This window comes from Gymnoscopelus microlampas (assembly GCF_963454915.1).
Source record: "Gymnoscopelus microlampas genome assembly, chromosome: 10".
Taxonomy (NCBI): domain Eukaryota; kingdom Metazoa; phylum Chordata; class Actinopteri; order Myctophiformes; family Myctophidae; genus Gymnoscopelus; species Gymnoscopelus microlampas.
Window position 1 is genome coordinate 51,251,637 of NC_139947.1, and position 72,089 is coordinate 51,323,725.

Below are 72,089 nucleotides of genomic sequence, written 5' to 3' on the forward strand. Positions count from 1 at the left end.
TCAAAATTGTACTTAAGTACAGTACTTGAGTAAATGTACTTCATTACTTTCCACCACTGCAACAAAGCAACATCTGGATGTGTATTTATGCATTGGAGATATTTTAAACGATCATGCAACTGAGTTAACGTTTGTCAGTATTCAAAATACCTTTATGAAGTATAAGTGAATACACAGTTTGTCTCAGTGGTTTAGTAAACTTTGTGTAGGCTATACAGTAACAGGCTGTTAATAATAACCATGATACTTCATCTTATTATTCTATATACTGTACTGTACTGCAGTGTTAATTATGTTGACTAAGACTAAAAGACTACGGTTTTGATATGTAGTCGACTAAGCCTAGACTAAGACTAAACCATTTCAGAAGACTAAAATGGGACTAAAACTAGTGTTATAGGCTCTATTCACAGCAGCCATATTATCACTTCCTTCACAGGTGTTACCAATGATACTAATGAAGGCTCTGTTCCATTTAGTGTAGCACAGTGGTTTCCACGACAGCCCATAACTCTGAGAGTGTACAAATGGAACCAAATGGACCCTTACGGGTCCATTTGGTTCCATTTGTACACTCTCAGAGTTACACAACCGTAAGGGGGCCATTTGGAAGCCCATGAGGGTCCCTGGACCCCAACTTTTAGACCCACTGGTGTAACAGAGTGTTTCCAAGTGAGCCAACATGCACAATATCTCAGCACCCTGACTCTGTTTGACCATGAATGGAACAGAGCCTTCATTAGTATCATTGGCAACACCTGTGAATGTCTTCACAATATGGCTGCTGTGCATAGGGTGCATTCACTGTTATTCAAAAGACTAAAACTAAATCAGAATTTGATGTCAAAATTAACACTGCTGTACCGTACTGTATGTTTCAGTTTCAGTTACTCAGAGGCTCTTCGGGGTCTCGGAGGTCTGGTCGAGGTCCTTGGTCTTCTCGGTCTCGGGGGTCTGGTTGAGGTCCTTGGTCTTCTCGGTCTCGGGGGTCTGGTTGAGGTCCTTGGTCTTCGGGGTCTCGGGGGTCTGGTTGAGGTCCTTGGTCTTCGGGGTCTCGGGGGTCTGGTTGAGGTCGTCGGTCTTCGGGGTCTCGGGGGTCTGGTTGAGGTCCTTGGTCTTCGGGGTCTCGGGGGTCTGGTTGAGGTCGTCGGTCTTCTCGGTCTCGGGGGTCTTCGGCAAGGGCTGCTTGCACGCTCCGCAATTGTGGGGAGCAGGGTCCTTGGGCTTTGGGGGCTCGGGGTCCTTGGGCTTTGGGGGCTCGGGGTCCTTGGGCTTTGGGGGCTCGGGGTCCTTGGGCTTTGGGGGCTCGGGGTCCTTGGGCTTCAGGGGCTCGGGGTCCTTGGGCTTCGGGGTCTCGGGGTCCTTGATCAGCTTCACAACCCAAACCTGTTGCCCACATGTGGTTACATGTCCAGGGCCTAGAGAGGAAAGAGTCCAAACTGTTACTTTTCAGGAAATGGATCCAATGTAATTATTTAGTCACAAGCTCTTCTTAATTCTCTTTCCAGTGGTTCAACATTTATAAAAACCCACACACACACTTAACCACTTTCACATTCACTTCAAAAATAGCAGATCTACAAGCGTCACAATGCGCTAGTAACTAAAGCTTTCAAATAATTGCAGTGGAGTAAAAGTACAATATTTGGCTCTGAGATGTAATGGAGTAGAAGTAAAAGTATTGAAAATTGGAAATACTTCTGTAAAGTAGAAATACCTAAACATTGTACTTAATTACAGCACTTGAGTAAATGTACTAGGTTAATTTACACACTGGTATACTTACATCTGTAGACAGTTTCACAGCAGTGATGTGATGTAAAGTTCAAAGATCGCCTTGGTGTACAGGATACTTTAGGACCCCAGAGACCAGCCAATGAAGGTACTGAAACCCCTGCCTTGTACAGGCCCATGCGCTGGTTCTTCTTGTAACACATGGTTGGTTGGTTGGTTGGTTGGTTGGTTGGTTGGTGGTCGTGGTGTGTGGTGCTGGAGAAGGAGTCCCTGTTGGTGTGCAGAGAGGATAGAGTGTAGGTGAGAGCTGTCCTCTTTTATACACACAACACAGGGTGTGGCATGATGGTGAAGTTATCTGGCCCACCAATGTGGAGGAACCAGTCGGTATATGTCACATACCACCCTCCCTGGGTCCCTGTCTGGCCCCCAGCTACCCATCGCTATACAAACAGGTTGCATTGTTCCTGCCTCCTTGAATAGAACCAAGGTATTTGACCACAGGTGTTTCCCAAAACCACTTACCGTAAGCCCTATTTCAAAAACAGTGAAAATAGACAATCTACATATCAGCTATTTTCAATATGTCTTAAAACAAATAATCATTAACTTTAATAATTACATTATGTATTTGTGGGAAACATAAAAAAAAGAAGAAGACAGATTTAATCTCATTTTGGGAAACATTGATGTAACCAACATAGATTGAATTCTACATCACTCGCTCATCACTCAGTCTCTCTGGTTACAGTAAAATCCTCAACATTAATGTAACTCTGATTGTACAAAGTGTAACCAAAAGGATCTTTAGGGGTCCATTTGGTTACATTTGTACACTCTCTGAGTTATAAACGGATGAATTAAGTTAATGTGACGCAACACAAAATGTACATATTTATGTTAAGTCTAGATGGAAAGTGGGGACCACACGCATAGGGTGGACCTTTCTTTCGCCACCTGGATTTTTATTATTCCTTGAAGTCTGTATTTTAAGATTCTGTCAGGTAACAAGCTAAAATAATGTCCCATGGGGTTCATTTTAAGCCTTTATTACACATATCCTGAACCCAAACCAGAAAATGGAAAAAATGGAACACTTTTGAAGGAAACAACCTTCAAATTATTTTTTTCCCCATACAATTTGGACCAAAGGTATTCAATAAAGTGGTTATTATTCAGATTTGAGCACATCTTGACTCTATTACAGGACAAAAAACGCCATAAATAACCAAAAATGTTCAAATCACATGAAAATCATTTTGTTTTTACTAAATACATCAGTGTCCCCGAGCAAGATTCAACTGCATTTTCTCAATCCTTAAAGTGTGTATTTTAAGATTCTAACAGGTACCAGCCTGAAATAATGTCTCCAGACTTCAGTAAAATTGGTATTATTAAGACTAAAGCATATCTTGGCTCTATTTCAATATAGCAAAAACAGCAAAAACTGTTCTCCTGTGGAACCATCTTGGAGGTTTGGTCCAGGAGGCAGACACAAGTTTAAGAGCAGGCTTAAGACTGTCCTTCCATTTGGGGAACAACAGCACCATCATCATCCATAGTGTCTAATATCGTTAAAGCCAGTGCAGTGCCACGTTTAATTACCTCATTAACAAATGACATGAACTGCCCAGTGACACATTACAACTTACAATTTAGGCATTCAGCAGATGCTCTTAATCCAGAGCGATTTACAGTAATCAAGGCAAACACGAGGTAATACATCAAATGCATAGAAATAGTAATCTAGGATCATAGGTAGACCAATAACCTATAATATAAATATATATATAACCTATAATAAAAAAAATCTATAATCAGGACATTGAAATTATACACACTATATGCCAGGTCTACAAATGAACCTGGCATCTGTCATGCTATCTAATTTACATTTTAGCCTTTGCATAAGCCTGGAAGGTTATCGAGGCTAGGGCAAGTGCTACGCTTGTTCAACAACTCTTATGAATGTGTAATGTGGTGAAGTAAGTATATATACAATTTATGTTGTATGGCACTTGTATGCAACTCACAAAGTGCTTTACATACAAACAGACATAAAGACACCGCACGAAGCATTCAAATGGTCAAAAACAACAACCAAAAAAATAGAAGACATTCCACAAATGCTTGTTTAAACAGCAGTGTTTTTAAGTGGTTCTTAAACATGTCCACAGAGCCTGCAGCTCTTAAGACCTGTTGAGGGGCATTCCGTACCTTTTTGTTTTTGGGAGCTGTTAGAGGTTAAGTATCTTGCTCGGTGGACATTTCGAACTTTAGGCTTCCCAGGCGGGCTCACTTCACTAACCATTCAACCCGCCCAACCTGGTACGAGGAATGACCAATAGACCCTGCAGCTGACCGTAGGTCTTGCTGGGCACATAATATGGTTGTAGCAGGTCAGTGAAGGGTCCTGGACATCACTATATGCTTCGCAAATTGTACAAATGAAAGTTGCTCAGTCAAATTTGTTTCCAGTTAAAGCATTGGAGTAGGTGCTTTTAAAAATGCGTTAAAGTATTAAAAAGTTTTCTTTATACTATCAAAGCATGCTGAATTAAAATATAGACACTTTGCAATATGTTTTCAGAAATGTAAACTACTAGAGAGACTGCACCAAATGCTGACATACAATCTTGGGCTGTAGGGTGCCGCCCTCTACTGGCCGAAATCAGCGTGACACAAAGCAACAGGGGGGTAAACAGAATTCGATAGGTAATGACATGTGGTGTAACTGTCATAGAAGGAAGGATGAACGTCTGCCTCTAGATCCTTGGTTCTCAAAGTGGGGTCCGGGGACCCCCAGGGGTCCTTGAGGGAGTTCCAGGGGGTCCCCAGCTAAATGATAGTTAGGGACCAATTGACCCTTATGGGTCTGTAACTCTGAGAGTGTACAAATGGAACCAAATGGACCAAATTATGGATTTTACAATATAAATTGGGGTCCCAGAGATAGAAATGATCATTAAATGGGGGTCCGTAGCCTAATAATGCATGTCAAATTGGGGGTCCCAAATGAAAATGGTTGAGAATCACTGCTATAGAGCCGAATCTCCTCTTATGGGGGTCCTTGGTTTCCCAAATTGACTAATAAGTGTCAATTTGGGGGTCCTTGACATGAAAAAGTTTGAGAACCACTGCTCTAGATCATCCCTAGCCAATGACAGATCGGAAGCTGGACTGAGCGATGCGGAAAGTAGATGAGGAAGAACGATAGAATAGTGACTAGTGAGCAACGGAGGCAAAATATGGGCCAAATAATGAACACAAATCTATACTGAACAATTGAAAGTAGGCTACACCATCCAAAGGCTCCGGGCATGATCCATTTTTAGGCCGAAAATGTGTTGGAAATTAGAGACGTGGTCTGCCAGAACATAGAACTAGAACGTAGCAGAGACAATGAATAACATGGTATTATTAAGATTCAAGCATATCTTCTATTTCAGGCAAAAAATAGAAAAAAACAAAGCCAAAAATGTTCAGTAAGACTTAGTTTAAAGGCTTGTCAGAGGGGAAGAAAATAGCTGCTCTGGACTTAGTAGACCCATTCTTTGTATTTTGTTTTGGTTTGTATTTCTCTATCCTTCCTTCTCATGTTTTCTGTTATGTATGATTTTGATTTGACTAGATATGAGGAAAAAACAGAAAATCATAGGTCTAATGTTAAAATCCTATTCTCACAAAGGGTTATATGTTTCCAGTGATATAGCCTGGCGTAGCCAGACTATATCACTGCGTGGATATCCCATATTCGAATACTGGGCCCTGATTGGTCCCCCACGTCTTCTGGAGCAGGAAATGGATTCTCTATGGAGCGGTGCCAGACCCAAATCGCCAGAGTGCAATTTTTTTTTGCACTCGCAGATTGGTCTGGTCCCAGGCTACCAGTGGTATAGGCCTATCTCCTGATATATTATATTTGCAGACTGAGCTCTGCTTTGGTCTGAGCTCCACATTGTTTTGCTCCGCTCCGTCTTTATTTTCGTTTTCTGTTTTTGCACATACGCACGCCCTTGTATTTGTGTGTAGTGTTTTGGTGTGGCTCGTCGTCCCTCTATTTAATTCTCTTTCATTCTCAACATGAATACCGTTAAAGCATTAAAAGTTGTCCATTTGAATATATTAGAAGCTTTTTTTCCCCCAAAATGGCCGTCCTGCTGAGACGATGGGTTGCTCTTTACAAATGTCATTACAGTGTCTGAAACATGGTTAAGCAGTGATATTTCTGATGAGCAAATCCAGATTGATGGTTATGTTTTGTTTAGAACAGATAGAAGCAGTAGAGGGGGTGGTGTGGCAACGTACGTTAATTCTAATCTAAACTCAGAACGTATTATTCCTCAAATCGTTTCAGAGTACTTCGAATGTGTTTTTGTTTAATTAGAATGTCATCATAATAAGCACTTGATTATTGAAATTTCTATAAGCTCCCATCAGCACCTTCTGACTCTACTGAAACAACATTGTCTCTCTTAGATTTAATATTTCTCATCCAGATTATTGAGTCAGGGGTACTTTCTGATTGTTTTAGTGATCATTCTGTAATGTTCTGTGTCTGGAGGATTCTGATACAATTCTGCGTCCTCCTCCAAAAAACATGAGACAATGTAAAAACATAGATATTGATCATTTCATTCAGGATGTTGTTTCTATAGACTGGGATAGGTTTCAGTTGACACCCTTTGTTGAAGAGGTTTGGAGCTTTCTTTTGGACGAGTTTACTAAAGTTATTGATAAACATGCCCCTTGGAAATCTGTGAGAGTTAAGGGTAGACATTTACCATGGAATAGTTCTGATTTGTCTTTTTAACCATTAATACCTGGAACGCATCTGTGTCATTTTAGAATTATTTGGCTATTCAAAAATAGCAGATATACAAGCTCATAGCGCGGCACCGAGTGCCGCGCTATGAGCTTGTAGATCTGCTATTTTTGAAAAATCGTGAAAATTATTTTTTTATATTTTTTTCCGAAAAATTGTTAGGGTTTAGATTTTTTTTAGATGCGGCCTCAGGTCTTAATGGGTTAAACGTAGAGAAAGGGCTTGGGAAAAATATAGAGCTAGTAGAGACCAAGCTCAGGGCTGTATTAGCCATTGGGCCGCCGGGCCCGTGGCCCCAGGGCCCTGGGCTCTTTGGGGCCCTTTGATGGAACTGGACCGTGCTGCCATCGACAATTTACTCAAATGAAATGTATAGGTTAATCAAATATCAAATGTGTGGGCCCCTCCTCTGTATTTACAGCAGTGATTCTCGCTGGGTTTGAGGCCCTGACAAGGGCCTTTGCGGGGGTTAATCCGTCCCTGAACAAGCTGACTGGGATGCTTACAAAACATTTTGAAATGATTGTAAAACTCAAACCAGGAATGCCGAGGCTATAATTATCATAGAAATAGTCTCTCTCTCATTGTCAAAACCCTGAACAGTTCTGGAAAGGGATGAACAGCGAAAAAAGTTCTGTCTCACAAATTTGTAGTAATGACGAGATTGTCCATGACCCTGCTCTCATCTCAAATATTTACAATCTTCATTTTTCTTCTGTCGGTAACGTTTACTCACCCCCTACTTAAAAGAATATGATAGCAATCCCATTATTCCTGGATCATTTACACATTTCACGAGCAATTTCTCACCTAATGGATGGATGTGCTGTTGGTCCTGATGGTTTGGATGCAAAATGCATTAAATTAGCTTCTCAAGTACTTGTTTTATCCTCTAGCTGATTGGTTTAATTTGTCATTATCTACCTGTCAGCTTCCATCTGTCTGGACATGTGCTACAGTTACTCCACTTCATAAGGAAGGTGATCCATTGGATGTTAGCAACTACAGACCAATCTCTATCATTTGTTCCACTGCTAAAAATATTTGTTAATTTCTAATCAATTATCTCTATATGTAAATGATTTCAATATATTATCTCCATTTCAATATGGCTTTCGTTCACATTTTTTCTACCACTACTGCTCTCTCTCTGTGTGTGTGTGTGTGTGTGTGTGTGTGTGTGTGTGTGTGTGTGTGTGTGTGTGTGTGTGTGTGTGTGTGTGTGTGTGTGTGTGTGTGTGTGTGTGTGTGTGTGTGTGTGTGTGTGTGTGTGTGTGTGTGTGTGCACGAACATACGTGCGTCCCTACATTCTCAGTAGGCTATGAAGGCTTACTTTGTGGCTCCTAGAATTTCCAAGAGAGAACATTCGACTATCAGGCTCTTCTCCTGTGGAACCATCTTGGAGGTTTGGTCGAGGAGGCAGACACCCTGAGTTTAAGAGCAGGCTTAAAACTGTCCTCCCATTTGGGGAACAACAGCACCATAGTCTCTAATATCGTCATAGCCAGTGCAGTGCTACGTTTAATTACCTCATTAATAAATGACATGACCTGCTCGGTGAAACATGTTCAACAACTCTTATGAACGTGTAGTGTGGTGAAGTAAGTTTGTGCATTTTATTTGTATGGCACCTCTCACAGAGAGAACTCAAAGTGCTTCACATACAACACAAATAAAGACACAGCACGAAGCATTCAAATGATTAAAAACAACAAAAACACAGACTAAAAATCTAAGACATTCCAGAAATGCTTGTTTAAATAGAAGTGTTTCTAAGTGGTTCTTAAAAATGTCCACTGAGGCTGCAGCTCTCAAGACCTGTGGAATGGCATTCCATACCTTGTTGTCTGCTCACAGAGGAGCACGGAGGGGGGAGCAATTAGGGGTTAAGTGTCTTGCTCAGGGACATTTCGACACTGACGCCCTATTTAAAACAATTTGAAAATAGAAGATCTACAAGCACACAACCATATAAGTGCACACATAGACATCAAAGGAGGCTTGAGCCCCTGCCCTTTTAGGCGGTAAAACGTGCCCTCCCCAAACCATGGACGCAGCATTTATAATGGTGAAAAAAAAACAATGCCCCTTCTCCATGCTGTACTCGAAGGCAACATTTAAGATAATTGCCCCTGTCTTACTCTCCTGAACTGGAATGCAGCCTTTTATGTTGCAAGAATTGCCCTTCTCCTCTGTCTGTAAACTGTAGAAATCCATTCGTGCGCTCGCTGGCCCGCACCTGCAGTAAAGCTTACTTAATTGCAGTGCGTGCGCAGAATTATAGCCGATTTACAACGCGTTGCGAGGCGTTGTGAGCTTGTCGATCGGCTATTTTCGGTGCGTGATACAGCCCGCAGCGAAGTATAAACACAATCGAAATCTAGCTGGGCGCACATTCCGCACAACAACGTACATCTTCAAACGAACACCGACCAATTTCAGACAGATAGGTATGTGTGGACAAAAATGTCCCAATGTGCAGAATGTTCCAATTCAAGTATTCAAATGTATACAAATCTTTTGAAAATAGCAGATCTACTGCGATGCAACGTATTGTGAGCTTGTAGATCTGCTATTTTCAAATGGCCGAAATGTAGGGCTGAAGTGGTTAATGTTTTGTAATAATAATAATCAAAATCTACAAAGTAACTAGTAACTAAAGTTTTCAGATAATTGTAGTGGAGTAAAAGTACAATATTTGCCTCTGATATGTAGAAGTAAAAGTACTTTTGGACCTCAACATTGTACTTAAGTACAGTATTTGAGTAAATGTACTTAGTTACTTTACACCACTGGTCAGCAGAAATTTCACAATTAGCTGTTTGGATTTTGATCGATCACAACATTTCTGACTGACACTAATCTAGGTAATCAAGCAAATGCTTAATATTTAATAACAGCAACTACTAATTTAACTTTGTTATCAGTCATTTTAGGCTACCGGATTGTTAGGGCATAGTAATGGCATTGTTAGGCTGTTTTTGTCAATGTACCTCATGATCAGGGCAACAAAGTTGTGTCCCACTGTGTCCCAAGCTGAATTGCTTGTATAGATCATTGGTTCTCTAAGTGGGGTCCGGGGACCCCCAGGGGTCCTTGATGGAGTTCCAGGGGGTCCCCAGCCAAATGGTAGATAGTTAGGAACCAAATTGACCCTTATGGGTCTGTAACTCTAAGAGTGTACAAATGGAACCAAATGTTCCATTTGTACACTCTTACAAATGGAACCAAATGGACCCGTTAGGGTCCATTTGGTTCCATCTGTACACTCTCAGAGTTAAATTAACATTGGTTTTACAATATATATTGTGGTCCCAGAGATAGAAATGCCATTAAATGGGGGTCCGTAGCCCTAATGCATGTCAAACTGGGGGTCCTTGGAATTAAAATGGTTGAAAATCACTGCTAGAGCCGTTAAAAAAAAACTTCTCTTATGGGGGTCCCTGGCATGTCTTTTCAAATGGGGTTAGGGTTAGGGTAGGCTAATAAGTGTCAATTTGGGGGTCCTTGACGTGAAAAAAGTTTAAGAACCATAGATATGGATCAATGTGACAGCAGCCATCCAAGTAAGAGGAGGTAGTTGCATACGACCCCTACACACTGTACAATATAAAAAAGAGTTATGAGAAATTAACTGTGTATCTATCTAAGTCATACATGGGCAACTGGCGGCCCGGGGGCCACATGCGGCCCCCACTGTCACTTAATGCGGCCCGCAGGTTAATATTAGAATACTGATATATTATTGATTTCAGCTGTTACAATTCTAAACATGCAAACATGACCCGCTTTAATTACTTCACTCTATATTTTAGTAGCTTAATGACTAGTATTCAAATTCTATTGTCTTTTTTATGTCCACTGCATTTGTATTTAAGTTCATAAAGTTAACATAAGTATAACTAAATGCATTTGAAATGAAATAAAAATGTTATTTTTCAGGATTCCAATTCGAAAATAGCAAAAAATAATTCTGGATTCCAGTTCAAAAATAGCAAAAATAGCAGATCTACAAGCTCAAAACGCGTTGCAGAGAGAGACCAGCAAAGGTACTATTTGGAGGTGGGGTAGTAGTACATATAGCTTTAAGATAGCCATATTCACTATAGTTGCTTATTATAGTTGCTTATTAATACGGATGGCCTAGTAGTTGTGGAATAGAATATGGTCATCATGCAGAATAATGCACTAATACTGCTTTATAATAAAACATAAAAAACAGCCAATATACTACTAATATGCACGCTGATAATGCTACAATACAATGCTTATTTACAGCTAGCATAAGTAAGTAAGTAAGTAAATTTTATTTATATAGCACTTCTCACAGAGAAAACTCACAAAGTGCTTTACATACCAACAAATGTAACCAAAAACAGCAGCAAAACAGTACAATTATAATGCAAAAACAGAAGACATATTACAACAAATAAATAAAAAAGAAAATCAAAGATATTCCGAAAAAGCATGACCAAACAGAAAGGTTTTCAATTGGTTCTTAAAGATGCCTACAGACGCTGCAGCTCTCAGTGCCTGTGGTAGAGCATTCCAGAGTCTGGGAGCAACGGCCTGAAAAGCTCTGTCGCCCCTGGTTATGAAGTTGGTTCGGGGGATGACCAACAGACCCTGGTCGGCTGACCTTAAGGTCCTACTTGGCACATGTCGTTCTAGCAGGTCGGTTAAATATGCTGGTGCTTGACCATGCAGAGCTCTATACGTAAGTATAAGAACCTTGAAATTAACCCTGGAGGCAACAGGAAGCCAATGCAAGGAGGCCAGGATTGGAGTGATGTGACACCTTCGCCTGGACCTGGTTAGCAGTCTGGCAGCAGAATTTTGGATTAATTGGAGGCGGTCTATGGATGCTTTACTGAGACATGTGAATAGTGAGTTACAATAGTCCAGACGAGAGGATACAAAGGCATGAATAATCATTTCTAACTCATTGTGTGAGACAATAGACCTTAGCTTAGCAATGTTCCTAAGGTGGAAAAAGCAAGTGCGGGTCACAGACTTTATATGTGTGTCGAGATGCAAGGCTTGATCAAAAATGACACCAAGATTCCTAATGTTAGGGCGCACGTTGGTTTTGAGAGACCCAATGCAATCAGCCACCCGAGAGGCGATGGTGTCGGACGCAACAATGAGCACCTCCGTTTTGGCTTCATTGAGCTGGAGGAAGTTATTAGCCAACCAGTCCTTAATGGCAGCCATACACTTCTGCAGTAGATTAAAATTTAAATTAAAATCATCAGGACTGTTCGGGTTAAAAGAAAAATAAAGCTGGATGTCGTCAGCATAAAAGTGGTATGAAATGTTTTTAAAACTGTCAATAATATGACCAAGTGGGAGCATATAAAGTGCGAAAAGGATCGGGCCAAGAACCGAACCCTGAGGCACGCCACAGGAGAGAGGGACAGATTCCGACATGTGAGGGCCTACAGCTACTGAAAAACATCTATCGGAGAGGTAAGAGGTAAACCAGTTCAGAGCAGTCCCTCTGACACCCACCCAGTCCCTAAGCCTATCAATCATGACGCTGTGGTCTACGGTGTCGAAAGCGGCACTAAGGTCAAGCAGAACAAGGATGGAACACTTGCTAGAGTCAGCTGCCATCAACAAATCATTTGACACTTTTAAAAGAGCTGTCTCTGTAGAATGCTGTTGGCGAAAGCCAGATTGAAATTTGTCAAAAATAAAATGTTCATTTAGAACTGCTAAAAGCTGGCGTGCAACAATTTTTTCTAAAATTTTTGAGATAAAAGGCAACTTAGAAATAGGACGATAATTGCTGGGTAGTGAAGCGTCTAAATTTGGCTTTTTTAAAAGTGGCTGAACAACGGCCTGCTTAAAATAGGACGGGACTTGGCCAGAGACCAATGAGCCGTTTAAGATGGAGAGAAGACAGGGACCAATGGACCCAAACACATCTTTCAGAAGGGGGGTTGGGATGATATCTAGTGGGCAGGATGATGTTTTTGTACTGCTTACAAGCTCTGCCAGGTCCTGGAGAGAGATTGGTGTGAACGAGTCCAAGATTGGCAAGTGGTTGGGGCGGACAGGTGGGATGGAGGTAGAGGGAACTATACCTGCCCTAACATTAGCAACTTTGTTCACAAAGTACTGGAGGAAATCATTGCAGTCTTTAGCAGAAAGAGTGGTGATAACAGAAGTGTGTGGACTAACGATAAGGTTTATGGTGTCAAAGAGGACTCTAGGGTTTCGTTTACTTGAGGAGATGAGATTAGAGAAATAAGTAGCTCTCGCCACCTTAACCATGGTGTTAAAATCAGTTAAAAGCTTTTTAAAACGTAGACGGTGGAACTCCAGCTTTGTGGACTTCCACAAGCGCTCCACCCTCCTACATTTGCGTCTGAAATTGCGTATGTCCTCATTTAGCCATGGGGACATTTTTAAAGTGCGGACAGTGCGGTGTGTTAAAGGAGCAATATCATCTAGAATGGCCGAACAATGCACATTAAAGGAGTGAACTAAAATATCAATGTCGGCATTTGGGACTAGAGACTGCAACATGCTGCAATCAAAAGCAGTAGAAAAAAGTTCTGCCGAGCGGCCATTTAACATACGTGAGCACTTCATTCGTTCACCAGCAATAAAATCAGTTTGAAAAGCTATATTAAAAATAGCATAAGATGATGAATAACAATATGCACAAGATGATGAATAACAATATGCATAAGATGATGAATAACAATCTGCTAGCAAAACACTTATAATAATCTAGTAAGTCCATTCAACATTTTGATGCATGTTGATAGAAGTTGAAGGATATCTGAAACATCACAATTAGCACATGATACATATTAATCATGCTTCTTTCCCAGATATATCCACAGCAGGGGCGCAGCCATGGGTGGGCCTGGGTGAGCCGTGGCACATAGCCCACCCAATCGATTTTGCAAAAAAATCAGGCAAAAATATTAATTAAATAACATAACCCTAACCCAACCCTAACCCTAACACAACAAAAACACAAAAAAACGCCCAATAACCCACATTTTCGCGTGCGCACGAGTCGGGGACGCACGCACGCGAGCGTGCCCACCCGCTCCTGCCTAGGCCCAGCCTATAATAGCGTTCATGGCTGCGCCACTGATCCACAGTGAAGGGGATGTTAAAAACACCAGGAGACAATGAGGGACTTTTTCCTCATTCCAACACTGATGGAAATGATAAGAACATTTATTCCAGTGTCAACGGCAACGGTGGAGAGGTCCTTCTCTAAACTCAATCTGGTGAAAACCTCACTCAGAAGCCTATGCCAGGAAGAGAGGCTTTCTGATCTCCTCCTCCTCGCGACCTCGCCAATGAGAAAGACACTATAAAACACATTGAGGTGATCAACATCTGCAAGGACATGGCCCCCAGGAGGTTGCTGCTGTAACATAGGAAGATTAATCCTCGATTATTAGATTCCTAGTCTTAATCTAAAATGAGATATTCCACTAAATCTGTTTAGAAATGTAAAAAAAATGTCTCGGCTAGAGGTGCCCTTTGGAAATTACAGCCCCTGCCCCGTATCATTCCCTCTGCACGTCCATGCACTCAACGCATCACACGCTCAAACGCTTGTAGTAGTTTAAGTTTATGAAAACGTTTTTGAAAATGTCTACATTTTAATACTTTAACAATGGAAACCAATGTGACTGAGCAACTTTCATTTGTAGTTGAGTAATGTTCACCAGGAGTATCTATACTTTGACTCAAGTACTGGGGTAGAGCACTTTGGTCCACCAGTGCTGCAAGTAAAGCCTCACTTTGAAGCATATAGTGATGTCCAGGACCCTTCACTGACCTGCTACAACCATATTATGTGCCCAGCAAAACCTACGGTCAGCTGCAGGGTCTATTGGTCGGTCATTCCTCGTACCAGGTTGGGTGGGTTGAATGGTTAGTGAAGTCAGCCCGCCTGGGAAGCCTACATTTCGAAATGTCCCAGAGCAAGATACTTAACCTCTAACAGCTCCCAAAAACAAAAAGGTACGGAATGCCCCTCAACAGGTCTTAAGAGCTGCAGGCTCTGTGGACATGTTTAAGAACCACTTAAAAACACTGCTGTTCAAACAAGCATTTGTGGAATGTCTTCTATTTTTTTGGTTGTTGTTTTTGACCATTTGAATGCTTCGTGCGGTGTCTTTATGTCTGTTTGTATGTAAAGCACTTTGTGAGTTGCATACAAGTGCCATACAACATAAATTGTATATATACTTACTTCACCACATTACACATTCATAATAGTTGTTGAACAAGCGTAGCACTTGCCCTAGCCTCGATAACCTTCCAGGCTTATGCAAAGGCTAAAATGTAAATTAGATAGCATGACAGATGCCAGGTTCATTTGTAGACCTGGCATATAGTGTGTATAATTTCAATGTACTGATTATAGATTTTTTGATATTATACTGACTGATTATAGGTTCTTGGTCTACCTATGATCCTATATTACTATTTCTATGCATTTGATGTATTACCTCGTGTTAACCTTGATTACTGTAAATCGCTCTGGATTAAGAGCATCTGCTGAATGCCTAAATTGTAAGTTGTAATGTGTCACCGGGCAGTTCATGTCATTTGTTAATGAGGTAATTAAACGTGGCACTGCACTGGCTTTAACGATATTAGACACTATGGATGATGATGGTGCTGTTGTTCCCCAAATGGAAGGCCAGTCTTAAGCCTGCTCTTAAACTTGTGTCTGCCTCCTGGACCAAACCTCCAAGATGGTTCCACAGGAGAACAGTTTTAGCTGTTTTTGCTATATTGAAATAGAGCCAAGATATGCTTTAGTCTTAATAATACCAATTTTACTGAAGTCTGGAGACATTATTTCAGGCTGGTACCTGTTAGAATCTTAAAATACACACTTTAAGGATTGAGAAAATGCAGTTGAATCTTGCTCGGGGACACTGATGTATTTAGTAAAAACAAAATGATTTTCATGTGATTTGAACATTTTTGGTTATTTATTGCGTTTTTTGTCCTGTAATAGAGTCAAGATGTGCTCAAATCTGAATAATAACCACTTTATTGAATACCTTTGGTCCAAATTGTATGGGGGAAAAAATAATTTGAAGGTTGTTTCCTTCAAAAGTGTTCAATTTTTTCCATTTTCTGGTTTGGGTTCAGGATATGTGTAATAAAGGGTTAAAATGAACCCCATGGGACATTATTTTAGCTTGTTACCTGACAGAATCTTAAAATACAGACTTCAAGGAATAATAAAAATCCAGGTGGCGAAAGAAAGGTCCACCCTATGTGTGTGGTCCCCACTTTCCATCTAGACTTAACATAAATATGTACATTTTGTGTTGCGTCACATTAACTTAATTCATCCGTTTATAACTCAGAGAGTGTACAAATGTAACCAAATGGACCCCTAAAGATCCTTTTGGTTACATTTTGTACAATCAGAGTTACATTAATGTTGAGGATTTTACTGTAACCAGAGAGACTGAGTGATGAGCGAGTATCTATGTTGGTTACATCAATGTTTCCTAAAATGAGATTAAATCTGTCTTCTTATTTTTTTTATGTTTCCCACAAATACATAATGTAATTATTAAAGTTAATGATTATTTGTTTTAAGACATATTGAAAATAGCTGATATGTAGATTGTCTATTTTCACTGTTTTTGAAATAGGGCTTACGGTAAGTGGTTTTGGGAAACACCTGTGGTCAAATACCTTGGTTCTATTCAAGGAGGCAGGAACAATGCAACCTGTTTGTATAGCGATGGGTAGCTGGGGGCCAGACAGGGACCCAGGGAGGGTGGTATGTGACATATACCGACTGGTTCCTCCACATTGGTGGGCCACATAACTTCACCACCATGCCACACCCTGTGTTGTGTGTATAAAAGAGGACAGCTCTCACCTACACTCTATCCTCTCTGCACACCAACAGGGACTCCTTCTCCAGCACCACACACCACGACCACCAACCAACCAACCAACCAACCAACCATGTGTTACAAGAAGAACCAGCGCATGGGCCTGTACAAGGCAGGGGTTTCAGTACCTTCATTGGCTGGTCTCTGGGGTCCTAAAGGATCCTGTACACCAAGGCGATCTTTGAACTTTACATCACATCACTGCTGTGAAACTGTCTACAGATGTAAGTATACCAGTGTGGAAATTAACCTAGTACATTTACTCAAGTGCTGTAATTAAGTACAATTTTTAGGTATTTCTACTTTACAGAAGTATTTCCAATTTTCAATACTTTTACTTCTACTCCATTACATCTCAGAGCCAAATATTGTACTTTTACTCCACTGCAATTATTTGAAAGCTTTAGTTACTAGCGCATTGTGACGCTTGTAGATCTGCTATTTTTGAAGTGAATGTGAAAGTGGTTAAGTGTGTGTGTGGGTTTTTATAAATGTTGAACCACTGGAAAGAGAATTAAGAAGAGCTTGTGACTAAATAATTACATTGGATCCATTTCCTGAAAAGTAACAGTTTGGACTCTTTCCTCTCTAGGCCCTGGACATGTAACCACATGTGGGCAACAGGTTTGGGTTGTGAAGCTGATCAAGGACCCCGAGACCCCGAAGCCCAAGGACCCCGAGCCCCTGAAGCCCAAGGACCCCGAGCCCCCAAAGCCCAAGGACCCCGAGCCCCCAAAGCCCAAGGACCCCGAGCCCCCAAAGCCCAAGGACCCCGAGCCCCCTGCTCCCCACGATTGCCCAGCATGCCATCAGTCCTTGCCGAAGACCTCCGAGACCCAGAAGACCAAGGACCTCAACCAGACCCCCGAGACCGAGAAGACCAAGGACCTCAACCAGACCCCCGAGACCGAGAAGACCAAGGACCTCAACCAGACCCCCGAGACCCCGAAGACCAAGGACCTCAACCAGACCCCCGAGACCGAGAAGACCAAGGACCTCAACCAGACCCCCGAGACCCCGAAGACCGACGACCTCAACCAGACCTCCGAGACCCAGAAGACCAAGGACCTCAACCAGACCCCCGAGACCCCGAAGACCGACGACCTCAACCAGACCCCCGAGACCCCGAAGACCAAGGACCTCAACCAGACCCCCGAGACCGAGAAGAGCCTCTGAGTAACTGAAACTGAAACATACAGTACGGTACAGCAGTGTTAATTTTGACATCAAATTCTGATTTAGTTTTAGTCTTTTGAATAACAGTGAATGCACCCTATGCACAGCAGCCATATTGTGAAGACATTCACAGGTGTTGCCAATGATACTAATGAAGGCTCTGTTCCATTCATGGTCAAACAGAGTCAGGGTGCTGAGATATTGTGCATGTTGGCTCACTTGGAAACACTCTGTTACACCAGTGGGTCTAAAAGTTGGGGTCCAGGGACCCTCATGGGCTTCCAAATGGCCCCCTTACGGTTGTGTAACTCTGAGAGTGTACAAATGGAACCAAATGGACCCGTAAGGGTCCATTTGGTTCCATTTGTACACTCTCAGAGTTATGGGCTGTCGTGGAAACCACTGTGCTACACTAAATGGAACAGAGCCTTCATTAGTATCATTGGTAACACCTGTGAAGGAAGTGATAATATGGCTGCTGTGAATAGAGCCTATAACACTAGTTTTAGTCCCATTTTAGTCTTCTGAAATGGTTTAGTCTTAGTCTAGGCTTAGTCGACTACATATCAAAACCGTAGTCTTATAGTCTTAGTCAACATAATTAACACTGCAGTACAGTACAGTATATAGAATAATAAGATGAAGTATCATGGTTATTATTAACAGCCTGTTACTGTATAGCCTACACAAAGTTTACTAAACCACTGAGACAAACTGTGTATTCACTTATACTTCATAAAGGTATTTTGAATACTGACAAACGTTAACTCAGTTGCATGATCGTTTAAAATATCTCCAATGCATAAATACACATCCAGATGCTGCTTTGTTGCAGTGGTGGAAAGTAACGAAGTACATTTACTCAAGTACTGTACTTAAGTACAATTTTGAGGTATTTTTTTTACTTTACTGGAGTATTTCCAATTTTCAGTACTTTTACTTCTACTCCACTACTCCGAAGCAAATGTTATACTTTTACTCCACTACAATTATTTGAAAACTTGAGTTACCTGTTACTTTGGAGATTTTGATTATTATTACAAAACACATTAATCCACTTTAGCCCTATATACGTTTTGGCCATTTGAAAATAGCCGATCTACAAGCTCACAATGAGCTTGTAGATCTGTTATTTTCAAAAGATTTGTATACAAACATGTGAAATGGGACATTCTGCATAATGAGTAATTTCTGCTTTTGGTACTTTAATTACATTTTGATTCCAATACCTTTTCACTTTTACTCAAGTACATTTTACTCAAGTACTTTTTACTTGTATTAGAGTATTTCTACATTGCAGTATTGATACTTTTACTTAAAGGAGGAGTTCACCCAAAAAATGACTTATTTTCTATCAATTGCACACCCTATGAAGCCTTGAATCCATGGAATCGTTTTTGTTTTTGTGGCATTCCTAAGCTAATAATTTGATTCCCGTCTCCTACCGGCTAATGTATCCGGTATAGGAGACACAAAGTAGATTATTTGTGTCTCCTACCGGAAATACACACGGTCATCAAATTATTGTCTTAGGAATGCCACAAAAACAAAAATAAATCCATGAAATCAAGGCTTCATGGGGTGTGTAATTGATAGAAAATAAGTCATTTTTTGGGTGAACTCCTCCTTTAAGTAAGAAATGTGAGTACTTTTCCCACCACTGCTTTGTTGTTTTACATTCACTGTTATTTGTGAAATAATGTCTTCATATAGTGTTAGGTACAGCCTTACTGTCTCTCCATTCACTGTATTAGCCTAACAGACTAGCGTGTGCGCGTGATGCACAACATGCTGATCATCATTGGCCGTACATGTTTTGACAAGCTGAATATTATAGAGTCAAAATGGCCCTTCATGCTGTATGCTGTTGTGAGTACTGTGCAACATAACCATGGTCTGGAGAACTATACTGCTCATGTAATAAAACTTCTATCTCAGAAATACAACATTTTTGTGACTTTGTTTATCAAATATGTCCATGGAAATAATCATTTTAATTTAATGTATAATTATGATTTTAAATAGTCTAACTATCAGTGAAATACATAAATAAAAAAAGCTCTTTATTTCACAAAATAATGTATTGGTATGTACGAATGAACAATATTTGTATAGAACCTCCTGAGTAAAAAGTTCATACATACTCAGCCCTGCACCAATCAGAGTCACTGCCAGTGTTGCCAGATTCTGTGAGAGAAACAAGCAACCAGGTCTAGTGTTAGGTTTTCCATGCCTTCAGCGCCTGTGATATTATCATGATTATAATTATGTGTGTATTTACTGTGTGGTAGGCCGACATATAAAGGCATAGGTAAAATACATACATATATGAAGGTTAATACTGCCTGTTTGGAGTCATTAACTGAGGCAGCTCTATAAGGTCTCATAAGTTGGGTCCTTTCTCAGAGTGTGTAGGTCGTAAATTCCTTACCATTCCCTTATCTCGAAGAGGAGAGAGAGAGAGGCTCAAATGACATGCTTGATGCCTATGTTAGGGGGGAAGAGAAAGACACTTGCGAGGTGCTCATCGTATTTGCCCAGTGAGTAAAGGCACATATTGGGGGTCCTTGCTTAGATTTTCTGAGGGTCATAAAAATACCTTAGATCCCTTATCAGGAAAGAGAGAGAGAGAACCAGGCCACCTTGGGGGGTGGGCATGATCTGGTGGGAGGAAACATCCTTTGTGTGGGTCTGTGGTGCAGAGTCAGTGGGAAATCAGTTTCTTGGAGTCCCTCAACAGATCAGTAGTAAGTAGAAAAGCTCTTGATACACAAAGATTAATGGTCATATATGCTGATATGTTTATTGTTTGTGTGAAGATTCATGTCGGTAATATTGTATTATTGTTTCTGTGTTTCAATCTTTCTGTAGGTTTAAAACCTGACTGTCTGTCTGACTGTCTGTCTGACCTGACTGCCTGACCTGGCTAGACTTTGTTAGTAGAATGTGAGCCTACTGGCAAGGTTGTAGTTGACTAAGATAGTAGTTGACTGGCCGCTTAGCAGCACGATTGGCTGCTGGGTGTGTTAATGTATGTTTGTATTTGTGTTAGTAAATAAAAACCATCAAAGACACAGGTTGGTGTAGGTCTGAGTATTATCTACTTCACACCGATTCAGGGACTCCGGCCTTTTGCGAGAGCCGTTAGCCGACCAGTCGCACAAAGTAGTGTGCGTCGGGTTGAAATTCGTACATCTAGGAAGAACAGCCCAAAAGAAGCAACTATGGGCCACATGAGTTACTTAACATGTACATCAGCTATTTGAAAATAGCAGATCTACAAGCTCACAACGAAATCAACCTTTAATAACTACATGAATGGACCAGTACACTTAAGTAGACTAGGCAAATGAAAAGTTTGGGAACCCTTGCAGTAATCAACACTCACAGAAGATGCATCATTTATGAAAAAGACAGTTTGCTTCATTGATTGATTTAAAAAAAAAACATTCTCTCTCACCACCAGAAAGAAACGCCATGATAATCAATGGTTAAGGTTATATTAGTCTTCACTGCCATCTAGTGCTCATTCCAAGAAACTACAACCATGCAGTTCCGCACTCGTGCTGCTGACTCACTGGTTGTGACTCACAGTAGAACCGGATTTAGCCCTGAAGCATTCACAGTCATGAATGAACTTCAACCTGGTGAATGCACGTTCCACATTTACAATCTGTACATCTACATGAACGTTCAGATTTCAAATATTAAAGTGCTTAATTTATGGCCACAAATGTTGAAATGATGTACGGATCCTCAAAAGTACCCGTATCTTCTGTATTGTTTAATGAAAAGCCTTTTCATTTGATTGCTGGCCATTTTCAACATAGAGTTATAACGTATCAGAGTGCAATACACCTCCTAACCGATAGGGTATCACGGTAGAAAGCACCTGAAGAAAAAACGAAGAAAATGGCCACCAATCGGATTAAAATGCTTTTTATTGAACAATACAGAAAATACAGGTACTTCTGAGGACTCGTACAGTATTGTAACATCCGTGGCCACGAGGTCAGAAATTCATATTTGAAATTTGAACATTCATGTAGCTGTACGGGCCGTATATAGAATAGGTTTAAAAAGTAGGTTGAAGTTCATCCATGACATGGTCGTGACAGACGACCGTCATGTGAGCCATATGGCTAAACCGGAAGCAGCTAGAGTGTTCCTTCAGAACAAAGGTATGGAGTCGGTCGGTAATCCAGGGGTCTGCAACGTTTTCAGGCCAAGGACCCCCTAGCTGAGAGAGAGATGAAGCAGGGACCCCCTCTTCTATATTGTATACAATTGTGTTTCAGAATGAACTTTTTTTTGTTTACTTGGTCTGCTCTTTTTTCCCTCTACACCAACAAACACCTCTTTGCAAAAATAAATAAATAGCCGATCTACGTGAGCTTGTAGATCTGCAATTTTTTGGCTAAAGTTCTCCTCAGAAAAGGGATGCTAGGGTTCAAGTGGTTATGGTAAAAAAGAAAAAAAAAAAAAAAACATACCACACAAAGATTTGGGGGACCCCCTGTAGTAACTCTGAGGACCCCCTAGGGGTCCCGGACCCCCTGTTGATGAAGACCCCTGCGGATAACCTGTTGAAAAAATAAATAAAGTACAACACAACAGCACTTATTTTGGAGGTATAAAGTCAAATCAACTTCCGGTCTCACTGTAGTCCATCCGTGTGGTCACGTGACTCAGCTCTTTGTGTTGTGATCTGTGCGTTCTATGGTTTTGAATGTGATTATTGGAGGAGTTGTATCCGCAGCTAAAGTACTACTTAGCAGATACTCTTTAAGAAGTACTCCTCGTCTCTTTCACATCGCACTGATGTCTGATCCAAGGTAATTTAACTCATTAAGTCATTCATTAAAACATCTATTAGTGTTAATGAATGATCAAACTGTAAAAGTATAACTGTGCAGCTGTGGTTATTCGCAAGTTACCTAGCCCCAGGTCCAGGCGCTCGGCTGGAGTTGTATCTGTGCTCTGTAATTGAGTGGTTCTCAAACATTTTCATGTCAAGGACCCCCAAATTGACACTTATTAGTCCGCGGACCCCCATTTGAAAGGATAAGCCAGCGGGACCCCCATAAGAGAAGATTTTTACGGCTCTAGCAGTGATTCTCAACCATTTTAATTTCAAGGACCCCCAGTTTGACATGCATTAGGCTACTGTCTGACCCCCATATAATGGCATTTATATCTCTGGGACCCCAATTTATATTGTAAAATCAATGTTAATTTAACTCTTGAGAGTGTACAAATGGAACCAAATGGACCCGTTAGGGTCCATTTGGTTCCATTTGTACACTCTCAGAGTTACAGACCCATAAGGTAAGGGTCCATTTGGTTCCTATCCATCATTTAGCTGGGGACCCCCTGGAACCTCCTCAAGTACCCCTGGGGGTCCCCGGACCCCCATTTGAGAACCAATGCTGTAATTCACCAGAAAATCAGTGCATGCAATCATCCAGTAACCTGACCCTGCCAGAGGTGGCGGTATTGAGTAACCAGGTTCCTCAAGACTGAAACAAATGTGTGGAGCAAGCTTCTTGGATCTGGTAGCGTCAGGTTAATCATCCAGAGAAATTAACTTTTAAGTAATGAATGGTTATTGTTACCCATCATTCCTTGATTCACGGTCCAAATATTGTGATGTTTATTTTGTTACTGTTGACTGTTGTTTTTTAATCATTGTAATGCAGTCAGAGTCTGTTACATCTGTGGAACAGTTAATAACAAGCACTGTAAGCTTTCTTGTAAACTCTTTCCAGTGAATGTGTATTAATGCAATGTTATATATTGGTTTATGGGTTGTGTGAGGGTGCTGGTGGTGTGGCTCCTAAATCTCCTGGATTCTGACAGTCCAATGTTGGCAGCCCTGATTACAAAGATCGTTATGCAAAAAAACATCTACTGTCTGATATCAGCCCTTAGAGGACTTTGCATGTTATTTTACTTTAAGGTTGTCCAACAACTTACTTTAACCAGTGGTGTCAAAGTAACTAAGTACATTTACTCAAGTACTGTACTTAAGTACTGTACAATTTTGAGATATATTTTTTATTTTACTGGAGTACTTCCAATTGTCAGTACTTTGACTGACGATTGCTTCGCGACGCATTGCAAATAAACTATTAAAAAATGTGGGCAGTTTTATCGTCTACTCAGGCTTTTGTGAGCCCCCCCCCGACCGTTTTTAAGTTGCTTGATTCAGTATTTAGATATTTGATATTCATTTTATCAGACACGCCCCCTTCCTATAGATATATATATTATATATTGTCCTTCTAATACCTGAAGAGACCCGTGTTTTTTCAATTACTTTTTCATTTATTTTTAATATTGTTTTTTGAAAATGAAAAAATAAAATAAAATAAATGAAAAAAGTAATCTAAAAACCAAGGCCCCCACACGTATTAGGAAGGCAGTATGAGTCACCAGAACCAAGGCCGGGTCTTTTTGATGAATCTAACATGTTAAAAATGGAGTTTGAAGTTATAATGGGAAGGGGGCGTGTCTGATGAAATGAATATCAAATATCTAAATACTGAATCAAGCAACTTAAAAACTGTCTGGGGGGCTCACAAAAGCCTGTGTAGACGATAAAATGACCAAACCTTTTTTTTTTAAAGTGAAATGTCCCTTTTAAGTAAAAAGAATGTAGTACTTTTTCCACCACTGAACTTAACCCCTTGAACCCCAGCATCCCTAACCAGGGGGGAACATTCGCTAAAAATAATAGATGTAGATTGTCGGATCTTTAACTGTCCTTCTTACTTGAAACAGTCTCTGGATCCATATAGAAACACAACACAACATCCCTATACTTTATTGTTTCCCAGAAGAATATTTTCTGAAGCTGGACAAAGCAGGTCATTCCACTATAAAGCTCCATTTGATTGGAACAATCTTCCTCTTTCTCTCAGATCAGTAACCTCTCTTGGCCGCTTCAGGACTTCCTTGTATTCACATCTTGAAAACTACCTGTTCATGCTTTTAACACTGCTTGTACTTACGTTTATCCCATTGAGACCTGAAGCCGATTCTACATGTCTCCTAAATCCCAACAGTATTCTGAAAAAACGTATATGTTTCTATATCAGTGGTGCTCAAACTTTTTCATGTCAAGACAAGGACCCCCGAAATTATATGTATTTGGTCGCGGACCTCCATCTCAAATTATTTTGTTCCAGGGACCCCACTAGAAGCAAAGATATGAGTTAAAAATGTTTGCTTTAAAAAATATATATATATTCAAAGATTTGCACCAAATGTTCAAGATTTTTCAAAAGTAGCCAAAGAAATTAAAAAATGACACACAGATGCCTTCCTCTAGTGGGGTAAGAAAGTATTTGATTTAGTTAATAGGGGTGGTTTATTGAAAATGAAATTATTGAAATGAAATAATTTCTGTTAAGGGCTTGATGTTGCACAACACTTCCCCTTCTAGAGATCCTAACTGCCTTTTCTGTGGAACTTCTTGACCTCAGATAGACTTCCTATTAACTGACAACATGTATGAGTCATCTTAGGTCACCAGGTCATGTAGTGCAGTGGTTCTCAATGCAATGCGAGGTGTTGTGAGCTTGTAGATCTGCTATTTTCACAATTTCTGCCTCTTTCTTTCTTTATTATTTGACAATTTGGCCAACGTTTCACTAGATTTTATAGTTACGTTTTAGTTTGTTCATTAGTTTTGATGCAGTAATGTCTTTTCTTTTGTCTTTTCTTTCGTCCTTAACTAAAGGGATATTTCACTTTAAAAAAAACTTTTATCTTCATTTTATCAGACAGCCCCCCTCCTATACAAAACCATTGTAACTTAAAACTCACTACAAATAGCATAAATGCGACGCATTGTCAGCTTGTAGATCGGCTATTTTCAAATGGCCGAAATGTATATAGGGCTGAAGTGGTTAATGTGTGTATGTGATAATAATCAAAGTCTGCAAAGTAAGTAAGTAAGTAGTCTGGAGTAAAAGTACGATATTTGCCTCTTAGATGTAGTGGAGTAGAAGTAAAAGTAGTGAAAATGGGAAATACTCCAGTAAAGTAAAAAAAATCCTCAAAAGTGTACTTAAGTACAGTACTTGAGTACATTTACTTAGTTACTTTACACCACTGCCTACTGTAACAGTATCACAATGGATTCTCTCTCTCTCTCTCTCTCTCTCTCTCTCTCTCTCTCTCTCTCCTAACAGTGTCACAATGCACAAGAAAGAGACCCTGTTGGCCCTCAGCCAGAGGTCTCAGCAGGGCACATCAACGCTCCTGGGTGGCATGACGCCAGCCGAGGTGGTCCTTAAGGACCACTACATCCCCCTGATGACTGCTGCTCCCAAGGTAACCCTTAAAAACCCATTGAGACCTGAAGCCGATTCTACATGTCTCATAAATCTCAACAGCTTTCTGAAAAACGTATGTTTCTATATCAGTGGTGCTCAATCTTTTTCATGTCAAGGACCCCCAAAATTATATGTATTTGGCCGCGGACCCCCATCGAAATATTTTGTTCCAGGGACCCCCCAGAAGCAACGATTTGAGTTAAAAAAATGTTCGCTTTAAAAAATATATATATTCAAAGATTTGCACAAATTTTCACGATTTTTCAAAAATAGCAGATCTACAAGCTCGTAGCGCGGCACTCGGTGCCGCGCTATGAGCTTGTAGATCTGCTATTTTTGAATAGCCCAAAGTGTAAAATAATGCTTTTTTAGCTCAAATCTAAAAATGACACAGTTCCAGGTTTTAATGGGTTAACCCTTAACCCAGGGGTGATGCAACTGTGATGATGGAGGACCACTATATTTCCACTCCAGAGGGACACATTGTATATACTGTCGGGGCAGACACATCTTATCTCCGTATTTTAACTTTATTTCGTAAATTAATGCCGTACTTCGCCATTCTATGTCACACTAAAGTAGCAAAAAAATTGCTGATCTCCAAGCTCAAAACGCGTCGCACTGGGACGCGTTTTGAGCTTGTAGATCTGCTATTGTTGCCATGTTTTAATTGGAATCCTGATTTTTTTTTTTGTGCTATTTTGAATTGGAATCCTGAAACCCCTGAACATTTTTATTTAATTTCAGATGCATTTAGGTATACTTATGTTAACTTCATGAACTTAAATACAAATACATTGGACATAAAAAAGACAACAGAATATTTGTACTGGTCATTAAGCTACTAATATAGAGTGAAGTAATTAAAGCGGGTCATGTTTGCAATTGTAACAGCTGAAATCAATAATATATCAGTGTTCCGATATTAACCTGACCGATATTATACCGGGAACACATCTATGTAACCACTTTAACCATTATTTGTTTTATATTTTGGCTATTCAAAAATAGCAGATCTGCTATTTTTTTGGTTGAAAAAACGTGGATTTCTTTCTTCTTTCTTTGAATATATATATATATATATATATATATATATATATATATATATATATATATATATATATATATATATATATATATATACATATATGTTTTAAAGCAAACATTTTTAACTCCTATGTGTGCTTCTGGGGGTCCCTGGAAAAACACATTTTTAGATGAGGGTCCGTGGCCAAATACATATCATTTTGGGGGTCCTTGACTTGAAAAAGTTAGGGGACCACTGATTATAGCAACATACGTTTTTTTCAAAAAACTGTTTTGTATGTCATTTGTAGAATCCCCCAGAAGCAAAGATTTGAGTTACAAATGTTCACTTAAAAAAAAATATAGATATATATTCAAATGTTTGCACACATTTTCATGATTTTTCAAAAGAAATACCAGATCTTCAAGGTTCAAGCTCCTATGAGCTTGCAGATCTAGTATATAAAGTATAAGATAATGGTTAAAGTGGTTAAAATCTAAAATGACAGATGCTTTCCCGGTCTTAATGAGTTGACTGTTGCTCCCAAAGGTAACCAGAACTCTGGGCAGCATTTTGTTGTATTTATTTATTTTATAGTTGATTTTATATGTACATTTATTGTATACATGGGGGGGGGGGGGCAAAACACACTCAGGATTTCCTCTCAGGATTTGAGAGGAAATCGTGAAAATGTGTGCAAATCTTTGAATATAAATATATACATTTTTAACTCAAATCTTTGCTTCTGGTGGGGGTCCCTGGAGTCTGACAAAAATATTTTGAGATGGGGGTCCGCAGCCAAATAAATACATATCATTGTGGGTGGTCCTTAACATGAAAAAGTTTGAGAACCACTGATATAGCAACATAAGTTTTTTCCCCCAAAAAACTGTTAGGATTTAGAAGACATTTGTAGAATCCCCAGAAGCAAAGATTTGAGTTACAAATGTTCCCTTTAAAAAATTATGTTTTGCACAAAAGTTTTGCACAAATCTATTTTTCAAAATTTTCAAAATACGAGCTTGTATATCTGCTATTTTTGAATGGCCCAAAGTATGAATTAATTTTAGCTAAAAAAAAAAATCTAAAATGACACAGTATGCGTTCCCGTTTGAAACGGCGCCCACCATGTTTCAGGTGCCGACTCGACCCGCGTCCGCCGAGAAGACGTCGGAGCCGACCTCCGCGGAACAAGCCGTGCTCGCCGCCCTGTCCGACGCCACCAGGACGCCGGCGGTGGTGACGGTGGTGGGCCCGGCGGGCTCCGGTAAGACCGCGGCCCTGGAGAAAGTGCTGGCGGGCTGGGCCAAAGGTCAACACCTCCACGGCTTCTCCTACGCGTTCCACTTCCACTTCGACGAGCTCAACCTGCTCCACCACGCCGGCGAGACGCTCTCCGTGGAGACGTTGATCTCGCGCCGCCACGCCCATCTCTCCGCCGAGTCCATCGCCCAGCTTCTGCAGGTATAATAACGGCCTTGGCCGTTTGAAAAGAGCAGATCTACAAGCTCGCAATGCGTCGCGATGCGACGCATTGCGAGCTTGTAGATCGGCTACTTTCAAAAGATTTGTATACATTTGAAACATTTGGACATTCTGCATAATTAGTAATTTTACTTTTGGAACAATTTGATGCCAATACTTTTGTACTTTTACTCAAGTAAAGGTAGGGTAAGTGATTTACTTTGGTTACAATAAGTGTTAAATAGCTCTATATTGTGATAGTACTCAATGGAGTCTCCATGTCTCTCCAGCTCTGTATTAAACAGAAAATGCATTTTCAGTGCTCTCTCCTGATTGGCTTAAATGTTGTCACCTACCTGAACATGTATTTATATTGTGTTTACTAAAGAGCTGGAGAGACCCCTGTGAACAAACGCTCTGTAGCAATGATTACTATCACAATATAGTACTTTAAAGGTAGGGTAAGTGATTTGCTTTGGTTAAAATAAGTGTTAAATAGCTCTATATTCTGATAGTACTCATTGCTATAGAGTGTTTGTTCAGTAAAAGGAGTCTCCTTGTCTCTCCAGCTCTTTAATAAACAGAAAATGCATTTTCGTTTCAGTTTCAGTTTGATTTCCAATTTTATCTAACCAGCACAGAGAACTCAATCAGGATACAGATTAAACAAGTGAAATTGGAAGTGATGACACTAAGAAATGAGCAGACAAAATTGGAACTGGAACAATATACAAATTAAGCTTCAAAATGGGTACTTTCTCCTGATTGGCTGAGATTTTGACACCTACCGAAAAATGTATTTTCTGTTTATTAAAGAGCTGGAGAGACGGGGAGACTCCTGTTACTGAACAAACACTCTATAGCAATGATTACTATCAGAATATAGTGTTTTAACCTTTTAACAAAATACTTTTTGTTTTAACCAAAAAATATCACTTACCCTACCTTTAATTGTAACAGAGTATCTCTATATTGCAGTATTGATACTTTTACTTAAGTAAAAAGTTTTAGTACTTTTTCTACCACCGGCCATCAGAGCTGGGTGAAGCTGAAAACTGAACCCCCCCCCCTCCCACAGGATCAAATAGGTCTAATTGTTGTCATTATTATTATTGTCTGCAGGAGCCTGAGAAGATCCTGTTTGTATTCGACGAGCTGGACGTGTTCAAACACAGCCTGGACCCGTCGGGCCTCAGCCTGTGCTCGGACCGCGGCCAGTCCACCACGGTGTCCGTCTTGGTGGGCAGCCTGCTCCACGGTAGGGATGTGTCAAAGTCACCAAAAATGAAAATCCATCACTATAATTCTATTACATTACATTACATTACGGTCATTTAGCAGACGCTTTTATCCAAAGCGACTTACAATAAGTGCATTCAACATAGGTAGGGAACGAAACTACTAATCACCAGAAGTCTTAAGTGCATTTCCTGCAAAAACAAGCAACCAAGAGTATACCTAGCTAGCGCTAAGGTAAAAGTGCTATATATCAGCTACCTACTTTCTTAAACAGATGAGACAAAATAGCAAAATCAAATGAGCACGAGCTAAAACAAATAAGTGTATCGACTAAACAAGATCCAATAAAACAATACAACAATATAACAAGAGTTTGTACAACTAGTTAACAACAAGTAGGCCAGGCAAAGAGGAAGGGTAGTGTTTCCTGAAGAGGTGGGTTTTCAGCCTGCGGCGAAAGATGGGCAGTGACTCTGCTGTCCTGACATCAGTGACTCTGCTGTCCTGACTTCAGTGGGAAGTTCATTCCACCACTGTGGGGCCAGAACAGAAAAAAGTTGTGACCGTGTAGGTCGGCCAGAAGGACCACTGAGCGACCAGGCAACCAGTCGCCCTGAGGTGGCAGACCGAAGTGGTCGGGTAGGGGTGTAAGCATTGACCATAGGCCGGAGGTAAGAAGGAGCTGTTCCTTTCACTGCCCTATAGGCTAGCACCAGGGTTTTAAACTGGATGCGAGCCGCTACGAGGAGCCAGTGTAGAGAACGGAGAAGGATGGTTGTGTGGGAGAACTTCGGGCGGTTGAACACCAGACGAGCCGCAGCTTTCTGAACAAGCTCCAGAGGTCTATTCATACCGATTATTAGAATATTCCACTACCGCCGCTTTTTCTTAATTAACTCTTTCACTACAAGACTTATTTCTGGCTGTGTGCGCCCACTGCCAGCGATCTTTCGATTTTTTCCTCCCTTTCGAAGTAGTCAAGTCACAGAATATTTATCTCCAGTATGATGGATCCCCTGATGGTTGCTAATCACTGAGGGTTTCACTGTGCTTCCGGATTTTTTTTTTTTTTTTTTTAAATAGCATGTCTCGGGCCAAAAATACATAGTAAAAAAAAAAACATACACAGGAGCCGAGATACAGGATTTTTAAGTAATAAGTTAACCAGGAAGGGAACGGAGCAGCAAATCTTCGGATCACGATATCTTGGTTCTGTTTTTTTTGTTGGCTTAACAATGGCGATGAAAACGGACGTCTTACACGTCATGTGGCACTGAATGAGTTAATGGGTTAATATTTGATTTTTATCCTACAAACGACAATGTGAATATTCTGATTATTCGGACCCATCCATAGGGGCCCTGCTGAAAGGAGCCGCCGTCCTGTTGGCCTCCAGGCCTACGGAGGGCCTCGGGTTCCTGCCCGTCACCAAGGCGGTGCATCTGCTGGGGTTCCTGAAGCCCCAGAGGAAGGCTTACGCGAGCGCGTTCTTCGCGGAACCGAGGGCAGCCGGCGCCGCGCTCTCGCACATGGAGAGGACGCTGGGGTTCTACGATTTCTGCACCTCGCCCAGGTCAGTGGTGGAAAGTAACCGAGTACGTTTGCTTAAGTTACCGTACTTAAGTACACTTTTGAGGTATTTGTGCTTTACTTGAGTATTTTCAATTTCCAATACTTTTACTTCTACTCCACTACATCTCAGAGGCAAATATTGTACTTTTACTCCACTACAATTACTTGAAAACTTTAGCAACTAGTTACTTTTCAGTTATAAATTATGATATTATAAAACATACATGAATCACTTTTAAGCCCTATTTTATACATAGGCTATTTTCAAACATTTTAGTACCTTTACTTCTGGTACTTTAAGTACATTTTGATACCAATACTTTTGTACTTTTACTCAAGCAACATTTGAATTCCGGACTTTTGCTTAGTAACATGGCACTTCTACATTGCAGTATTGATACTTTTTACTCAAGTAAAACATTTGACTACTTTTTCCACGGCTGGCCTATATATAGGTTCTGTTGGACGGTTTTCTCCGTGTACAAGTCCCTGACGGAGGCCGGAGAGGGGCTTCCCGAGACCCTGACCCAGCTGTTCGTGAAGCTCCTGGTCCACCTGCTCCGGCCCATCTCGGCGAAGGAGACGGGCCTCAGCCCCAGGGAGCTGGTGTCCGCCCTGGGCAGACTGGCTCGCCACTGCGGCGGTCATCAAGGTCCCGGGGGATGCACCAAAGCCCAGGCGGACGCCTTCGGCTTCGGGCGGTTCCTGGCTTCTTCGTCCTCCTCCTCCGTCGGCGCCCTCCTGCGCGTGGGCGGCGGCGGCGAGCCGGGATCGGACGGCTGCGTCTTCTCCTTCCACTCCCACGTCGTGAGAGAGTTCCTGCTGGCCGCGTCCTTCTACCTGGACAAATCGGCGTCCGACGCGACGATGGAGCTTCTGGACAGGCCCCTGGACGGCCGCGCGAAGGTTCTGGAGCTCTTCCTGTCCGGGCTGTCCGAAGCCGCTCAGAGGGGACCGCTGGAGGCCGCGCTGGGGGACTTCAGTTCCGATCAGGTGCAGTGTTGATTTCGTCGAGCACAACTATGACGAAAAATGTGACTAAATATACTGGCAATAGGGCATAGCAGTGGCAGCCATTTTCTGGTTCCACTTCAAAATAGTCAATGCATTTTTCCCATTGACATTTCCAAACATATTTATATCAATTAATTTAAGCCTAGAATCAAGCCATCCAGGGTCCTGGTGAATCATGACCATAACACGTTTGATTCTGTGAAAAAACGTTTTTGAAAACGGCAAAACAAAGGGTATTTATTAAATATAGTATATCATATAATTATTATTATTATTATTTTTTTAAATCACAGAAAAAAATGTGTAATGGTCATGATTCACCAGGACCCTGGATGGCTTGATTCTAGGCTTAAATGAATTGATATAAATATTTTTGGAAATGTCAATGGGAAAAATGCATTGACTATTTTGAAGTGGAACCAGAAAATGGCCGCCACTGCTATGCCCTATTTCGTCAACAAAAAAAAATAGACAAAGAATGTTTGGGAGGGACGAGTGGAGAAGAGATCCAGTAGAACTAAAAGACGAGTCATCATGTGTGTGTGGGTGTCACAGACCGAAAATAGCCGATCTACAAGCTCACAACGCGTCACACTGCGACGCGTTGTGAGCTTGTAGATCGGCTATTTTATGAAAATCTTTTCGATGCCATCACGGCCCGCCAAAAATACATTTTAGTCGACTAAATCAACTGTAGTTTTAGTCGACTAAAACTAGACTAAAACTAAAATATTTCAGATGACTAAAATATGAATTTTATTCAAAAGACTATGACTAAAACTAAATAAAAAAAATGTTGCTGTCAAAATCAACACCCATCTTTTAGGTGGCGGCTTTCAAATCCTGGCTCAAGAGCGGCGCTCAGCAGACGCTGCAAGGCTGCGACAAAGCCAAACACCTCCGCTACTACGGCCTCCTGCACCAGAGTCAGAGCGCACAGCTGGTGCGGGACGTGGTCACGCCGTCGGCGCGGATCGGCATCAGCTACGGCGGCGGCGGCCTGCAGGACTACGTGGGCTTGAACTACGTGCTGACGAGCCTCGGCGACACGCTGGAGCAGCTGAACCTGTACAACACCAAGGATCTGACGGAGGAGCAAGCGGAGGTCCTGAAGCCGGCCATGCGCATGGCCAACAAGATCATGTAAGTGTGTAGGGCCGCTGTCGCGTTTACACATTCAAGTTGACGATTAATTGTCACTCAAAATAATTGCGGTTAACGATTTAGTTGTGTGTGAGGCGTTGAACATTGGAACATATGAAAAAAAAAACACTAAATTGCACAGGGCAGATAGGACAGCTAAAGTATACAAAGAAATTATTGACATATTTATTCATTTTATACATGTAAAAATAGCAGAAATAGCTGATCTACAAGATAACACGTTACTTGGCGCGTTGTAAGCATGTAGATCAGTTATTTCATTTTTCAGGCTTGACGCGTTTCGGCATCAAGCCTTCTTCAGCGTGTATCCGATACACGCTGACTTCGGAGTGCTGGCTATTGCTTTATTTACTGTGAATCTTCGTGAGCCGTGCACCCGTAAACTGCATCATATACTGAGAGTGCTCGTTGTTATTTTCTAACTTAATGTGTTAAACCCCGCCCCTTCAAAACTGTCACTTTTACTTTTTTTCAGGTGTCAACCCCCCCCCCCCCCACCCCCACCCCAAACGCTCGTGCGTGCGTGCGGGCCCCAAAAAAAGAACAGTCAGTGTGTTCGCGCACGACCTGTGACGCCTGCGCTTTGCGTGCACTGTAACGTGCACTGTAACGTGCACTGTAACGTGCACTGTACCTGCACTGTACCGTGCTGCGTACGCCTCTATTCACGTACCAAATGAAAAACACAGAGGTGTTCTAACATTTCACTAGCCCCCCCCCCCCCCCCTGCACTGCAGTGTAGTATTTCTACATTGCATTATATTGATACTTTTACCTAAGTAAAACATGTGAGTAGTACTTTTACCACCCACTGCTAACCATTTCATCCATTGACCACGCGCGCATGTCGTGCAGGGAACGGTCATCGTCATGCCCTCATGACACAAACCTAGAACAACACACCACTGGCTATCCTTGACGAAAGGAAAACGCACTCAGCATATTATCTGTAAAACAGTGTTTTGCTGCTTGATGCAATCATGCACAGACCTGCCTTTGAATCAGGTCGGTGAGGTTGAGAACTGAACATCCGCCAATGTTGATCTCACAATGGCCACAGGCTATAGAAAGTTACAGTCTAGACTGGTAGAATTAAAAAAAAAACTATATCTAGAGGTTACAAGATACATGTGCATGGTGGGCCTGTCCCTGATTATCCCATTAAGACCTGGAACGCACCTGTGTCACTTTTTGATTTGAGATAAAAAGCATTATTTTACACTTTAGCTATTTTTGAAAAATCATGAAAATGTGTGCACATCTTTGAATATATATTGTTTTAAAGCGAACATTTTTAACTCTTATTCTTTACTTCTGGGGGGATCCCTGGAACAACGTATTTTGAGATGGGGGGGGGGTCAGCGGCCAAGTACATATCATTTTGGGGGTCCTTGACATGAAAAAGTTTGAGCACCACTGATATAGAAACATACGATTTACATAAAACTGTTGTGGGATTTAGGAGACATGTAGAATCGGCTTCAGGTTTTAATGGGTTAAGGATTTCTATAGTCGAATCTGATTGGCCAAATGTTGCCTATAGTTGACTAATAGTCGACTAATGCAACACCAAAAAAACATCAAATAATATATATATATATATTTTTTTTTTGCATGTTTGGCCTGAGAGATTGCCAGTGGAATCAGTCTGATTCGACTGTCAATCTCTCAGGCGAAACATGCAAAAAATATGTTATGCAATAGAGGAACATTCCATTTGGACTGTAGGGGTGCTTAATGTCTGATTTAACATATACTTGCTTGGTTTCTCCCAATAAATCATGATGTAAATCCTATATTGGACAAACTATTAGTTAATTAATATAACAAAAGACGCCAATCTCTCTTCTGCAACGTAAATCATTTTGTAGGTCCTTAGCACAAACTAGTGAAAACAGCCAATCTACAAGCTCACAACACGTCGCGATGTAGTGAGCTTGTAGATCTGCTATTTTCACTAATTATTTTTTAATGAAATTATTTGGAAAGAAAGTTATTTTTTAACTTGTGAAAACTTAAGATTTTTGGGGGGATTTTTTTGTAAATCTTTTGAAACAATTAAAAACCAAATATAGGTAACAAAAAATATAGGGGTATTTACTCGCGAGTCACTGCCCTGGTGCATACAGTATAACTGAATCACTGTGGTAATACATACATGGTGCATATGTGTGAGAAAAACATCACATGGATGCAACTGGGACGTATCATCAGTGTTGTAGCCTGGGGTCATAGGGTGTTTCGGGTCTCGCAACATACACCCTCGCCCAGGTGACCCAGCCAGGGTTGATCAAGCCCCGACTTACGTCCCAGTAGCTACCCACGGTCAGTCCTACAGGGCAAGACAGGGCCACTCAGTCCGCTTCTCCGGAAGTACTCTGCCGGGACTCGGGGAGGCTCTGGCACGTGGAGGGACTAGGCACTGTGGGTTGACTCCGGGCCGGAATCCTCCTTCGTCTCACCAGGTCCAGGACCTGAGCGCTGCGCCAGATCCGCTGCACCGCCCCGATCCAAACATTTCCTTCTGGCGTGATGGTTCCTTGGGCCGTGGTGGTACTGCAGGCTCAACTTGCGGATTGATTGAATGGCCCTCCTAAAGGCCTCACCGCGGGTTTGTTGGGCTTCTTCCTCACGGAAGACACAGCATGGGGCGCTAACCCATATTGCTCCCGGGATGCCGTCTACATTCCGGCTGTCACCAGTCTCTCCTGTGGTCACCAAACTATTCCTGGTACATACAGTATAACTGAATTCTATCATGTCCACAGGTTGTCCCAGAGCATCCTCCGTCCCGGTGCCGTCCCTCACCTGGCCTCGGCTCTCGGTGAGGGCAGAGCCAAGGAACTGGACCTGTCCTACTGCCACCTGGGAGACGCTGGCTTCAGGGAGCTCTGCACCGGACTCACACACAGCCAGCTACACACACTGAAGTGAGATTATGACCCTTAATGCAGGGGTCTTCAACGTTCTCAGGCCAAGGACCCCCTAGCTGAGAGAGAGATGAAGCAGGGACCCCCTACTCTATATTGTACAAAATTGTGTTTCAGATTAAAGTTTTTTTGGGGGCGGTGTAGCCGACCCCTATAAGTGAGTTTTGGACACCGACCAAAAGATTTGTATACCCCCTAACCCTTCCATTGTTAATGCAAATCGATACTTTTGCAAAGTCAGCCAATTACATTACAGCTAGTGTCATCACCACTAACTGTAATGTGATTGGCTGACTTTGCAAATTCAGGACTGTGATTGGCTAGCGAAACACATGACACATGTGCAGCCCTATGAATAGCAGTATGGACTTTAAAAAAAGGCATTTATCCTTTTTTTAAAGTGAGTCATGTTGTGATGACCACACACCGCCCACTTCACACTGGGTGTGATTTTTTTACTTAGTCTGCTATTTTTCCCCTCTACTCCTATATATAGCCTCTTTGCCAAAAATAGCCGATCTACAAGCTCTCAACGCCTCGCAGCGCGAGGCGTTGTGAGCTTGTAGATCTGCTATTTTTGGCTAATGTTCCTCTCAGAAAAGGAATTCTAGGGTTGAAGTGGTTAATATAAGAAAACGAAATCCTATCACACAAAGATTTGGCGGACCCCCTGTAGTAATTCTGAGCACCCCCTAGGGGTCCCGGACCCCCTGTTGAAGACCCCTGCCTTAATGCATTAGGGACGCAGCTATCAAAGACCCCAGTGGTTATTTGATCAATTTACTTTTTTTTTATTAACCCCATTAAAACCGGGAACGCACACGCGTTACCACTTTAAGCATTATTTTATACTTTGTCTATTCAAAAATAGCAGATCTACAAGCTGTGAGCTTGTAGATCTGCAATTGTTTTGGAAAAATTGTGAAAATTTGGGCAAATCATTAATATATAATATATATATTTTTAAAGCGAAAGATTTTAACTCAAATCTTTGCTTCTGGTGGATTCTACAAATGTCTTCTAAATCCTAACGGTTAAAAAGAAAACTTATGTTGCTGTAGATATCAGTGGTTCTCAAATCTTTTCATGTCAAGGACCCCAAAAATGATATGTATTTAGCCACAGACCCCCATCTCAAAATATTTTTGTTCCAGGGACCCCCAGAAGCAAAGATTTGAGTTAAGTGTGTGTGTGTGTGTGTGTGTGTGTGTGTGTGTGTGTGTGTGTGTGTGTGTGTGTGTGTGTGTGTGTGTGTGTGTGTGTGTGTGTGTGTGTGTGTGTGTGTGTGTGTGTGTGTGTGTGTGTGTGTGTGTGCGTGCGTGCGTGCGTGCGTGCGTGCGTGCGTGCGTGCGTGTGTCGCATAGCGCGGCACTCGGTGCCTTTCGCACCCCTATAATCATTTGTTATTTTCTAGTATGCTTATGGAAGCATCCCCCAAAGGCAAAACATCATTTCCTATGATAAATATACTTTATTTGTTGCCAGCACTCTCTGACTCCTCTGGTGGCTTGTCCTCTTAACTCATATACTGCCTAGAACGACTAAAACGACTTCTGTCCATAAGCCATGCCTGCCAAGAACGACTAAAACGACTTTTTAAAAAATTAAAAAAATTAAAAAAATATATATTTTTTTTTTTTTTTTTTTTAGATTTTTTTTTTTTTTTTTAACCCAAAGACCAAGGAGATATGATTTTTCGAAGATATAGACTCCCATCCACTTCCTTGTTAACTTAAAACTTAAAAATTCTTTATCTCGGCTCCTGAGTACTTTTTTTTTTCAATGAAAAATCTTGGCGGTGTTCAAACGGGCCAGAAATAATTCTGGCAGTGAATGAGTTAAAACATAAACATTTTGTACCAATGAAGGGTCGCACTCAAAGAGTGACAAGATAAGTCCGTTCTTTATTTCTCCATACGCCCTTACACAAGAGGCCTCTTGTGTAAGGGCATAACGGAGAGATAAAAAAACTGACTTGTCTTGTCACTCTGACTGCCAGCCTTCACTCTTGCCAAAAACATTTTTTTTACTCATTTTGAACTTCCTCTAATCCAGTGGTTCTCAAACTTTTTCATGTCCAAATTCACACTTATTCGCCCGCGGACCCCCATTTGAAAAGATATGCAGGGACCCCCATAAGAGAAGATTATTATGTCTCTAGCAGTGATTCTCAACCATTTTAATTTCAAGGACCCCCAGTTTGACATGCATTAGGGCTACGGACCTCCATTTAACGGCATTTCTATCTCTGGGACCCCCATTTATATTGTAAAATCAATGTTGATTTAACTCTTGAGAGTGTACAAATGGAACCAATTGGACCCGTTAGGGTCCATTTGGTTCCATTTGTACACTCTCTGAGTTACAGACATTTAAGGGTCCATTTGGTTACTATCCATCATTTAGCTGGGGACCCCCTGGAACTCCCTCAAGGACCCCTGGGGGTCCCCGGACCCCACTTTGAGAACCAATGCTCTAATCCTCTTGGTTGTGTTGCAGGCTTACAGTGTGCAAGCTGACCGAGGCTTGCTGTGGAGACCTGGTGTCAGCGCTGACGTCTGGCGCCGCCCAGCTGCGGGTTCTGGACCTGAACTTTAACGAGCTGCAGGACCAGGGCGCCACGCAGCTGTGCCACGCTCTGAGCAGTCCTTCCTGCAAAGTGCAGACGCTCACGTACGTCGTTGTTCCACATAGACATATTGATTGATTGATTGATGTACTTTATTTAGTAAGACATGAGAACAACAGTACATGGAAGTACAAATTCACAATACGAGGTCTACTAAACTGGAAGACTCATAAAAGCACTGAGCTTGTTTCAAATGAGTTCCCCATGCACACAAATCATGATGACATATAAGAGACAGACAGATATACATATATAGAATGTCATACAATCAGATTACAGGTTACTGGTATGAAGAGTGAAAAATATGTACAAGAGAAGAAAAAGAAAAGGGTAGGGGGGTAGGTTAGGACTTGGACAGGGGCCATTTTCCAATTGCAGCCTCCTGAAGGTGTATCTTTAGGGCAGTTTTGAAAGAGAGTACGGTTTTACACTCCTTTACTCCTTTTGGTAGGGCATTCCACATTTTTGATGAATAGCATGAGAACGAGTTACTTCCCTTTGTTGAGCCAAAAAAGGGTTGGACAAGGTTTGTGGAGCTTCCTCTGGTATTGTGATCATGGACATCATTAACATTTTGGAAGTATTTTGACAAATACAGGGGGATCCCAATGTTGTGGTATATCTTGAAGCTACGCCCATAGCAAGTTGCTGTACTCTGTCCTCAAGCCATCCAATCCTAGCAAAATGATCAGGGGTCAGATGGGTTTTGTAATTGAGGCCAAGAAGTAGCCTTACAAGTTTGTTTTGGGATGTTTGGAGCCTTGTTTTTAAGGCCTTGGAGGTGTTGTGATACCACGAAGTGCATGCATAATCGTAATGACCTTGTATGAGGGCCACTGCAAGAGTCTTCAGAGTATTCTTACTGACTAGACGATCAATCCTCCCCAAATAGCGTGTTTTTTTTTGTGGACCGTTTTGATCGTTTTTTCATAATATAGCTCTGAGGCGTCTGTATCTCGGGCACGCACCAGCTTCCGCCCCTCCCTCGGGAGGTTTCCGGGTACGACACAGAAGGGGACGTTCGGTAGGCCAATCAGAGGCCTATACCGAACGTCCCCTTCTGTGACGCACGCGGAAGCAATACAAGGTCGATACAGGTCGCTCCAATGAACTGCAGAGGCCAATATCTAGGTTTCTATATCTATGGTTGTTCCACACGCTCCTGATTTTATTATGACTGAGGTGATTTTGACAGCAAATCTTTCGATTTTGTCTTCTGAATGAAATTCCATTTAGTTTTAGTCATGTTTTAGTCATCTGAAATGTTTTAGTTTTAGTCTAGTTTTAGTCGACTAAATATCATAAGATTATAGTCGACTAAATCTACTGTTGATTTAGTCGACTAAAATGTATTTTGGCGGTGCCTTGATGGCATCGTAAACTTACACTGCGTGCTGAAAATAGCCGATCTACAAGCTCACAACTGCGACACGTTGTGAACTTGTAGATCTGCTATTTTGAGAGCACAACCAAACATAAAATGACTCGGCTTTTAGTTCTACTGGATCTCTTCTCCACTCGTCCCTTTAATTGTCGACGAAATGGTCAATATATTTAGTCTTAGTTTTATCATTTAGTTATACTGTATATAGTCTTAGTTAAATCATTTTGATTATTATTACAAAACATACAAATAAGAACTTCGGCCCTTTATACATTTCGGCCGTTTGAAAATAGCCGATCTACAAGCTCACAATGCGTCGCATCGTGAGCTTGTAGATCTGCTGTTTTCAAAAGAATGATGACATTTCATACATTTGAAAACTTGTGAAACAGGACTTTATTTGTTGACGAAATTGTCAATATATCTAGTCTTAGTTTTAGTCATCATAGCTTAGTTGTGTGCTCGCTGCTGCTATCTTCACTATTTATTTATTCTCCCCCAAAAGTATGACACCTAACTACTCCCACATACTTTCACTTAGAAACTCCATTCAAACTTTAAAAAATCCAGCTTACTGTGGACATGTGTGCTTGTACTTTTCTTTTTGAAATGATATGTAGTTTTTGAAATATTTAACTTTAAGCACCCAATGCATTTCCAATGGGTTTTTCTAGTGGGGAGCGAGAAGGACGGAGGAGAAATTCCCTGTGTTTTCGTAAAGTCACTGTGGCCACATTTGTTACACTACAGATATGTATTTTACATCACCAAGTGTGCACGGGTCTGCTCTCCGATTTAATCCAAAGATCTAAGCTGTGTGATGTATACATTTTTAGTTAAGACCATTAATATAAACCCATGCACCTACACACTCTAGCAATCAGCAGATTAGCTACCTAATCTGTCAGTCATTGGCTGTCAGGCAGTGGTGCTGCAAAGTAACTAAGTATATTTACTCAAGTACTATGCAAGTGCTTACCATGCACAGTTTAATCTTGAGGTCCTTTTACTTTCCTTTCCATTTTTGTTACTTCTGCTCCACTACAATGACAGCACTTGACAGCTTTAGTTACTTGTTACTTTGCAGAATTTATTATTAATACAAAACCTACAGTAACCACACACAGCCGATCTACAATGTGAGGCGTTATGAGCTTGTAGATCTGCTATTTTCTGAACATTGAGTACTTTTACCTTGGTACTCAAAGTATATTTTGACTGCCACTCCACCAGGCACTCCCAATCTGATCAACCGGAGGCAGGTCTGCACCCACACACACACACAACGCAAAGACAAAGATGCAGAGTCAAACTGATTTTTTTTTTCGCTTTAAAGCGAGCCCACATTGTTTCCTTAAAGGAACAATATTTTCTAGTTTTTATTTAGTTTTCGTCAGTGACAAAAAGGCAGTCGACGGAACATCTTTCGTCATAGTTTTAGTCGACGAAATCGACACTGGTATTCACTCAATAAAAAAAAGAAAACCCTTACATCTCTTGTGTTCATGTTCCAGGCTACACACCTGTCAGCTGACCGAAGCGTCCATGGAGGCCTTGTCGGCAGCGCTGTCCTCCGGTGGGTGTGAGGTGAGGACACTGGACCTGACGGGAAACGCCATAGGTGACGCTGGAGTGAAGCACCTGGCCAAAGCGCTCCAGAGTCCACTCTGTAAGCTGCAGAGTCTCAAGTGAGTAGAGCTCCGCCAGATGCCAGATTTGTTTGTTTTTAATCCAGTGCCGATCCAGATTTGAGAGAGTCCTGGTTTTGTCCAAAAAGTGCTAAATCAATTCCAATCCATAATAATCCGTAATATAACTTAAATAACCAATCTATAGACAGGGGTGCACATAACTGGTGCGCAGGTGCGCATGCGCACCCAAAATAAAAAATGCGCACCACATCAGACGACGCGAGGCGCTTTTGCGCACCAACAGCTGGGACAGGAATTTCCAAGCTTTTATTTTTTAGCAAAACTAAAAAATAAAAGCCTGGAGATCGAGGCTAGGAATTTACTTCCTGAAGCTACACTCACACACTCACGCTAAAGCACCCGTCGGCCCCATGTACAGCCATTAGGCGCAGGGGTAGAGGACGCATGCTGCACGTGATTGTATGAGTGTTGCCTCGCGTCGCCTCGCATCGCCTCGCATTGCCTCGCTGCGTGCACGCAGCCAGCAGCGGCTGTTAGAGGCACTCGAACACTAGAGACACTGAACGCACCGTAATGGTGCAAAATATGCCGTGAACGTCCCAATCTGGCGGATAAAATCAGCGCAGCAGCACAGGGCACCAACCTTGGGGGCTTTACCTAACAGCGTGAGAAAAAAAAACTTGCGCAACACCCCCCCCGTCGATAAAACTGTCCGGTGGGCACCGTGCTGAATCCCCCCCCGTTGACAAAACGGGACGGGACCATGCGCACCAAGTCACATCTCCAGGTGCTCTTCTGAGCACCAGACCTAAAAAGTTATGTGCACCCCTGTCTATAGACGCCTTAACGGACAACGTCACACTTATAAGAACCAGTATGCGGGCGCAGGTCGGCAGCAAAAGAACCCCACCTCTCATAAGATGCAATGTTAAAGTGGTCACAGTCTCACGTGTAAAAATGCATCCCATCAAACTTTCAGATGCTGTTTTTCTCCCAGTGTGGAGGAAGAATGCTTAGGATTTTTACTGTGATCTCTCGCTCTTGAAATATATAATCCTTGGTTTCTGTTGTGTGTGTGAACAATAATAGCAATTCAAAGCAGTTGTCCCCCAAACCCCTCCTCCAGTGTATGTCATAAGAACGGAGGGAGTGCTCCTTGATCACGGCACCAGAACCTGCTCTTGCTCGCGCAGCTGAGCCTAATTTATGCTCCGTCCCGCGAAGGTGTCGTGCGCAGAGAACGGCCGAGAATAGCAGACCTCCAAGCTCACAGCGGTTGCATCCGCGACTCGGTTGTGAGCTTGTATGTCAGCTGTTCTCGGCACGCAATACTGTTGCGCGATGAAGTATTTATGTCTCGCTAGGGCGCACATCTCTAGCCTACACACAAGAGGAGGTTGAATGAACGTAAACCAGCGCACCACAAGAACAGCAGGTTTGGGGATCTGTTGGGAATTGATTACATGAAACAGTCAACTGTGCGTCCAGTCTCAATGTTGGTAAACAAAAAATTGGTCTATAAGCTCACAACTTGAGCTTGTATATCTGCGCACAAAAAGAAAATGCAACTATAATGACTTGCCCAAAATAAGCAGCCACTTAAGCGTTACTGTACTGAAAATAGCACATATACAATCTGCTATGTGATGCGATGTGAGCTTGTAGATCGGCTATTTTCACTATTTGTGACTCTTTTGTTTTTGTCTTTTTAAAGAATAAAAACAGTTTTCGCCTGTAATGAAATGCACAAAATAGTGCTCGGATATGAATCGATTATTTGATTACATTTTGGATGTATTTGTATTTTTTATAATCCATTATACAACAGGTAGTTCCGACCAAGCAATCTGATTGAAATAGCTATCTAGGCGTGCTTCAAACCAGCATGATAGCACGGGCCTAATCACATTAATAAATCACTCGCACTGCAGTCCTCACCCGATTAGACCATATATGGCACAGCTGTGCTGTGACGTCACGCTGTCCCACGGTAGGAAAACAAACAGACAGTAGCCTGACCCACCGCCGCCACTGGTGAACAAACAGCTATGCAAAATGGACTATGTATGCAAAAATAGCCGATCTGCAAGTTCACAACGCGTCGCCATCGCGACGCGTTGTCAGCTTGTAGATCAGCTATTTTGGCCACGTGACACGGTCGTACGACAGAGCATATAGCCTACTGGAATCAGCTGTGTTGATGAGACGATGCCTCAGAGCGCTGCTACAGGGACTATTTAATGTCTCAGTCAAATAAACTCTTCTCTTTACAGGGAAACGGATAATAGCGAAACATTTTTATTATGAATTGCCCCACAATATGAATACATTTGGATGTGTTTTGTTGGTAACTGTGCTGGTTGGTAACACTTCAGTGATGCTTGCGGAACTCGGCTTCGCCTCTCGTTCCTGACCGCATCACTGGCGTGCCAAAAATGACGGTAAAGCACACCCTCTCGTGTAATATTGCTTAATTAAATGAACTGTTGCACCATTAACACATCCACCGCCAAGAACGTAGTCCTACGGTCCGTTAAATCCAACTGTTAAGCGCCGAGACCGTAGTGCTACAGTCCGGGTGCTTTTTCCTTTTTTTCGATTTATTTTATTTTTTTTCAATTTTCTAGGGGGACCATTTTCAGTGTAACACCACCGGAAGTTTTTTTGTTTCCCGTCGGCCTCCATTCTAAGGCGCACACTAAAAGCCTTGTTTATCCTGTGTAGTTTTTTCTCCTCGCATTTCCCATGTTAACATAAACGGTCAGAACTCAAACATGGCGGCTCCGTTTGACACGTGGTCTGGACTAAAAGACGCAGGGACATGTGCACGTTGTTTACAAACAGTCCATCGCGCATTCTAAAGGATTTTAACGGGGCCTATGGCGACTTGAAAAAAACAAAAAACAACAATAAAACCTTGGCACTGGTGAGTACATTATGAGATTAGCCCTTGGCGGTGGATGTGTTAATGGTTGTTCTGTGGTCAGTTTGTTTGGCAGCAGTGTGACAGCAGAGTGCTGTGCTGACCTGGCTCAGGCTCTGAGCTCAGAGCACTGCCCTCTGTTGGAGCTGGACCTGTCAGTGAACGAGTTGGGCCAGGAGGGGGCGCTGGAGCTCTGCGAAGCCCTCAGTAAACCCGGATGCCCACTGGAGAAGATCAGGTACTGTCCACAATTAACCCATTAAAGACCGGGAAAAGCATCTGTCATTTTAGATTTGAACCATTATCTTATACTTTGGCTATTAAAAAATAGCAGATCTACAAGCTCATAGCGCAGCGCCGCGCTACGAGCTTGTAGATCTGCTATTTAAAAAAAAAATCATGAACATTTGTGCAAATCTTTGAATATATATATATTTTTTAAGCAAACATTTGTATCTGTAATCTGTGCTTCTGGGGATTCTAGAAATGTCTAGATTTTTGAAAAAACATATGTTGCTATAATAAGTGGTGTCAAGGACCACCCAAATGTATTTGGCCGCGGACCCCCATCTCAACATATGTTGTTCCAGGGACCCCCCAGAAGCAAAGATTTGAGTTAAACATTTTATTTCAAGGCAGGAACTAAGAACTAAATTATATTCTGTGACAAAAAGATATTTGAATATCAGTTTAGTTAAATGATATTACAGAAAATAATAAATAATATTTTTTGCGGTTTTCAAATTTTCTTTTTTACACAGAATCAAATGATTCACCAGGAGCCTGGTTTTAGGTCTTAACCCATTGATACCTGGAACGCTTCTGTATCACTTTAGATGTCTTTGGCTATTCAAAAATAGCAAATCTACAAACTCATAGCTCTATGAGCTTGTAGATCTGCTATTTTTGAAAAATCGTGAAAATATTTTTTTTATATATTTTTCCGAAAAACTGTTAGGATTTAGATTTTGTTTAAGAATTGCCTCAGGTCTTAATGGGTTAAATAATATTTTTGGAAATCTCTATGGGAAGAATTTATGGATTTTCTATCTGTGGCACCTAAACAATGTCCGCCACTGCCCTATTGGGCCATTACTCACGTTCAGTGAGTAAAATGTCCATTAATGTTAAATGTACCGTTTCTTCCAGCCTGACCCGGTGTGAGATGACCGAGTCGGTGTTCCAGAAGCTGGGCTCGTTGCTGAGGAGCGGGACGTCTCGGCTGACGTCCCTGTGTGTGTCCCTGAACAGCGTGGGAGACCAAGGAGCCAGACACCTGTGGGAGGCTGTAGCGAACCCTCTCTGTCTGCTGGAGAACCTAGAGTGAGTCACTAAGCATCATCCTCCTATAATTCTACAAACCTCTGTGGTGGTGGTGGTGAGGCCAAAACTGTTCTGCCCGGTTCTCCTCAGTGGCTGGAGCAATTGATCTGAATTTGCACACAGCCGTTGACCATTACCATGCCCACGGAACTGCAAAGCCCGTTTTTCGATTTCACCAAACGTCAGCTGTTTATTCCGTCCAATCCATAGACACACTCATGTTCGTCGACTACATTTTTTTTTACTAAAAACAAAATAAAAACTAAGCTATGATGACTAAAACTATGATAGATAAGATAAGATAAATAATTGTATTTCCGTGTCCTGCACACAAAGTGCCCAACCCTCATGGGTTTATAAGACACCATTTTACGCTTACAGCGCCTTTACAGTATATTCACATAATACATTCACTTACATCTCAGAATTATACAGAGTGTTCTGTCTTCTCTCCACGCTTGACAAATAAGATCTGCCACAACAAAAGCTCCGCCACAACAAAACATATCTACGTTTTTCATAATCATCTAACTCAAGGAAATCGTCACAAATAGAAGACATATTACTAACAAATACCTCTCTTCTATCATCGTATTTAGAGCAATAAAACTAAAAGTGAACCTCATTTTCAATTTGACCAAGTTCACAAAACAAACAGTATTTCTCTTCCTCTGGAGTGGCATTAAACCAGCCAGTCTCCAGAGCTAATGGTGATGTTCCTGACCGTATTTATGACTAAATATAATATAATAATAATAATAATAATAATAATAATAATAACAATAATAATAATAATAATGATAATGATAATGATAATGATAATAATAACAATGATAATAATAATAATAATAATAATAATAATAATAATAATAATAGTAATAATAATAATATAAAAAACTAGACAAACATGTTAGGGAGGGACTAGAGGACAAGACATCCAAGACATCATTTTATGCTTGGCTGCGTTCCGAAAACATATTTTTGGCACACAGCTAAGATGAATCAGGCGTTACAACGCCATCAAGGCCTGCCAAAATCTAATTTGATCTTATATTTAGTCAACTAAAAGTAAAATTTTTCAGATTTTATCCAAAAGACTATGACTAAAACTAAATCAAAATGTGTTGTCAAAATGAAACGACATCAAACCTGGCATGATTTCACTTCAACTAATGTCATGAATGTTCATAATAATGATGGTGTCATCATTGACCTGTCCCAGCACTATTTACCCAGCTGTGAACACACAGTGTGGTGTAATACTAGTCCAGGCGTGTGCAGTGTGCACACATAGACATAAGAGGAGGCTTGAGCCTCTGCCTTTTACCCATCTGTAAACAGTGCCCTCTCTCTCCAGACCATGAATGCAATTTACTATGGTGAAAGAAATGCAAATGCCCCCTATCCATGCCGTATTATTTACGCTGCATACATATAGCATTCAAGAGAATTGCCTTTTCCAAACTCTCTATTAAACAGCTTAAATTTGGGGAAAGTGAAAAATGTCTTCATTATGCTAATAGTCAGTGGTGGAAAAAGTGCTCCATTTTTTTTGTAGAAAAACAAATGTAGAAATACTCTGTTACAAGTAAAAGTCCGGAATTCAAAATTTACTTGAGTTAAAGTACAAAAGTATTGGTATCAAAATGTACTAAAGTAGCAAAATTAAAAGTAGTCATTATGCAGAAGGTCCCATTTCACAAGTTTTTAAAAGTATAACATTTGTAACAATCCTTTGAAAATAGCAGATCTACAAGCTTGTAGGCTTGTAGATCGGCTATATATATTCTACTGTTTAGACTGATGATAGGTTCTTGGTCTACCTATGATTCTAGATTACTATTCCTATGCATTTGATGTATTACCTTGTGTTTTCCTTGCTTACTGTAAATCTCTCTGGATTAAGAGTCTGATAAATGCCTTAATAGTAAATTGTAAGATGGTCCACCAGAACATATTTAATGGCTAAGAACTGGAATATGTGACAGAGTCAGACAGACCTTATACTGTATAGCAGAGGTCTTCAACGTTTTCAGGCCAAGGACCCCCTAGCTGAGAGAAAGATGAAGCAGGGACCCCCTCTATATCGTATAAAATTGTGTTTCAGATTCAACATTTTTCGTTTACGTGGTCTGCTCTTTTTTCCCTCTACACCTACAGCCTCTTTGCCAAAAATAGCTGATCTACAAGCTCACAACGCCTCGCAGCGCGAGGCGTTGTGAGCTTGTAGATCTGCTATTTTTGGCCAAAGTTCTCCTCAAAAAAGGGATACTAGAGTTCAAGTGGTTAAGGTAAAATAAAAAATCCCATCACACAAAGATTTGGCGGACCCCCTGTAGTAGCTCTGAGGACCCCCTAGGGGTCCCGGACCCCCTGTTGAAGACCCCTGCTGTATTAAATAGTATTGCTATAAAAGATGATGTGTGGTATCTAACTGTGTACTGATCAAACTGGCTGTGACTGTGTGATCAAATCCAGATGCTGCAGATAGAAATGCTTCTGTAATCATTTTGGTGCGGGTCACATCCCGACCTTGAATGTGAGGACATTTAGTTCATTAAAAAGACCGAGATAAAACAGGAGCTCTTTCATAGAAAAGGAGCTCTTTCATTGTTCAAGGTCTCTTCGGAGAGAAACGGTTCAAACGGTGTATTGTTTAAGGCGAGTGAAACACATTTGTTGTTGTGTTTCTAAATGGAAGAGAGCATTTTCAATCCAAAGCAGTGTTCATTTTTACAGCAAATTTTGATTTTAGTTTTAGTCTTTTGAATAAAATTCCATTTAGTTTTATATTTTAGTCATCTGAAATGTTTTAGTTTTTGTCTAGTTTTAGTCGACTAAATATCACAAGATTATAGTCGACTAAATCTACAGTCGACTAAAATGTATTTTGGCGGTGCCTTGATGGCGTTGTAATGGCTGATTTTACACTTGGTTGCATGCGGAACAACGCGTCACGTAAGCTTGTAGATCTGCTATTTTCAGAGCACAACACCCGAGCGCAACCACACATAAAATGACTTGTCTTTTAGTTCTACTGGATCTGTTCTCCACTAGTCCCTCACTAACATTTTAGTCTGTTTTTTTTTTTGGACAAAATTGTCATAGTTTTAGTCGACGAAATCAACACTGGTCCAAAACTCTAAATAGGAAAGTTGACAGTGAAAACATACAACCCATTAAGACCTGGAACTGTGTCATTTTTAGATTTGAGCTAAAAAGCATTATTTTACACTTTGGGCTATTCAAAAATAGCAGATATACAAGCTCATAGCGCGGCACCGAGTGCCGCGCTATGAGCTTGTAGATCTGCTATTTTTGAAAAATAGTGAAAATGTGTGCAAATCTTTGAATATATATATATTTTTAAAGCGAACATTTTTAACTCAAATCTTTGCTTCTGGGGGATCCCTGGAACATAATATTTTGATGGGGGTCCGCGGTCAAATACATATCATTGTGGGGGTCCTTGACATGAAAAAGTTTGAGCACCACTGATATAGAAACATACGTTTTTCAGAAAACTGTTGAGATTTAGGAGACATGTAGAATCGTCTTCAGGTCTCAATGGGTTAAAACAAGAATGCAAAGAGATCTATGCATTCATCCTACCCGGCCTGCTGATTGCACTGTGAGACGATCAGCACCATAGCGCACCCTGCTTCACTATACATGAGCCTGTCATTTGCCTCTCAACATGGATACAAGTATAATAAATAGTGGTGGAAAAAGTACTCACATTTCTTACTTAATCAATACTGCAATGTTAGAAATACTCTGTTACAAGTAAAAGGCCTGTCTTCAAAATGTTACTTGAGTAAAAGTTAAAAAAGTCGGCTATTTTCAGAGCACAACCAAACATAACATGTCTTTTAGTTCTACTCCCTTACTCCCTACTTTAGATCTCTTCACCACTAGTTCCCTCACTAACATTTTAGTCTAGTTTTTATTTGTTGATGAAATTGTCAATATATTAAGCCTTAGTTTTAGTCATCATAGCTTAGTTTTTATTTAGTTTTCATTTAGTTTTCGTCAGTGAAAAAAGGTAGTCGACGTCGTCTAAGTCAGTGGTTCTCAAACTTTTTTGTGTCAAGGACCCCCAAATGGACACTTATTAGCCCGCGGACCCCCATTTGAAAAGATAAGCCAGGGACGCCCATAAGAGAAGATTTTTACGTCTCTAGCAGTGATTCTCAACCATTTTAATTTCAAGGACCCCCAGTTTGACCTGCATTAGGGCTACGGACCCCCATTTAATGGCATTTCTATCTCTGGGACCCCAATTCATATCGTAAAGTCAATGTTAATTTAACTCTGAGAGTGTACAAATGGAACCAAATGGACCCGTTAGGGTCCATTTGGTTCCATTTGTACACTCTCAGAGTTACAGACCCATAAGGGTCCATTTGGTTCCTGTCCATCATTTAGCTGAGGACCCCCTGGAACCCCCTCAAGTACCCCTGGGGGTCCCCGGACCCCACTTTGAGAACCAATGGTCAAAGTTGATTTACTTTCAGTGGACAAAAAAAATGTTCGTCGACTCGACGAACATTTTTTGGTCCAGCAAAAGTAAATCAACTTTGACTAAACCACTAGAACCCAACGGGTGTCTCCTCTCTCTCTGTGCTGTTGTAGGGTGGAGATGATCGAGCTGACGGACGGCTGTGTGGAGGACCTGTGTGCCGCCGTGAGGGCCAGCAGCCGCCTGAAGAGCATCGACATGAGGAACAACGTCCTGACCGACGCTTCGGTGCCGGCGCTGGTCCAGGTGATGCAGGACAGCGACAACATGCTGGAGCTCAAGTGAGTTAAAAAAAAACACCTTGTTAGTGGTGAAGCTATGGAGCAGGGGTCTTCCAAACGTGTTCAGCCCAAGGACCCCCTAGCTGAGAGAGAGATGAAGCAGGGACCCCCTCCTCTATATTGTATAAAATTGTGCTGCAGATTAAAGTTTTTTTTTTTTAAACTTGGTCTGCTCTTTTTTTCCCTCTACACCTATACCTCTTTGTCAAAAATAGCCGATCTACAAGCTCGTGAGCTTGTAGATCGGCAATTTTTGGTAAAAGTTTTTCTCAGAAATTAGATGCTAGTGGTTAATGTAAAAAATATCCTATCACACAAAGATTTGGCGGCCCCCCTGTAGTAACTCTGAGGACCCCCTAGGGGTCCCGGACCCCCTGTTGAAGACCCCTGCTATAGAGGCATGAGAGGTGGAGGAAGGTTACTAAGTATAGTGTACATTCACTGCAGGTACTGTACTTACTAAGGGATATTTCACTATAAAAAAAAAAAAGTGGGTCATTTTATCGTCTACTCAGGCTTTTGTGAGCCCCCCACACAATTTTTAAGTTGCTCGATTCAGTATTTAAATATTTCATTGTCTCCGCCAGAGGTGGAGAGTATGTTTTCGTTCCCGTCACGCTGTGTGTCCCCCCCCCTAGCCAAGCTAACATTGGTCAAGCTTCACGTGACACGTGACGTGACAATATGTTGTCACCAATGCTTTTGATTGGCTAGCGAGACGCATGACGAAATAGAATCCTATAAATAGGTGTGCCACTTCAAAAAAACATTTATGTTTTTGGAAGTGAGGTAACATTGGTCAAGCTAACGGGATCAAGCTAACCTTGGTCAAGTGACATGTGACAATATGTAATATAAATAGGTAAGACAGGATTAATCAGGAACAGTACTGGCGGAGACCTGTGCTCCGAGGAGCACATTTTCTAGTATTCATTTTATTTCCTTCATATCTCATTCTCTGCAGCCTGTGTCTAACATCTCTCCTTCATGTCTCCATTCTCTGCAGCCTGAGGTACAATGACTTCAGCGAAGATGCTTTTGAGTTGCTGGACGAGTGTGAAAAAATCCGATACTGAAGAAGTGGTTCTGAATCTGCCTGGAGAAAACGGTTGCTATTGGTCGTTACCCTGCCCCGCCCCGCAGCACGCCGTAATAATTTCGCTCCTGTCTGCGTGCGCGTGTGTGTTTTTTGTTTAGTGGCAGGATACCAGATGTTCATTTGAAACTTGCCCCCTAAGTCAAAGAGATGATTCGCTTTTGGGTCAGAAATGCACTTTTCCCTTTGAAAAATCGTAAAAGAATATATCCTACAATACACGGTATTGTTTTGATTGAGCTAGACATTTCTCCAGTGGCCAACAAAGAACCCAGAGTTCTTGCCAGAGCACTTTCCAAGCTGCAATGAAAAATTGCTTAAAATATTGATAGTTTTGTTTAAAATGTATGTTTGTAATTACAATTTAATGTAATAATTCAAGATGATTAGACATTAGGGCAAAAAAGGTGACGGTCTGGCATAGTAAAATAACTCTGAAGTGCAGGTGGAAATAAAGGCTCTACTAGAGAAGTACAGCTGCACTGGTCAACAATGAGACATTACCGGTTACTTGCCACTAGGGGGCTCAAAGATTGAGTCAAGCACTGGCATTCACCATTTATTAGTCTGACCCACTTTTTTTCACGTTGTTGTTGACGGTGTCCCCAGGGTAGTTTCTATGAGACAACCTAAACCTCTAACATATTGTTCAGGTCAGATATTATGCCACCTAATACCTCCCAACATTTCATTTAACACGGTTTCACTGGTAAACGGCACATTCCTTTCTCGCCCGCAGATGGGCACAATAAAATCACAGTGTGGGGTATCATTGGTTGTATCTATGCCATTATATTAACCCTTTAAGACTGGGAACGCACCTGTGTGTCATTTTAAGATGTATTTGGCTATTCAAAAATAGCAGATATACAGATATGTATCGGATGTAGATCTGCTATTTTTGAAAAATCGTGAGAGTTTGAGCAAATCTTTGAATATATATATATTTTTAAAGTGAATTTTCTTATACTTCTGGGGGTCCCTGGAACAAAATATTTTGAGATAGGTGTCTACGGCCAAATACATATAATTATGGGGGTCCTAGACATTAAAAAGTTTGAGAACCACTGATAGTATAGCAACATAAGTTTAAAAAAAAAACTGTTCACTAAAAAATATATATAAATTCAAAGATTTGAAAAAAAAATCCACAAAAAATAGATCTACAAGATCTCATATTTTTGAATATCCCAAATAAATCAAAAAAATGACAGAGATGGGTTCCTGGTTTGAATGGGTTTGTTGCCCTTGTGGGCTTGCTTATGTGGATAACACTAGGAGAGCTCTAAGGGCGAGAATTAGTGAGCAGCATCAGTGTCTTTAGACCCGGCAGGCCTTTTAGCCATGCACTTTAATCACATTAACCCTGGAGTCCCCGTTTTGGCCATGTTATAGGCTAAAACATTTACAAAGAAATGCCAAAACTTCTCAAAACTTTAAAAGATCCCATGGTGGGGAACATGGCTAACATTCCCCTTAGAGGTGAAACCTTTCAGAAAATCTAAACATGGTCTTTACATAGTCTTTACTGTCAGACAGAAGCCTTGTATCTCCATGTTTCAAATGTTTATTTTGTTTATAAATTAAGGCACTACTTCGTCGTACAAGAGTATCGCACGAAAATAGCACGTCTACAAGCTCACAAGCAACGCGTTGTGAGCTTGTAGTTTGGCTATTTTAGCAATTTTGTAAAGATTTGGAGTGAAAGTGCCAGTGGTTAAGATGCGTTTCCATCTCCTGAAAAATAAGGTTTCCTGAAAAATAACACGGTTTCCTGAAAAATGACAAGGTTTCCCGCCTTAAAGCAACGATATACTTTAACGTTTAACCCTTTCTTTGGATAATTGTTTGCCAAAGCTTTTACTGGGATCTTGTTTAAGGTCAATGCTTGTGTATCAGGACAGGATGGTTCATGTCCTGTGTTTAGTTTATTCTTTGTTTTATTTTGTCCTTTTACTAGTATGGTGGAGGTTTTATATTTTTATATACAGTGTGTGTGTGTGTGTACCGGTTCTGGTGGTTTTATTATAATATGTTTGGATATTCCTCTAGCACAGCGGTACAGAAAAGGTTGAGAGGCAGTGTTCTAGCAGCCTAGCACACATGTGGAGCACCAGACATACTTTGGGTGCGTTCGGAAATTACGCACCGGAGCACACTCGCCTATTAGTTTGTATTGGCCAGTGCGCTCAGTGCTGTATTTTCGAACGCGCCCTTAGTTTCTCTGTGCCGGCCTTTTCGGGTGCACCGGTGGCCATATTGTTTTCCCCCAGGACGGTTGTTGGGAAGAACTCGGCCTGTGATTGGCTCTATGCACAGCAGCCATATTGGAAAGAAATTGGGCCGCTTCCTTACTTCCTTCACAGGTGTTACCAATGATACTAATGAAGGCTCTGGTCCATTTAGTGTAGCACAGTGGTTCTCAAACATTTTAATTTCAAGGACCCCCATAACTCTGAGAGGGTACAAATGGAACCAAATGGACCCTTACGGGTCCATTTGGTTCCATTTGTACCCTCTCAGAGTTACACACCCGTAAGGGGGCCATTTGGAACCCCCTCAAGGAACCACGAGGGTCCCTGGACCACACTTTGAGACCCACTGGTGTAGCAGAGTGTTTCCAGTGAGTCAGCACCCTGACTCTGTTTAGACCAGAATGGAACAGAGCCTTCACTAGCGTCATTGGTAACACCTGCGAAGTAAGTAAGAAAGAGGCCCAATTTATTTCCAAAATGGCCGCTGTGCATCGAGCCAACTGGCTGAGACGGTGGGGGGGAGCGTTTGTTTCGCCTCACGTGATGAACGATTCCGTCCGCCACCGCTTGCCGCTCGTTGGGTGTGCCCGGCCAATCGGCCGGCTCGCCTCATAGCCACTCGCCTCTGAGGGCGGGGCTAGCGGAGCCTCAACGCCTGCCGCGTCTGAGGTGACAACAAGTGCTCCCCCCCCCCTCCCCAAACAGCTTCTATGGAAAACTATACAGCACACCTGTGTCCAGGCTGCTCATTTTAACCCATTCAATCCGGGAACGCATCTGTGTCATTTTAATGTAAAAAATATCAGATCTACAAGCTCTATGAGCTTGTAGATCTGCTATTTTTGAATAGCCAAAATAAATCTTAAAATGACACAGATGCGTTCCCGGTCTTAATGGGCCATTGAGGGGGCACACATGGGTTCCGATGGACGTTCTGAACGTTAAACTGTGTTGGAATAAAGCTTGGCTTTTTGGAGCATTTGGTTCATTGTCTGATTCCTATTTCTGTAATAGATGTTAGTTATTGTTATTGTTATTTTAACCACTTAAACCCTCTCTATACTTGGTAAACAGGGGGTCAGCTCTGTATTTGGCAGTGATGGAAAAAACACTCACATTTTTTACTTAAAAGTAAGTAAAAGTATCAATACCGCAATGCAGAAATACTCTTGTTGCAAGTCAAAGTCCGGAATTAAAAATGTACTTGCGTAAAAGTACAAAAGTATTGGTATCAAAATGTACTAAAAAGTACCAAAAGTAGAAAGTTCTCATTATGCAAGTTATCAAGTGTATACAAATCTTTTGAAAATAGCAGATCTACAAGGTCACAATGCGTTGCATCGCGACGCATTGTGAGCTTGTAGATCGGCTATTTTCAAATGGCCTAAATGTATACAGGGCTGAAGTGGGTAATGTATGTTATGTAATAATCAAAATCTACAAAGTAACTAGTCACTCACAATGAAACCTGTTGTGAGCTTGTAGATCGGCTATTTTCTGCAAATGTTCGCTCCCCCAGAATATGTGGTTAAGTCATTTCCTGATCTTCCATGCATCTTGTGGACAGTGTGAACACACCTCACATTCATGTCCTCCTTCCAGTAAATGCACCATTAAGTTATACGCTTCATCAACTACTCTCTCTGTGCTGACCGAGGTCAGAGATGGAATCCTGAACAAGCCCCCCCGGGGTCAAAAGGTTAAGGGGGGGCTCAAGAAAAAAAGGCTCTGTGCATTTCTGTAGTCCCGGGTTTCTAGAAGGAGGCAGTGGTGTAAAGTAACCAACTACATTTACTCAAGTACTGTAATTGAGGTTTTTTTTTTACTTTACTGGTTTATTTCCAATTTTCAATACTTCTACTCCACTACATCTCAGAGGCAAATATTGTACTTTTACTCCACTACAATTATTTTAAAACTTTAGTTACTAGTTACTTAACATACATTAACCACTTCAGCCCTATTTTATACATGGGATATTGGAAAATAGCCGATCTACAAGCTCACAACGCGTCGCAAGCTTGTAGATCTGCTATTTTCATTTTTGTATACTTCAACTTTTGGTACATAAGTATATTTTGATGCCAATACTTTTGTACTTTTAAATCAAGTAACATTTTGAACACAGGCCTTTTTCTTGTAACAAAGTATTTCTACATTGTGGTATTGCTACTTTTACTTAAGTAAAATATCTGAGTACTTCTTCCACCACTAGAAGGGGGGAGGGCATACCCGTTTCCTTTTCACATGGCTTCATGTGATTGACTCGGCAGCAAATTTCAACCAGGAACACATAAGAAGGGGTTTAAATATGCTGCCGAGCCCCCCGTGGACTGTACCATGTTTGACAGGGAAAAGGAAAGGGTGTGCTCTGTACATTTAATTCTATGCTTGTGTCATCTTGTTAACTAGTTGTACCAGCTCTTGTTTTATTGTTTTATTGGATCTTGTTTACTCCATACACTTCTTTGTTTTATCTCTTGCTCATTTGATGTTCCTATGTGTCTCATCTGTTTAAGACAGTAGGTAGCTGATATATGTCACTTTTACCTTAGCGCTAGGTATACTCTAAGTTGCTTGTTTTAGAAGAGAATGCACTTAATACTTGGACCCAGTTGCACCACCTCACACTTAGCCTAGTTATAGCTTAACCCATTCAATCCGGGGACGCATCTGTCATTTTAGATTTATTTAGATTAATTTTAGATTTATTTGGGCTGTTCAAAAATAGCAGATCTACAAGCTCGAGCTTGTAGATCTGCTATTTTTGAAAAATCATGAAAATGTAAAATATATTCAAGTCTTTGAATATATATATAACTCAAATCTTTGCTTCTGGGGGTCCCTGGAACAAAAATATATTACAAATGTGCACACATTTTCACGATTTTTCTAAAAAATAGATCTACAAGCTCATAGCGCGGCACCAAGTGCCGCACTATGAGCTTGTAGATCTACCATTTTTGAATAGCCAAATAAATCAAAAAATGACACAGATACTTTCCTGGTCTAAATGTTTTTTTAAAGCCATTTAAGCTATAACTAGGCTAAGTTTGAACTTAGTGTGAGGTGGTGCAACTGGCACTTGGTGATTAGTAGTTTTCTTGCCTACCTATGTTGAATATTGTAAGTCTCTTTGGATAAAAGCGTCTGCTAAATGACTGTAATGTTATGTAATGTAACAGAGTTAACAGGAGTCCTAGACTGCCTGGTAGTTTGTCCAAACCCCTCATTAAGCTCCATACAGAGTCAAAAGGTCCTTCCTCTCCTCTTCAGTATTCTGTCAGTATGTTTTTGTTCTTCTAAAAGCCATAATTAGAGCTCTACACAATCCACTTTGTAAGCTGCAGTCACAAGTACGGCCCCACTTTCATTTTTGTCCTCTCGTTTTCTCCACATAGCCCGGGGAAGGGCACGGACGGTCACACCGCACTTTTATTTTACCTCTGGGGCGGAATCTGCCAATGCTTTGTCAATGCAAATGTGTGGATTCGCAAGAAAGATGCGCAAGACCATTAATCCACACATTTGCATTGTCAAAGCATTGGCAGATTCCACCCCAGATGTAAAATAAAATGTGACTGTGCCCTAAGGGAAGAACTTCACTACAATTACATTTTACCGAATGATGAAACGTGTGCATCTATGTCATGTATCCAGTGGTGGAAAAAGTATTGAAAATGGGAAATACTGCAGTAAAGTACAGTACTTGAGTAAATGTATTGTTACTTTACACCACCGCGTGTATCCCTACTTTAAACTTGATTCATTCACTGCATCTTCACGTAGAAGAGGTTAATGCAGGTACTTTCAAACCATGTCCTAACATCTGCCTTTGTAGACCCACTTTGTTCAGCCTGAAATATGACTTAAGTGACAATGCGTTTGAGTTGCTCTACGATGGTGACAACATGAGAGTGAAGAGGTTACATTGTAGCGGAGCATTAAGGTTACATTGTGGCGTAGCATTAAGGTTACATTGTAGCGGAGCATTAAGGTTACATTGTGGCGTAGCATTAAGGTTACATTGTAGCGGAGCATTAAGGTTACATTGTGGCGTAGCATTAAGGTTACATATTGTAGCGGAGCATTCCCACAGGGTTAATCAACAATCAAGTTTCTGCACCATTAGTTCAAGGGTCAAACCGCTAGATACACACCGTTGTATTTGCTAAACAAACAAACTTTTTTTTATTAGAATCAACTCAATATTTGGTCCTTTTAACATTAACCAGGCAGTATATTCATCAATACGGGCAGCATGTTAAGTTACGCACAAACAAAAAGAACTGTAAATCTCCAACAGTCATCAAATATATATATTCACAATTTCATAGATAAAGCTCTGTCGCCATGTAGGAAATATGACTTATCCACAAACATGCCTGAAACATGAATTTGACCAGTGAAACTGACACACACACACACACACACACACACACACACACACACACACACACACACACACACACACACACACACACACACACACACACACACACACACACACACACACACACACACACACATATATAGCAGTACGATCTCCACACAAACACTGTCCTGTGTCTATTCCGCTCTCCCTTAAGCTGGAGTAATACTCATTCTAAAAGGGAAGAGAGGATTTGACGCTCTTTCAGTAGGTCCCAGGGACCAGGAGGAAGGTTCCTGCGGGCCCCCCCAGGGCCCCACAGGGATGAAGAGGTTTTTTTTAGGGGCCACATCAGTGGTGCGTCTGGGTACCGTTGTTAATGTTCAGCTCTGTGGGCGCTGAGTGGTCGTGAGGTTCTCCTCTGTGGACGAGACATGAACGCCCGTTGGCTCCGTTCTCCTCCTTTGGTTTGGGGCTGTGTTGTTGCCGAGGTTTGCCGTGGGTGTCCGTCTCCTCCTCGGAGCTGCTCTCGACGTCACTGCGGTCGTCCCTTTCCACCTGAAACATGACAAAAGAATATGTTCAGGGACGTGCACAGATAGACTCTAGGTGGTGCTAGAGCACCTGCCCTTTGCCCTCTTGACCAGAAGTGCCCTTTTGAAAAAAAGAAAAAAAAATGTTTTTTTTTTCCAGTTTACAGCAGGGGTCTTCAACAGGGGGTCCGGGACCCCTAGGGGGTCCTCAGAGTTACTACAGGGGGTCCGCCAAATCTTTACGTGATATGATTTTTCTTCTTACCATAACCACTCGAAACCTAGCATCCCTTTTCCGAGGAGAACTTTAGCCAAAAATAGCAGATCTACAAGCTCACAACGCCTCGCGCTGCGAGGCGTTGTGAGCTTGTAGATCGGCTATTTTTTGGCAAAGAGGTATAGGTGTAGAGGGAAAAAAGAGAAGACCAAGTAAACAAAAAAAAGTATAATTTACTTGAGCACCTGCCCCTCAAAATGTCTGTGCACGCCACTGAATATGTTTAGTTGAATCGGTTAGACTCAGCATATTCTAAGGTTAGACCCAGCAGAATCTATGGTTAGACCTAGCTTTGATCCATAGCCTAGAAGGAGTTCTTCTTAAGGCTATGGGACTTTCGATTCTTTGCGCTCGCACCACAGGCTGCATAGCCTCTCGTCTGCGGTAAAAATAAAAAATACTCTTTCGCTACTCACCAAAACAAAGAGGGTTTTATGGAGTTGAAAGCCAACTCTACTAAGTGGGAACACTGAGCCCCCCCACCTCACGTCTAAAATACACTTTGTGGCCAAAATGTTAAATATTTCACCGGAAAGAAAACATGATTTAGTTACTCCGCTGCGCCCTCTACAGATCCAGTCAATGGAATCTTTCTATTGACTACTACTTTCTATTGACACTACAATTATTTGAAAACTTTAGTGACTAGTTACTTTGCAGATATAAATTGTTGTATTATAGAACATGCATTAACCACTTTAGCCCTATTCTATACCTAGGCTATTTGAAAATAGCCGATCTACAAGCTCACAACGCGTCGCGATGAGACATGTTGTGAGCTTGTAGATCTGCTATTTTTAATCAACATTTGAGTACTTTTACTTTTGGTACTTTAAGTATATTTTGATGCCAATACTTTTGTACTTTTACTCAAGTAACATTTTGAACACAGGCCTTTTACTTGTAATTTTATATTGTGGTATTGCTACTTTTACTAAGTCAAATATCTGAGTACTTCTTCCACCACTGTAGACAAGTATATCGCTCTTGGCTGGCTCTAGAAATGTCCCTTTTTATGCCTACAATGTCTCTCATTTATATCTCTCTGCTTATAGCGAGAAACAAGGGAACCGCTATTGTGCTGAACTCAGACGTCTCAGAGCAGGATGAGTACTGACCCAAAACACACCGAAATAGCAAGTGGAGACGTCAGCACTCGCAGGTAATTACGTAACGGCTTTAATAAACACACAGGCGTCAGAAGAAGTGGATGCGTTTTCCTCAGCATTTCTGACTCATGTGGGTGTGAAGTGCAGTGTGCCTTGAGGACATGGCTAATGCATCCATCTCATGCACGCCATGCACGCACAGGCCTGTCACAATTATTACATAATCCTCTCATCGCAATTATTTGAGATAATCGCAGTTATTTTTGCATAATCGTTTCCATGTTGAAAAAATCATTTTCAAATAGTAAAAAAAAAAGCAGAAATAGCTGATCTACAAGCTTACAACGTGTCACTTTGTGATGCGCTGTGTGCATGGCGTGCATGAGATGGACAACGCGTCACTTTGTGACACGTTGTAAGCTTTTAGATCAGCTATTTCTGCTATTTTTACATGTGTAAAAGTATTAAATGACAATAATTTCTATTATCTAATATCTGCTATTTTTGAAAAGCCAAAGAAATCTAAAATTACACGGATGCGTTTCCTGGTCCTGATAAGTGGTCCATTGGAATTGGGCCGTACACGATTCCGCTCATTGCTAGACGTTTAGGCCGATTTCCAATCAGACCGAATATTGTGATATTTCCAAATTCAGATATTCCACAATTAAATTGTGATATTTTGGGCAGGACGAGAACACGATAGAACATTTGGGACATAATCGGTACCCATTAAGACCTGAAGCCGAATCTACAAATGTCTTCTAAATAGTTTTCTGAAAAACGTATGTTTCTCAGTATCAGTGGTGCTCAAACTTTTTCATGTCAAGGACCCCCAAAATTATATGTATTTGGCCGTCGACCCCCATCTCAAAATAATTTGTTCCAGCGACCCCCAGAAGCAAAGATTTCAGTTAAAAATGTTCGCTTTAAAATAATATATATTCAAAGATTTGCACACATTTTCATGATTTTTCAAAAATAGCAGATCTACAAGCTCGTAGTGCGGCACTCGGTGCTTGTAGATATGCTATTTTTGAATAGTCCAAAGTGTAAAATAATGCATTTTAGCTCAAATCAAAAAATGACACAAATGCGTTCCAGGTCTTAATGGGTTAAGTACATTTTGATGCCAATACTTTTGTACTTTTACTCAAGTAAATTTAGAATTCCGGACTTTTACTTGTAACAGAGTATATCTACATTGCAGTATTGATACTTTTACTTGAAGGACGACTTCACCGATTTTCAACCTATCTTCATATAATAGGTCCTCACTAATACTCATGATAAAATGATACCATTTTGTTCTACTCGGTCTGTGTCTCAGAGGAGGGCTGTGGACAGTTCAGAGTCCCGTCCACCAGTGACATCATCAATGGGGAATCCAAGCTAATAGAAACTGCAGGCTTTGTATTGCTGGAAAGTTGCAATGCAATAAAAGAAGCCATTGTTCTCGTGTTCATAAAAATCTAAATAAAAAATGTGAAATCTTGTTGGAAAAAGAAATCCTGCCTAACGATGATGTCACTGGTAGACAGGTTTCTGGACTGTCCACAGCCCTCCTATGAGACACAGACCAAGTAGAAAAAAATGGTACCATTTTATCATGAGTATTAGTGAGGACCAATTATATGAAGATAGGTTGAAAATCGGTGAAGTCGTCCTTTAAGTAAAACATGTGATTACTTTCCCCCACCACCACTGGTCTTAGAGAAAGTACCTTTCCCTTGAAGATGGCGTTGACGGCCATGCGAGAGATGGTGGAGAACCAGATGATGTGAAGACACTGCAGGACCAGCAGCAAGCCGTTCAGCAGAGCCCACGACCGGTACGGACCAATGATCTCCCAGCTCTCAAACAGCACGCTGTTTACAACCCTACCGGTACACCACACACACACACACACACACACACACACACACACACACACACACACACTTTATTCATATGTCCAAAACTGTTACTTTTCAGGATTCAAATTCAAAAGCATAAAAAAGAAGCAGATCTACAAGCTCGAAACGCGTCGCTTCGCGCCGCGTTTCGAGCTTGTAGATCTGCTTATTTTTTATGCTTTTGTGTGATGCTGTAGTATGATCAAGTAGGTATAAGGCATTAAAGGGATAGTTCACCCAAAACATTCGATTAGTCACCCCATGGACACTTGAATTCATGGATTTCTTTTGTTTTTTGTCACATTCCTAAGCCAATAATTTGATGACCGGCAGCGGTTCCGGTAGGAGACACAAAGAGTTTTGTTTGTGTCTCTTACCGGAACCGCTGCCTACCGGCAAATTATTGGGTTAGGAATGCGACAAAAATGTAAACATATCCATGAATTCAAGTGTCCATGGTGGTGACTAATCGAATGTTTTGGGTGAACTGCCCCTTTAATTTTACAAAACAAAAAGTTCAAACATGGAGACAAGAGGTTTATCTGCCCGACAACAACGAATTGCTGGTCATCAGAAATGACTAACTAACGCAGAACACTGACATGGTTTAGTTGAGAAAGCGGTTCTTCTCACCAGAACGGGTAGATGACGAGGCGGGTGATAAAGAAGCTCAGGGCGAACACCACAAACAGGCCGTCACACAGACGCTGGTACTTGGCGTAGTTGGCCAGCTTGGCAAACTTTTGGGGAATGAATATTAGGCATGAATAAATCAAGTGTGATTAAAAAAACAACAGAGCAAATAAAACAAAAACACACAGTGAGAAGCCGGCCTCAGATTACAGGACCTTTTAAATACTTCTTTAAATAGGGTTTAATCCCATTTAGGACCGGGAATGAATCTGTGTCATTTTTATTATTTATTTCTTTGGCTATTCAAAAATAACAGATCTACAAGCTCATAGCGCGGCACCGAGTGCCGCACTATGAGCTTGTAGATCTGCTATTTTTGAAAAATCGTGAAAATGTGTGAAAATCTTTGAATATATATATTCTTTTAAAGCAAACATTTTGAACTGAAATCTTTGCTTCTGGTGGGGGTCCCTGGAACAAAACATTTTGAGATCCAAATACATATCTAAAAATGTTTTCTAAATCCTAACAGTATGTTGCTGTATCAGTGGCGCTCCAACTTTTACATGTCAAAGAAAGACCCCCAAAATTATATGTATTTGACAGAGGACCCCCCCCATCTCAAAATATGTTCTTCCAGGGACCCCCAGAAGCACAGATCGGAGTACAACATTTTCGATAAAAAAAAAGAAAAGTCTTGTACCTCCAGCACGATGTCAGACGCATCGTGGACGGCCATGACCAGCGTTCCTGCCCGCAGCATGTTGTTGGCGTAGGAGAAAGAAATGAGGGTTATGGTGGCGAGGTGATGGACCAGCATGATGAGGTGATCCTGTGTGAGATGAGAGGAGGGGGGAGGGGGATGAGACAAATGAATGGAGATGACAGGGTGGACAGGATGGATGCTACAGGTAGATGTTGGTAGGATGGAACTGAGAGTAGAGGCTCTCTTACAAGTACAAATATGTCACTTTGTTTCACTTCCATGTGCCATGCTGTATGGTAATGAGCTGTATGGTAATGAGCTGTATGGTAATGACACGTGACCATAAGAACGCTTAACCTTGAACTAGACACACGGCATGTACTGTATGACAGTGATTCTCAAACTTTTTCATGTCGAGGACATAAGCCAGGGACCCCAATAAGATAAGGTTTTTACGGCTCTCTAGCAGTGATTCTCAACCATTTTAATTTCAAGGACCCCCGAGTTTGACATGCATAAGGGCTACGGACCCCCATTTAATGGCATTTATATCTCTGGGACCCCAATTTATATTGTTAAACCAATATGTTAATTTAACTCTGAGAGTGTACAAATGGAACCAAATGGACCCGTTAGGGTCCATTTGGTTCCATTTGTACACTCTCAGAGTTACAGACCCATAAGGGTCCATTTGGTTCCATTTGTACACTCTCAGAGTTACAGACCCATATGGGTCCATTTGATTCCTGTCCATCATTTAGCTGGGGACCCCCTGGAACCCCCTCAAGTGTCATTTTATATTTGAGTTATAACCATTATTTCATACTTTGGCTATTCAAAAATAGCAGATCTACAAGGCTCATGGCACGGCTATGAGCTTTGTAGATCTGCTATTTTTGAAGAATCGTGATTTGGTTTTGGCAAATCTTTGAATATATTTATATTTTTAAAGCAAATATTTTTAACTCAAATCTGTGCTGCTCCGGGGGGTCCCTGACTCCCTCCCTGGAACAACATATTTTGAGCTGGGGGTCCACGGCCAAATACATATCATTCTGTGGGTCCTTGATATGAAAAAAGTTGGAGCACCAGTTTTTGTCTCATTCCTAAACCAATCATTTGATGACCAGCGGACCGCTACGCAGCGGTTCCGGTAGGAGACACAAAGGAGACTCTTTTGTGTCTCCTACCGGAACCGCTGCCGGTCATCAAGTTATTGTCTTATGAATGCGACAAAAACAAAAAAAATATCCATGAATTCAAGTCTCCATGGGGTGACTAATCCATAGACAAAAAGTCATTTTGTTGGTGAACTAGCCCTTTAAGCGGTTGAAGGTGATCTGTCTTTGCAGCAACTCGTTGCCCCAGTTGTTTTGCTTGTGTGACACACACACACACACACACACACACGTGTGTAGTAATAAGTGTGTGACTAGTCTGAACATATCTTTAGCATGATGTGATGCCTGGTGTTGTTGTCGTTGTCTGTGTGGACGGGTGGTTGCGCATGACAGACAGACTGACAAAAGAATATCAGGAATATCAGGATGTTCCGGCTATTTTAAATACAGGGTATGATTAGCTTGAAAACATCTTAACCCTTTAAAACCGGGCGGGAACGCATCTGTGTGTCATTTTAAGATGTCTTTTGGCTAGTCAAAAATAGCAGATATACAAGTTCATCGCGCGGCACCGAGTGCCGCGCGATGAACTTGTATATCTGCTATTTTTTTTTGTTTTTAATCGTGAAGATTTGTGCAAATCTTTCAATATATTTATATTTTTATAAAGGGAACATTTTTAACTCTTGTTACAGCTCCTGGGGGTCCCTGGAAGAAAACATTTTGAGATGGGGGTCCACGGTCAAATACATACCATTTTTGAGAACCACTGATATTGTAGCAACGTACGTTTTTTCAAAACACTGTTAAGATTTAGGAGACATTTGTAGAATCCCCATAAGCAAAGATTCAAGTTACAAATGTTCGCTTTAAAAAAAAATATATATATATATTCAAAGACCCACGATTTCCCATGATTTTTCCCCAAAAAACGCAGATCTACAAGCTCATAGTGCGGCACATTTTTTGAATAGTCGAAGAAATCTTAAAATGACACAGATGCGTTCCCGGTCTTAATGGGTTAAGCAGGATCACGTTGTCAGGCGTGAATGTGTGCGCGCACACACACACACACACACACACACACACACACGCACACGCACACGCACGACAATCTGGAAATGCAGGCTATTGAAACGCCGCTAACCAATAGCGCCGTGTCAAAGGACTCACCTTCCGTTTGATGTCCGTGAACTGGGAGAACATGAGCGACCAATAGAAGGCCAGCTCAGCGATATAGTAGTTTTTCTGGCCAGGACTCAGAGGCTGTGGGTGGGAGGGAGGGAGGGAGTTGCGAAAGAAAATAATGATGACACACGAGTCAAAAAATGTTGCCCCGACTAAGACAACATTGTGGTAATTCCCTGATAATCCCCCCTCACAATATAAAGGCCTAAACCAGAAGATATGTCGCTGCTTGCTGTCGGGCAGGTGTGTGTGTGTTTCCTTTGTAAATGAATGCCTTGCTTGATCGTACTACAGCGTCACACAGAAGCATCAAAGAGTAGCAGATCTTTTTTTTTTAACCCATTGAGACCTGAAGCCGATTCTACATGTCTCCTAAATCTCAACAGTTTTCTGAAAAACGTGTGTTTCTATATCAGTGGTGCTCAATCTTTTTCATGTCAAGGACCCCCAAAATGATATGTTTTTGGCCGCGGACCCCCATCAAAATATTTTGTTCCAGAGACCCCCCAGAAGCAAAGATTTGAGTTAAAAATGTTCGCTTTAAAAATATATATATTCAGAAGATTTGCACACATTTTCACGATTTTTCAAAAATAGCAGATCTACAAGCTCATAGCGCGGCACTCGGTGCCGCGCTATGAGCTTGTATATCTGCTATTTTTGAATAGCCAAAGTGTAAAATAATGCTTTTTAGCTTAAATCTAAAAATTACACAGTTCCAGGTCTTAATGGGTTAAAGCTTGTAGATCTGCTACTTTTGCCATGTTCTGAAAAGTAACAGTTTTGGACACATGAGGTTTCCACCCCCACAGAGACGAGATGTACGCGTAGATACCCGCATCGGCTGAGTGGATGAGTCATCACCACGGCCGACATATTGGCAGGGGCAAGCTCCGCCTCCACACTTAAAAGTATCATAACTCGCTGAATACTAAATAAAACCAATTTACAAGCGGTTTGGTTTGTTACAATAGAAAGTTTGGGTTTTCATAATAACAAACTACGTTCTACTGGCGCTCGGGGTGGCACGGTGGTAAAGTGCCTGCTCACCACCACAGCGAAGGTTGTGGGTTTGAATCCACCGTGTGCATCGTGCATCCGGCTTCACTGAGCGTCTACACACACGGTACTGTACTTGTCAGAATCTAGTTGTATAAAAATATCCCGTTATATTTTTATACAACTAGATTCTGACAAGTCCCGGAAAAGACGCGCTGTGATTGGCCAGTAGTATATATATATTGTCTATTAAACATGACATTTAGGGTTAGAGGGTAAAATGTTTCACCTGGAAAGGGTAGTTTGTCCAGCACTCTCTGGTATTCCACATCCAAGGAGACTGAAGGGAGACACCAAGACATCATTTAAATAATGTGCAAATGAAGGAACCCTGTGTGTGTGTGACGTAACAATAGGCCTCCAAGGTAACACATTCTTTTGCCTCCCATACGGGCCTGAATGGTGCAACTTTGGCACGTTCTGTCAATGCACACTGCGAGAGAGTTTCAGTCAGCAGGTTCTCGTGGCCAACAAACAATGTTTAGAATGTTTCACGCTGAATAAAAAAAAGGCACTGTGTGTGTGTGTGTGTGTGCCAGTTCAACTCACCACCCACAGATGCCGCATTGCGTAGATAAATATCCAAAAGTAAAACGTTAACCTCCACCTAAACGGGAACAAAAGAGGAACGTTAGGGAAAAGCAGAACAATGTAAAAACAAAGAATCTGCTCAAAGATTCCCTATTCGAAAGATAACCCTATTCGAACGATTCAAACTATCGTCCACTTCCTCATTGTGGGCGTTTATGTCATGTGAACATTTTGGACACTTCTTTCAAAAACTGTCCAACTTTAAAAATCTGAAAAATGTTCAAAAATAGAAGATCTACATGTTCAACTGAAAGCTTGGAAGTTGGGTTATTTTTGCTTCTCGTCACACGACAAAGCATCATCATTATATGGCTTAGGTCAGTGGTTTTCAACCCTTTTCATGCCAAGGACCCCTAAATTGATATAAATTTGGCCGCGGACCCCCATCTGAAAATGTTTTGTGCCAGGGACCCCCCAGAAGCAAAGATTTGAGTTAAAAATGTTTGCTTTAAAATATATATATATATATATTCAAAGATTTGCACACATTTTCAATATTTTTCAAAAATTAGCAGATCTACAAGCTCATAGCGCGGCACTCGGTGCCGCGCTATGAGCTTGTAGATCTGCTATTTTTGAATAGCCGAAGCTAAGTCGTTTGATTGTGATGAAATGATTGTGACGCTATGTTAACTCATTTCGCTGGGGACCCCATGGTACCCCCCCCCCCCCCCCCCCCCCCCCAAAGGACCACTGGTGGTCCCCGGACCCACTGGTTGAAAACCACTGGCTTAATAGGTGGTTGAAGTTTGGTCTGTCTTTTGCACGAACTCAAGGGTCAGAATGTCGTCGTGGTCCTCGTGAACTCACATGCTCTCGCAGAACTTTTTGAGTACACTGGGCTTGTCCTGGTTCCGCCGCAGGCGAAACCATCTCTGTAACTTCCGCTGGTCCCAGTCCAGCTGCTTGGACAGGCCCTCCAGTTGCCTGTCATCTGGACTCTAAATGAAAAAAAATCACACCCTGTGTGAAGTGAGTGGTGCCTTGCTTAGCTTGGCTAACATGTTCAATCAGCCAAGCTAACATGTCCAATGTTAGCTTGGCTGATGGCACTGATGTCACTTTGAAACATGTAAACAATGTTTCAAAGTGACACACCTATTTATAGGGCTCTATTTTGTCATGCGTCTCGCTAGCCAATCAAAGCACACCCTTTCAACATATTGTCACGTGTCACGTGATGCTTGACCAATGTTAGCTTGGTGGACACACGGACATACAGACATACATACATACATACATACGGACACACAGACAAAGCCAGCAATAGGAGTGGTTGCCTTCGGCACCACTCAAAAAGGTGGACAGGACACCACAGAAGAGGAAGAAGAAGCCAGTTTAAAAAGGTGTTTTGCATTCAGGTAGAAACAATGCGGTGTGATGATGATGCAATACTGACATGCAAAGAAGGGATTAGCATTTATTTAAAAAAGTGAAGATACCACATGCACAGCAGTATGCTCGTCTCCTGGGCACTAGGCCGGGGCCGGGTTAAACCACAGCCAACCCAACAGATAGATGTATGTTTCAGCACACACACCAGCACACTGACACGATCAGATGAGATTAAAACCAAGAGGGAGCAGAGCTACATGCTTGCAATGCTTCATCAGACAGATTCGCTATGTGCTTGATTGCCATCAGATCATGATGTGCCATTAACCCCTTGAGACCGGGAGCGCATCTGTGTCATTTTTAGATTGCTTTGGCTATTCAAAAATAGCAGATATACAAGCTCATAGCGTGCTGCTATTTTTTGAAAAATCGTGAAAATCTTTGCACATCTTTGAATATATATATATACATTTTTTACTCAAATGTTTGCTTCTGGGGGTTCCTGGAACAACATATTTTGAGATGGGGTCCGCGGACAAATACATATCATTTTGGGGGTCCTTGACATGAAAAGAAACCACTGATATATAGCAACATATGTTTTTTTTCTTTTTTTACTGTTAATATGTAGAAGACATTTGTAGAATACCCAGAAGCAAAGATTTTAGTTAAACAAAATAAAAACGTATATATTCAAAGATTTGCACACATTTTCACGATATAAAATAAAAACAAATCTGATCCACAAGCTCCTAGTGCGGCACTCGGTGCCGCACTATGAGCTTGTACATATGCTATTTTTGAATAGCCAAAGAAATCTAAAAATGACACACAGATGCGTTCCCTGTCTTAATGGGTTAAGATAGGCTCTGTGCTTAAAACTGAAGTTCCCTTTTTATCTCATCTGTGCTGAACTGTAGTTCCCTTTTTTATCTCATCTCATTTCCAAGGTGGCATGAACATTCCTAGTTCTGGGTCAGTTTGGCATGGCTAGGCTTCATTTGATTGGCTCAGCAGCAGATTTGAACCCGGTGAACCCATGACACCTTCATACATATGCGTTTCCGGGTTCACATCTGCTGCTGAGCCAATCAAATGAAGCTATGACAAACTGACCTGGAACAGGACATGTTTATGCTACCTTCTGGGAAAGGGAACTACAGTTATGCACAGAGCCTATTCACATTACGTGAAAATGGCTCACAACTATCAGCTATTTACAGTGAAGAGTTTAGATCAAGTATAGACCCCTGGGAGACTCCAGTCAATGGTTTACGTGATTAAATAATCAGGTGCTGCTAATTAGGGTAGAATCCAACAGATTCACAGTATTGCCTGTTATTGTTTACTTTGTTTACCTATTGGATTCTCTGCCAATCAGCACATGATTATTTAAAGTCACATCTAATAGGTGAACAAGCACCGGGCAAATGTGATAACTGCATCAAAACGTAGTTAATAAAATAAGTGTCAAATCAATCTTCTTAGTGTGCTGTGTGCTGTGTGCTGGAATATTGATACATTCTTTTCTCATTAACATGTGAGTGTTAGGAGAGTTTTGGTGCCTTTCAAATGCAGAAAACATCATCGTTGTGTCAATGTCCCGACCGTGTTACTTAGTGACAGGACGTAAACATGGGACTGAGGCCTTGTTGTGTATGTGTGTGTGTGCATGTGTGTGTATGTGTGTGTGTATGTACCCTGGTGGACGCGAACAGCCTCTCCAGGACAGCGTTGGGCTGGGCCGGTCGACTCGCTCCTGCCTGAATGTGAAATATGTGGGCACAGGGTTTGGCCACCAGCCTATGCACACATACACACACATGGAGAGAAAAAAAGAAGGGCGGGGGCGGGGACGGGATATGGGAGGTGGTGTGTTCATAAAAGAGAGATTCAGAGACAGGCAGTGAGTCAGTGAGAGACTGACCAAACATGTAGTACAGGTTCTGTGAATAGATGGAACCATTTAGCTAAGTTCTACTCAGTACCCCCACCTCCTTCAACCAGTGGTGGTGGGGGTACGGGGACCCCCAGGGGTCCCTCAGTGGGGGTCTCTCCAGCAGCATGTCCTTGACATGAAAAAGTTTGAGAAACACTGGCCTTCTTCAACCACTTGAACCCTATAGCATGCCTATTCTGGGGCGAAAATAACCTAATCTACAAGCTCACACTTTGTGGGGCGGCCATAGCTGAGTGGTTAGTGAGCCCGCCTAGGGAGCCAGAGGCCCTGGTTGCCCCAGGTTCGATTCCAGGCCACGCCAGCATATGTGTCGATGAAATGAAATTTGTCCCTGAGCAAAGCAAAGCAAAGCAAAGCAAAGCAAAGCAAAGCAAAGTTTGTTGTTTACCCAGGGTGTCGGACTAAGCACGAAGCTTGTTTCCAGCCGGACCCTGCATGGAAGCCTTGCTCAAGGGCTATTCAGCGGTGATTCATGATTGATGTGATGAATTGGGGAATCGAACTAGGGACCTTCCGGTATCAAGGCCGCCCCTCTAACCACTAGGCCACCGCTGCCACTAAGACTCAAGCAAGACTCTTAACCCCTAATTGCTCACAGGTTCTCATTGGAAACAAGACCACAAGGACTTTCATGAACGACCTGTTAAAAGGAATTATCCTTATGTGAGCGGTGGAGATGTTTTAGTGTAGAGCGGGACCAAGAGGGGGCCTAGTGTTCCAGTCAACTAAAGCGGGGGTCTTTAACAGGGGGTCCGGGACTCCTAGTAGGTCCTCAGAGTTACTACAGGGGGTCCGCCAAATCTTTGTGTGATGGGGAACATTAGCTGAAAATAGCAGAGCTACAAG

At 41.5% G+C, this 72,089-nt stretch overlaps 2 protein-coding genes across 2 annotated transcripts in view; one reads left to right on the forward strand and one right to left on the reverse strand.

Annotated features, from left to right (window-relative positions):
- Positions 1 to 22,355: 22,355 nt before the first annotated feature.
- LOC311054433 (NACHT, LRR and PYD domains-containing protein 3) lies at positions 22,356 to 54,088 on the forward strand. Its single transcript, XM_084070402.1, has 14 exons — positions 22,356 to 22,482; positions 25,846 to 25,987; positions 28,154 to 28,480; positions 29,603 to 29,738; positions 31,076 to 31,292; positions 31,747 to 32,284; positions 33,132 to 33,448; positions 36,238 to 36,399; positions 38,899 to 39,072; positions 41,927 to 42,100; positions 45,052 to 45,225; positions 46,137 to 46,310; positions 50,946 to 51,113; positions 52,120 to 54,088. The coding sequence occupies exons 1-14, from the start codon at positions 22,367 to 22,369 to the stop codon at positions 52,187 to 52,189; spliced, it is 2,889 nt and encodes a 962-aa protein (XP_083926528.1). The 5' UTR covers positions 22,356 to 22,366; the 3' UTR covers positions 52,190 to 54,088.
- A 4,553-nt stretch (positions 54,089 to 58,641) lies between these two features.
- LOC311053590 (ceramide synthase 5-like) overlaps positions 58,642 to 72,089 on the reverse strand; it is a 16,023-nt gene continuing 2,575 nt past the window's right edge. Inside the window, exons 2-10 of the mRNA XM_084069198.1 lie at positions 70,984 to 71,086; positions 68,759 to 68,889; positions 67,907 to 67,964; positions 67,587 to 67,637; positions 66,284 to 66,376; positions 63,987 to 64,115; positions 63,284 to 63,390; positions 62,479 to 62,635; positions 58,642 to 59,394 (exon numbers count right to left, since the gene is read on the reverse strand). Coding sequence (XP_083925324.1) covers positions 59,188 to 59,394; positions 62,479 to 62,635; positions 63,284 to 63,390; positions 63,987 to 64,115; positions 66,284 to 66,376; positions 67,587 to 67,637; positions 67,907 to 67,964; positions 68,759 to 68,889; positions 70,984 to 71,086 — 1,036 coding nt within the window. The 3' untranslated portion in view covers positions 58,642 to 59,187. The remainder of the gene's footprint in view (positions 59,395 to 62,478; positions 62,636 to 63,283; positions 63,391 to 63,986; positions 64,116 to 66,283; positions 66,377 to 67,586; positions 67,638 to 67,906; positions 67,965 to 68,758; positions 68,890 to 70,983; positions 71,087 to 72,089) is intronic.

Excerpts from the sequence above, each read along its gene's own strand:
- LOC311054433 (XM_084070402.1), top strand. The coding sequence starts at position 22,367 with ATGGTTTTGAATGTGATTATTGGAGGAGTTGTATCCGCAGCTAAAGTA. Across the intron at positions 28,481-29,602 it reads CCATCGCCCAGCTTCTGCAG|GAGCCTGAGAAGATCCTGTT; the intron begins GTATAATAACGG and ends TATTGTCTGCAG. Across the intron at positions 45,226-46,136 it reads TGCCCACTGGAGAAGATCAG|CCTGACCCGGTGTGAGATGA; the intron begins GTACTGTCCACA and ends CGTTTCTTCCAG.